We start from the raw sequence: 72,089 nt of genomic DNA, 5'->3' as shown, positions 1-72,089 counted from the left end.
GCATGGAGAATGGAATTGCCAGCAGTCTCTTTGCGATACAGTTTGGTTTCCAGTTTACCGTTGGATATATAGATCTGGGTATCAAGGAAATTTACAGATTCATGACTTATAGTAACTGTAAAATGCAGCTTGATATCATTGGTGTTGATTGCATTGACAAATTCAACCGTTGTTTCCCTTGTGCCTTGCCAGACTACAAATAAATTGTCAATGAATCGGAGCCATAACTTGACATTGTTCTTTACATATTCCCCATGTATAGTACCCAGAACCAGCTCCTCCCACCAGCCCATGTGAAGACAGACAGGCATAGCTGGGGGAGAAGCTGGCTCCCATGGCTACTCCTCGTGTTTGCTGGAATAGGGTATTATTGAACATAAACACATTGTTGTTTAAACAAAATTTGACCATCTCAATCAACATTTTGTTGTGTTGTACATACTGTGCTGGTTTTCTATTCAGATAATGTTCAAGAGCTTTTACCCCCTCTCTGTGATTGATGCTAGTATACAGAGAGCTCACATCAAGTGCCATGAGAATATATGTGTCCTTCCATTCAAACTTGTCCAGTTTTCTTAGAAATTCCCCTGTATCTCTTATATAAGACGGCAGTGCCTGAACATGCTCCTGCAGGAAATAGTCCACATATTGTGATGCATGTTCTAGCAAGCCGTCTCTGGCAGATATGATGGGTCTTCCCGGTGGTTTCAGGGGATTCTTATGTACTTTAGGGATGAAATATATTGTGGGTACAGTTGGAGTCTCGTTTTTCAAGAATTTATGTTCCTGCTGATTAAGAAGACCCAAGCTTTTCCAGGCCAACAGTTTCCTGCAAAAGTCATTGTACATGATTTTTAAATTCAGTGCGTTGCCGTTGATTTAGCACTCTTTTTCAGTGAGTTGTAAATAAGCCTCTTTCATGTATTCTTCCTTAGACCATATCACAATAGTGCCCCCTTTGTCAGAGTTGCATATCTCGATATTTCCTTTTGTCTGCAGTTTTTGCATTAATAAAAAATATTGATGACTTCTCCAATTATATCTTTGTTTGGTATTACGTACTCTGAGATTGAGCTTTTTGATTTGGGATGTTACTTGTTCAATAAAAATATTGATTACATCTCTTGGGGAGATCGGGTTAAAAGTTGATTTTGGTCTAAAGGGTGTGTGTCCAATGTTCGTATTGCTGAACCTTCTGTCTTGGGTATTGTTAATATTGTCTCTCCCTGTTTGTTGGGAATCAGGGCCTGATGTACATCTCAGTTGTTCGTCTTGCATTATTTCTTGTAAATCTCGCAACAGGGGCATATCGGACATGGAAAGATTCATAACTGATGATTGATCCACTGTTGTATCTTTTTCATTTGTTTTAACTTCTTTATTTGTGAGTAGATGGTATTTCTTTTGACTTTAGCTTTCTCACACTTTTGTAAATGTCCATTCTGGTAGCTGCATAGTTGAAATCGTTTTTTGGGCAAAAGGATAAGCCTAGACTCAATAGTTGTTCTTCAGCTTTTGATAGGTCGATTTTGGCAAGATTCATGATGGTTTTAGTTTTAGTTGTGTCTAATTCTGTTTCCATCTGCCTGTTGTTGATCTCTTTACGTTTGTGGCACCTCTTCCTCGCTTTCCTCCTCTCCCGACGTTTGACGTTGTTTGGTCCGGTTTGTTTCTCTGTATTCGCGGGCGGAGGGTTTGCCTCCTGTCCTTGCATAAAAAATCCAGTTCCTCCGCCAGTGATAATTTTTGCCGCATTTGTCCGGCATGGGCACCTCTCAGGTCTGATTCCGTCTTGCTCTCCACTGCGGAACTGAGGTCCAAGGTGTATGTGTTATCGTACCTCTCCCTGTTAACTGAGGTGCTTGCTGTTTGTTCTTCTCTGGGTTTAAAAAAAATCAAGGAGTCATATTTTTTTATCAAACATGAAAACTTGCCCCAGCTCATAAGCCATCTTGTCTCTATGGAATTTAAATGTCTTCCTTTCTTTGATTTTCTCTTCTTCTTTTCGTAGTCTTGTCAACATTTCCTGTCGCAATTTCGCAACTTCCTCAGTTTGTCCCATAGCTTCAATTTCATCATTCATTTTATCTATTTCCTTTCGAAGTTAGGCAGATCAATGTCCGCATATTTAAATAAAATTAGTACTAGTCTTTTGGATGAGTCTAAGTTGCTTTCTGCCCATTCGCGCATCATGTTCGGATTAGGGTTCTCATAGCTGGGGGCTATAAGTATTCTAAGCCCCCGTGGTATTCTCCCAACATCGATGTAGCGCTGAAGTGATCTAGATTCCCACCACTTACTTTGTTCTTGGCGTATAGCTTTTTCTAGCTTTTTCATTTTGTCCTTTAAATTGGTGGTATGGCTACTTGGTGCTGTTATATTTTCTCGCCCCGACGTAGACGCCATCGGTGCATCACTAAACATTTCTGAGGCAGCCGCCTCTCTTTCGCGTAGCACGTCAGCTGTCAATTTTGTTTGAAACAAATATATCAGTCTGAACAATTTGTACCGATGAATGCGGTTTTCTATGTTGAGCGATACCACACCTTTCCACCCCCGCAGTTAAGTAATTCCTACCTTTCCTAGTAGCCTGCGTCTCCCCGTGGCCCCCGACTCAGAGTCCGCCTGCCGCGTGTACAGGTGTCGAAATGTTTGTTGCTGCCAGGAGGGTCCCACACAGTATTTCCTTCTGAAACCATCTAAGTCCAGGATAACTCCCAGAATGGGTGACTTCTGTCATCTCCGCGTAGCCCAAATCCAGAAAGGGGGTCTCGTGTACAGCCGGATGAAGCCTGCCCAGCTCGTATATACCTTGGATTCCGTCACACTCACAGATTTCTTCCACAAAGACAGGCACAGACCACGGTATCAGTACATATATTTTAGTTTATTTTATACATCCATTATGCGTTTCGGCTCTATCAAGTCTTGTTCACATGACATCTGCTACGGCGTTAACTGATACTTTTAAAGTGACTGGTGCAAAACACACACGTGCAAATTATGCAATCATAGACATAAAAAACCCCTGCTGCATAGCGCCCTGTTTAGCCTTTCTTCATATGTCAATACCTCTCATCACATGTTCATAGGACATTTCTCCATATAATATTCATTTATAAGAACATTTCCTAGTGGGTATTGGCAAAATCTATTTAGTCCATCATTAATATTTGATTTATATCTTCATCAGGTTAATATGACTCACAATGACTGACAGACTAATACATGCCATTGGGTATGATGATAGGATAATAAATATAGTATAACTAGCAGAACATTTTATATATAAATAAATAAATAAACATCATACATTTGGGTATTATGTATAAAATTGATATAAATATATATATAAATACAATTTAAATTTCATGTAAAATACAATTGTTGTTCCGCTAAAACCAATTTATTCCGTCATATCTAAAACTCTGGCTGCTGCGTCTTAATGAAATGCAAGTGCAAGCGATACATTTTACTTATAAAACCACCCTTATTTTGGTTACTTACTTTTCTTTCTATTTTGTATTTTTCATTTCTATTTTTAGTTTCTCCTGGGTTGCCACAACCTCCTGTTTTGTCCCTCATAACGCATAAAGTGCAAAGTCCTAATATTAGTAAAAACCAATAAAATCATGGTTTAAATTTGTGTGTCACATTTTTATCGTCACCATATCCACTATTAGTGTTGATAACCTAGTTTTGGCGGCTGTATTCTGATTGCATGGTATGAATATTTATAATATATTTATTTTAATTTTTAAAACAACAAAATATTCAAGCATCATGGATGGAGCAGCAATAAAGGTGCTTACTAAAAAACATAGAGTAAAGTAGCAAGCGTGCATCATTCTTTCAGGATTCATAAAGTGCATCTAATCACCCGATAGAGTATCCAGGTGCTTGCAGGCCCCAGAGATGTATTAGAACAGCCAGGTCTTGAGGGTCATTTGGAATTCCGGATGTGAGGCGATGGTCCGGAGATACGAGGGGAGGCTGTTCCAAGTCTTTGCTGTGATGTGGGAGAAGGCGCATTATCCACTTCTGCTTCGCTAAATGCGGAGCGTGTGGGCAAGTGAAAGGGAGGAGGAGTGTAGTCTTTTTGATGGTTGGTGGAACCTAAGGTGGTGGTTAATGTAGGTGGATGTCTGGTTGTGTAGATGTCATTGGTGGCTGCGATCAGAGGGTTCAGTGCTGTGATTGCTGCGGAAGCCAGATTGGGAGGCACTGAGTAGCTGGTTCTGCTCCAGGTGTGTCATGACTTGATTGTTGATGAATACTTCCAGTACCTTCACTGGGAATAGGAGCAGGGAGATTGGCCTCCAGTACATCAAAATGAATGAAATATCAGTAAGGGGGGGGGGGGGAGAAAGTCCTCCTGAGACAACAATCCCAGCAATGACCACAACACGGAGTGCCCAAACAACAAGGCAAGACAACCTGCACAGGGTGGTCCACTATATGCACCATTGTATCCATATATCTCAGACTCGGCCACCTCATTTACTGGTCTCAGGTAACCAACCTCATCGATCTCAGGCCCCAAGTCACAGAAAAGCATCCATGGTTCACTTATTTTGCTAAATATGCTAGGGCACCCCCTGCCTTTATATGTAACTTGCTCAGTCACCATGTAAATATCTATACCCTCCTTCCATTCACGCAGAGGCTGGACCTCCTGTCCCCCCAATATCTGGTCACGTCCCTCTTTTCTACAATCAATCCCAAATTACCGAGTTGGGCCCTCAGGACACCATCTCCATTGGTATCCTCAGGGGAACGTACTTAGGTTCCAGTGAGACATCAGCCTCAAGGATAGCTTGGAGTTACTGAACAACCTTGATCCAAAAAATCTGAACAGCGGGGCAATTCCAAAGTGTGTACAGAAAGTCTCCTCTAACACCCATGCACCTCAAGCAATCTAGTGATTCAGCTCTCCCCATCCTATGCAGCCCGGCTCGGTAGTAATAAACTTGATGAAGGAATTTAAACTAGATTAACCAGAGCCATGACTTTATGGCAACTTTATGGGGGTGCGTCAAGGCTGCCACCCAGTCAGTATCGTCAATCTCCCCAATATCAGTCAAGCACCTCTCTCACTGTGTGCCTAATGTATCAGGGATATTATTGTTTACAGTTTTACAGGTATACAAGATGGCCTTGCTCCTCAGTTCTTCCATAATCAACCTACTCTCAAGCGGGGCATATTCAGGTACATCTAGCACCTCTAATTCCTCAGGCAGCCAGGCGTGCCAGAGCTGCGCACACTTCAAGCATTTGGTGAAGATGGTAGTCTTGCCTCAGGGAAGGGTAAGGGTATTAAATTTCCATCCTCCAGTACATCACCTATCTTCGAGATGCCAATCAGGTCCCAAGGCTCAAATTGTCATACTGGTCTTGGGTTTGCCCTCTTTGTGTAGAGCTGCGATAGCTGCGCATTGCAAGTGCCCCATTGTCCCTTGCTTTGTGAAACAAGTTCAGGAGATGGGGACCTAGCATGCCAGCATACCTCTTAAAATTCTACCAGTAGAGCATCAGGCCCTGGGGTCTTCCTGGGTTTAAGCCTCGCTAAGGCCGTCTGGAACTAGGAGAGGTCTTTGTCCCCCTCCAGATCCGTGAGGTCCTCTGTGAAGAGGACCAGCGTAATCACTGTAGCGAGAAAGTCCTGGATTTGGTTGGCTCCTGGGAGAGAACATGCCCTGTAGAACTCTGTATTAAAGTGGGCAAATTCCCCACTATTTAGATTCCAGTAGTATACAGATCTCCCATAGACGCTGTGATGGACCCCACCCAGCGCGCCTCTGCCTCTTTCCTTCTGAGCCACACTAGCAGTTTGCCTGCCTTATCAACTGTATTGTAGAGATGATGATGGGTGGCCAATTGACTCCGCCTCACCTCTCCCAGGGCCAGGTACCAGTAGTCTGTGTGCAGCGCCTCAAGTTACTGGAGGCGCTGAATGGAGTAGAATGGCCCGGTGTGTATCATCCTGGGATTTCAACTGGTGCTCAAGCTCCTCCACCTGTTCCACTTCATGCCTCTTTTTACGTGCAAGAATGTTCTTTACATGGCCCCGGAGAACCGCCTTGTACGCCTCCCAAAGCGTCATAGCTGACTCCACCAAGACTTTGCTTTCAGAGATGTACAGCTCTGTATCGATCTGTGTCTCTTGCACGACGTCTGCATCTCTTAAGTCTGTAGCATTCAGCTTGCACTCCGCGGACCCCCCTCGTTTTCTCTTGCCCACTGAGACCCAAAGCGCAGAATGATCTGATGGTCTCCATGCTAAATATACTGCATTGGTCATCACTCTACTTCTCTTCGACCTAGAAAAGCCATAGTTGAGGCAATAAAAAAGTCCATGTGCCCCTGAAGAGTACGAATAACCTCTCACACTAGGATGAAAGTGCCTCCAGAGATCAGAGAGCCCCAGTGCAGCCGCAAAGCATGCCAAGCGTGTATCAAGGGTCTGAATCCCCACTTGTCTGGTACAATCCAGGTCGGATTTCATAACATCATTAAAGTCCCCTCCTATAATGTGTACAGAGGAGGATGCTGCCACAAGCATTGTGGTCACCTTGTCTAGTGTTGGAACTTGCAATTGGGTAGGTGCATAAACGGTAACCAGGGTGATGTCCTGTCCGTCTGTCCCCATACTCCTTGACCTCCAATGTATGTGCTATTAGGATCTACCCATGTCAAAGTAACCTGAAAAGGAGGGGTTGTCCTTATCCCTTATCAATACAGCCTACCCCCTGGATCCATTAGTGAATCCCTCATGAGCCAAAGTGGAGTACGCACCCCTACTAAGGAATGGGCAGTGTGTCCCTCTCAGATGCATCTCTAGGAGCAGGAGCACATCTGGTTTACGTCTACGCACTTATTGTGTCACTAAACCACGCTTCACCTTGCTACCCAGGCCATTGACATTAAAGGACAACACAGAAAAGTGTGCGCCATCTAAGGGTCTATCCTGCATCGTGGATGACATTGTGTCTACAACCCGATGTATGTTGAATTCCAGAACTGCACGCTACCGCACTGAAGTTGTCATTCCCAAGCAACAATACAACAAAAAACATTAACAACCCAAACATCTTCCCCCACCCTCCACCCTACCTCCCACCACTCATCTTGACCATTTACCCCCTGCAAACCAAATATAACTATTCGCAAACAAATACCAAGATGTCTGTTGCCTGCCCACCGTCCCACCATCTCACTCTATAAAATTACATACATCCCACACACACGCTCCTTACACACCTGACACACATCACACTTACAAAACACACCAACTCACCAAACGGGGGAAGCCCCTTCAACAAGTGACGACCAAAGCCGAACATTGTGATTCCATCAACCCACGCCATATTGCCCCCTGGGGCCCTACCAACCCCTTCAACAGTCCATGGGATCTCAAGTATCTCTATGCAGCAACTCGGGGATAGATGCTGCACCATCACAGTCACGCCTCAGATCGTCCTCCGTTGTCTGCTGGGCTGACAGATCATTGCCACCCACCAAAGAAGGTTGACTCCCCCGGAGGAGCACCTCTTCCTTGGAATCCTTCGACCTCTCACCACCACCTCGCCCACCAGCAGCGCCTCATGAGAGTCTGTTCTTTCATTTTCTAGTCCTGGCTTTCCTTTTTTGGCCTGACCCCCAACCCTCCGCGGCCAGCTGTCTCACGGGGTTGTCAACGGGCCTCTCTTCGAGCCAGTGCCAGGCTTCCTCAGATGTTAGGAAAAAATTAGCCCTGTCCTGGAATAAGACTTTGAATTTAGCTCGGAGTAGCAGCATGTACTGGTACTGCATGGACCTCAGCTAGGCTTTTACAGCGTCAAAGGTCTTTCTCTGCCTTTGCACCTCCCTAAAGTAGTCTGGGGGGTTTCCAGCCCCAACCTATTTCTTAATTATCATTGCTTTGTGCCATCCTTGTAAGATGCATGGGTGTTGGCTTATTGAGAGCTTAAACCCATTTGTGATTGAAGAGGTGATTTCACTTATAAGCCAAACTTATTGCCAATTGTCAGTACTTGTTAGTGCTATTTTATATGTCATATATAAACAATTAGACTATCCACATACGTTCTTAAGTCCTACCCCCTTCTAAAGCCAGTTCCCTCTCATTAATTTGCAGAAGAGAATAATTAAATTTTGTGTTGAGGAAATGGGTGATGCGCTCAATCCAATTTGCTTTTTCCAAGTTAAGTACAAAAGGACTGGTCACTAAACACGCTGCGCAGACACTGAGATTTTACAAAACAGAACCAGCACAACAAAACCAACAAAAAATAAGACACCACAAGACAGGGTCTCACCCAGGGACAAATCACAAAACAGTGACCGTTCTCCTCACCACAGTCACTTCCTGCTTCCAATGAGACTGTAGGAACAAACCCAGGTCCACATAGAATTGAACTGACACGGAACTAATAGCACACAGGGTACTGACCCATTTAGGAACGAATAAAATGTCAGGAAGGTAACAGGAACAGGTAAGAAATAGGCACTTAGAGGACTGAAATTATGCAGAATTCCAACAAAGTACATATCTAACTTTTTAACTTTGGTCCTAAAATTCCAGATTTTTACTCTAGAATTCTAGATTTTAAAATACAGACTTTCCAGTAAGATTAGTGAAAATTCTGAAACTTAATAAATTGCCGAATTTTCGAAACATGAATGAAAAACGTTGTTTTTGTTAAGTAAATGTTCACAACGGTTGGGCTTCGATAAATTCTGAAAAATGCCCACAAGTTTTAATCCATCGTTTTGGTGAGACCTAATGACCCCAAATCTAAAAGACATCAACCATTCTGATATGAGATCACATTGGTCTTAGATGAAAGGTCTCATTTGAGGAAACCATGTGAATGAGTTGGCCACTTCTGCACACCAGGCTCAGCTCTGTTCTACAGAAAGAAAGGTATGAACGATATGCTGTGTGGGCGAGGCGTAATCAAAGTTGTGAAAATTTCCCATTGTGCTTCCTTTGTGTGGCCCAGGGTGGAACCAAAGACTGTCTTTGTGTACACTCAAAAACCACACTCGTTCAGACCACCTTCTGTCTCCTGGACAGGCCTTGCCTCATTCACACTCCTATATGTATATATGTGTATGGAATTTCTTTAGCGTGAACCTAGCAAAAATGCAGTGCAGTGCTGTCTAGGGTCAAATTGATTTGATTTGGTTTGTAAACTTATAAAGCGCACGGATGCCCAGGGGCGTCTTGGCGCTGTGTTAAATGCAGAAAGTCTGGAGCTACTGGTGATATGAGGTTCTGACTAGGATGTAAAGAGCCAGGTTTTTATGGCCTGCCTAAATAATAACAGCGAGGAGCTATTTTTTATTGAGAGTGGTAGTTGGTTCCAAGTTTTAGCTGTTTGCCATAGAAAGCTTCTCCCCCCCCATGTTAATTGCTTGAATTTGGGAACCTTAATCAACTTTGCCTCGCTTGATCTTAGGTTCCTTGGAGGTTCGTACTGTTTCAGTTGAGTTGTTAAGAAGTGGGAGCCTATCCCATGAAGGGCCTTGTATGCTAGGCAGACTGACTTGAACCTTATCCTTTTCTCCATAGGCAACCAGTGGAGGGTTCTTAATCTGTGCGCAACCGGCTCAGATCTGGGGATGTTTGAACCAGCCTAGCTGCTGCGTTTTGTCAGGTGTTGAGTTTGTATCCCAGCATACAGGGTGTTTCCGTAGTGAAGCCTAGATAAGGCCAGTGCTGTTACCAGTGTGAATGAGAGGCAAGAGGCTTTTTATCATTTTCAGAATGTACCACACAGAAAAGGACAGTTTGTTAATCTGAGCGTTGAACGTTAATTTATTGTCGAATACAAAACCCAGGTTCCCGACTTTATCCACTGGGGAAGGACAATTGCCTAAGCTATCAGGCCACCATTTAGGCGACCAGATGTTAAGATCCGTCCCAAGTAGCATGACTTCGGTTTTATCACCGTTTAGTTTTAGACAGTTTAGCTGCATCCAGTGATTAACTTGTTCCATGCAGTTGCTAAATCTGTCCGCTGTTTCGTCTACATTATTTGAGGTTGACACCACTATTTGGGTGTCATCTGCGTAGGAAACGGGTAGAAACACACAATTCCTTATGATGGTTGCTAATGGAGCAACATATATATTAAAGAGGTTAGGGCTCAGGGAAGATCCCTGAGGCACCCTCCATGGTGACTTAAAAGGTTTAGATGTGACAAGACAAGCATAAAGTCAACTAGTAATAGGAGAGGTAGCTGGGTTGTGGATGGTTAATGCATTGTGATGTAGTATTATTTAAGGAAGCGAAACTTCAATATTTTCCTGAAATGCAGAAGCATTGGAGCAGTCTTGGTTTGTTATGTTTCGTAGGGTACCCCAATATAGGCTTGAGTAGTCACCTGACCCTTCACCTACATTTACTGTATCATTGTACTACATAACAGCTTTTGGTATTGACCTCTTACCTCCCTAAGCGCTGCATAAATGTTGTGTGGTTATCCCTGAAAACTAGCCTCATTAATTATGCATAAGGATTCTCAGAATCACAGCAGGATTACCATTTTCTGCATAATAACTATGTATAAAGGTCATCCCTTCCGTCATCCTCGGCCGACATGACACAGTAAGGTAGAAACCCTTAGGTTACCTTTGGTTATATATACACCATATCTTTGCTGACGCAGTCAAAGGAGAAAGACTTCCATGCTGACACACTGACGCAAGACGCTGAAGTTCCTGCACACAGACACTCCTGCTTGCAGTGGTCTGACATCCCTCTCAGGGTGTCCATCTCGAGACCAAGACAGGGTCCCACAGTCTCTCACTTCAGGTAATGGGGTTGGCTTCAGCCTAGGGGGCTTCTTGGCTCTACACCTACAAACATGCTAGGTACACTTAGGTACGTCCAGTTAGGGTTGCATCGCAGGAGTATGCCTTATTATTGTCATTTATATATATACATGCCTGTGTTCATTGTTTTAGCACTATGGTAGGAATCTACCATCCTTTTACTCTGTTGGTGCTTATAATCATTTATATCTGTTTCTGTCTTCTGGTTGCTTCAGCACACCTATTTTACACTACAATGACGCTGGCTCAATAAATGCTTTTTGAAAACATCCCCACAGTTTATTCTGTGTATCTCTCTGAGATAAAGTGAGCAAAAGTGACTGAGCGAAAAGTACTGTAGTGTTTCCACGATCCCTGATGGGACAGAGTTGTCATGTTCGATAGTTGCCAAGAACTATTCTCTCCTTGGTAAGAGGAGTTTACAGTGGCACTGTGAGCTAGCTGGTATACTGGCGAACATACCCGGTGGGGATGTCTGGAATCAGTCTGGACACCAATCCTACAGTCTATGTTGTCTAAACGAGCAGATCTTATATAGGTTTATAGGAACTACATGACATGGCGCCGCCAACGTTGGATTGGTTCTTTTTTAATGGTCAAATCTGAGTAGTTCAGTCGTGCGTTTCTCAGAGACCCCTACTCACATTTACCCAGAGACGTCTGGAGTGGGAAGGGAAAAATCCAACGCAGCTGAGTATGCATATCCTATGTATTGACTGTAGGTTTATTCAAGCTTGAAGGACAAATATTTCCTATTTGTGCATAAAACCTTACCTCAATTTCCTTGAAACTTTTTCAACAATTGCTGACAAAGACATCCCCTGTGCCAGCACAACGTGCGAATGCAGGGGAGGAAGGAGAACAAGAAGGCGAAATTAACATTTCTGAAAATGTCAGAACTGCCCTTACTTTAAAATTAGCAGACTATGGAGTTACAGCTAGGGGTGGGACGGTAACATTTTTGATTGAGGCACACGAATTATATAGAACAGAGGTATTCTATTAATGGGTTAAATTCCCACCAGCAGATGCACGCACAAATACATTTCATTCTTACACTGAAGATGAAACACCAGATGAATATTGTCCATATGAGGACATTGAAGTTGCGCTCACCTACCAGGAGCACATAAACGGGTTTAAATGCGCCCTCCCAAACACAAAACATAAAGTAAGACTCAGTCCGCTTGGTCGAGATGGAGCGACTTGGCCAGTCCTAGCGGCTTACACACTGCATCCAGACATTGACACAATGCCGGTAGCAGACTTATGTCCACTAGACAAAGAAATAATAAAACTTTACTGAAATCTGACACAGTTCGTTGTGAGAACACTCACACTACAGCCAACAAGGACAACACCAGCAGGACAAATTCAGGGGTTTGCAACTAAAATAACTCCACAAACACTTCACGCAGTTATGGGTATGATGCCCAATAGACGTGAGCAAATGCCATTCTGGATAGCTCAGAAAATGACACAGTTAGAGGCAGTGTTTCCACACATAAGCCCTCAAGAAAAACACAGAATGCTAACAATCTGCTTGCAAATGGAGGTAGGTCCCCAGATAGAGGATTGTACCTCTTGGGGTACCGTTTTCGCTGCCATATATAATAATAATAATAATAATCTTTATTCGGCATATAAAAATAATACCATAAAAGATACATATTTTAAAATACAACATCAAATCACGAAGTCTCTGAAGTGGTTACCACATACAAGACAGGAACCAGATATATGCACTAAAATATTCAACTAGTACTTATGCAGCAGCAAATGTCGGTGCAAAATGGCACAAATTCATCTCGGTTTCACACACCCCTCGTGGTTCTTAACTTTAAAGCAGATCTTAAAAAATAGGAAATACAGAAGAGTGTAAAAATATCTGTTGACAATTTTAAAAACAACAAGGCTATATGTGCTTGTCTAAATCTAACTCTTCTTAAAAGGCCCTTCAGGAACATTTTTCTCGGATACGCATAAAATGGATAAAGTAGGACGAAATGTAGGGTATCCTGTGGAGACCTGTTGTCGCAGCCAAAAGGTCCTCTATCTTCTATATTTAATATAAAACCTGCAGGAACGGGCAATAATTAATGAAATACATTTAATCTAAAACGCGTCATTAGAAATCTGTCATGTGAACTGGTTATGAACGATAAGTATGGTTCTATCCCCTGCGTTGATTTGACTAATACATGTTCTCTCACCGTGGGCTTGGAGAGTTCTATAGCCTCACGTTGCACCGTAACATACTTAAAGTACAGATCTTTAATGAGTGCCTTATCCTGGGATCTCACATTGTCAGGTTTTATGAACAATTCTACCCGCCCTAGCCTAGATAAAGAGTCCTTCACATATTTTAAACAGGGAATTTTAAGCGCATGATCAAGCGCGAGACAGCTCTGAATAACCATCCTACTAAAACCCGCCTCTCTGTTTGACCAAACTTTTGCCCAACACAATAGCGGCTTAACTGCCACCATATCAGAAATGCATTTGAGCCCCAGTTCTTCTTGAACAGTATATGCAGGGATGCTTTGAAGAACTTTCAGCGTAGGCCTAAGATATTTATTCTCTTCCATTTTAAGTTTATTAGCCTCAATAAAACCCCAAACCTCACTTCCATATAAGTCCTTAGAACAACAGATAGAATTGTAAAACTTTAAAATTGTTCCTGTGGTCCACCGTCCTAATTTTTGTGCAAAACTAGCAATTGACATACTCAGGGCAAGACACTTCTCCTCTAATAGATATTTAAAATTCAAGTGTCCATCAAATAATATGCCTAAGTAGGTAAAGCCCGGCACTTTTCCTAAAGTGTGTGTCCCTATTGTATAGTTATAGGGTTTGCTTGGCTTCTTCCCAATTTTCATAATATATGATTTTGTGAGGTTGGGTGACATGTCCAAATTGTTCATAAAAGTCACAAAGCCATCTATTAAGAGCTGCAAATCCTTTGGCGTACGGGCGAGGAGTACTGCATCATCTGCGTAAAGCAGAACCGGAACCACTCTTGTGCCCATCCTCGGGGTATCTGCTTATAAAGAACTCAGGGCAGAATCAAGTCCATTGATGTATAAAGTAAACAGGAACGGCGCTAATATGCAGCCCTGTCTAACACCACTTGAGCACTTTTTTTTTTAATTAAGTTTTATTAAGAACAAAAGAGACAGGGACTGTCATCGCCATGCAGGGCGTTCATTGTGCCAAGTCAAATAATCATATACAATAACATAAAAAATGTTATGGACATTGCATTGTAACTGCTGGTACATAAAATGCATGCACTCTAATATCATAGTCATAGGTGAAAAATAAACTAAAGATTCAACCTTCCTTGATGTCAGAGGCCTCTTCTACTGGAGCCTGTTTTAAAAGATATTGCCACAAGGGTTCCCATATGTCCTTAGGTTTAGAGGCTGTGTGGAGTTCTTCAGCATATAATTCAAGATTATCTTTACAGTATATCATGTCGCGGACCCAGTGTTTGAGACGTGGGGTTAGTTTACTCTCCCAGGTGAGCGCTATGCGTCTTTTTGCCAATAAGAGTGCGAGTCTAGCACACCCTTCAGTCCAGTAACATAGCTATGTAGACACACTACAGGTATGCACTCCATTGGAGCCTCTGACATTTGCTAAATGCAGTTCAATATGGCGGCCCAATATTGTGCCACTGGCATGCAGTACAACGCGTGATGCCAAAGGTCTGCATCTAAATGTCCGCATCTTTTACAGTTACTCGTGTCCCTAACGCCATAAGTGTATAATTTAAGAGGGGTATGGTATACCTGGTGGATATATTTGAAATGAATGAGTCTCAGGTTTCCGTTAGAAGTGAGTTTGGACGTAAGGGCACAAATCTGTTCCCACTCTATAGATGTCAGTGGGGTGTCAAGCCTCTCGTTCCAACGATTTAAACTTTTATCAGAGTCACTCACCATTTCCTCTCATATCGCCCTGCATAATTTAGTGATCATCTGGCACCGCGTGGGAGCTACCAGTAATAGCTGTAGAACTTTTGATGCAGCTGGTTCAGCAGGGAAGGACGTGTAATGTTTTTGAAGTGCAAGCTTGAATCGATGGACCGTGAACTGAAACAAGAGAGGTTGATTGACAATGTGTTGCGTGTCTTCAGCTGTTATAAAGTGCCCATCAGGGTATATGTCTCGCATTTTCCCGATCGACTGCCAGGCCCCTATAGTAACATCCAGAGTGTTAATTTCGGCCCTCTGTGTGCCGCTTTATATGTGTGAGTAGTGTACTCCAGCAAGTGGGACAGAGTGTGCGTCTCCATCTTCTATTGCTACGTGTGGTGTGAAAGCGTGTGGGTGATACCAATAAAATGCATATTGCGCCTAGGCGCATAGATAATAAAGGTAAAAATCTGGGGCATTAAAACCTCCTCTGTCGTAGTCAAGCGTGAGTGTCCTCCAGCCCACACGGGCCGCTTTACCTCTCCAGATTAGTCTTAGTAGTTGGGTGCGCACTGCCTTAAAAACATGGGCCGTCAATTTTATAGGAATTTTACTAAAAAGTTACAGAAAGAGAGGCAAAATAACCATTTTAATCAGGGATATACGGTCTGCCAGCGAAAGAGGTAGTGTCGACCATCTGTCCACTTGTTGTTCTAAATCCACACATGCTTTACCGTAGTTTTTCCTTATGACCACTTCAGGATCACGGTGTACCCACACTCCCAAATATTTGACAGGCTCCGCGGACCACAATAGTGGGTACTCCATACTAGGGGGAGCTGTGATTGCCGTCAAAGGTATTACAACCAATTTATCCCAATTTATGTTGAGGCCTGAAAATAAACCAAACCAGATATACCCTCGCAGTACCTGGGCAAGTTACCGCTGCGGTTCACGGATAAACAAGACCATTTCATCGGCATAAAGAGAGATGCCCACTGGGCGGTGGTGAAATTTGAGCGCTGCTTCCCCCTGTCGTTGCCTGATTACACAGGCCAAGGGTTCAAGCAATAATGGAGACAGTGGGCATCCCTGCCGTGTGCCTCGTTCAATACAAAAAGGCTTGGAGGTAAATCCACTGATCCGTACCATCGCCGATGGTTCGGTATATAATAGTTGCACCCAGCATATGAAAATATACAGAAACCTCATGCGGGTTAAAACGTGGAACATGTACGGCCATTCGATCGAGTCGAACGCATTAGCCGCGTCTAGCATGACCGCCGCTGCAGGGAGTTCCGGATTAAGCACATGAAACATGGCAAAGTAGGTTCTTAGGTTGTTTGACGTTGATCTTTCTGGTATGAATTCAGATTGATCGGGTAAAATTAAACGGGGCATTAACTGCTGGAGTCTAAAAGCTAGAATTTTGGCGAGGATTTTCGCGTCCAGATTAATTAATGAGAGGGGACGATATGAATCACATGCAGACGGAGGTTTATCTTTCTTTAGGAGCGCTATGATCACGGCTTGCCTAAGGGAGGGCGGCAGCTCTCCGGTTTCGTGCGCTTCGGCATATAATTTGAGTAAGTGAGGTGCCAGCAGGTCTACATATGTTTCATAAAATTCCGCTGACAGGCCGCCCGGTCCCGGCGCTTTTTTATTAGGTAGAGAGAGAATAGCGGCTCTCACGTCGGCCTCACCAATTGGCTGGCTAAGGTATTCGCGCTGTCCCTCTCCCACTCATGCACAGGCTATATCAGATAGCTAGTCCTCCAGTGCGTTACCATCTACGCTCCAACGAGAGGTGTACATTGATTTATAACAATCCCTGAATTGGTCTACTATGTCCTGGGGTGCGTTGTGCTCTGTGCCCTGATCATCCACTATTTTGGAGATATGATGATGATCGGCCCTGAACTTTAGTTTAAAGGCCAGTTGTCTGCCCGGTCTGCCCCCTTCCCCGTACGATCTAGCGACGTGTCTACGTGATATACAGTTGATCTCTTGCTTTGCGAGTGACTCATGTTCCAGGAGCGCCTCGTGTATTTGAGGTAGTATGGGTGCACATGGTGCAGACGCAAATTCCCACTCAAGGTCCATCAATGAAGATTCTAACTTTTGCAATTGACCACTAATGTCTCGCAGTATTCGGGCTGTGGTGCTGATACAGACCCCACGTATTGTCACTTTGAAGGCCTCCCACAAGGAGGCCGCGCTGTCAACTGTTCTTACATTTAATTCAAGATACTGTGTTATCGTTGTACGGATAGTGTCTTCATATATAGGGTCCAGAAGAGCTTCCGCAGCGAATCGCCATGTAAATGGATGGCGCAGATTCGTTGGAATATGGGTTCGTTGGAAAATGGGTTGTGATTGGACAGTGTGCGAGACAGGATCTCGACCTCTGTACCCAGTCATCTGCTTTCTCACCCAGGGTCCAATAGTCGAGGCAGGACCAGCTATTGTGAGCGGGCGTGACATGTGTACCAATGCATGCCTCAGCATGTCTAGTGCGCCAAACATCTAGGAGACCAAATTCCACCATGGCGTTTCTTATACAGCAAGCTACCTTGAGTGTACGAGAGATGTGGGGACTGGACTTATCTCACAGTGGATCCAAGTGAGTGTTAAAATCGCCTCCCCATATTATTGTGGAGTCCGGCCAGTGGCGCAGCTCATTGAGCATGTGATGAAAAACCTGAGGTTCATCCACAACTGGACCATAGATATTTACAATGGTAACCAGTGTCATACCCAGTTTGCCATGAACCATAGCACAGCTCCCCTCATCATCAGTGTATGTGTGGATGGGCATAAATGGCATACCTTTTTTAATCAGGATCAGAACGCCTCTAGCGTAAGCAGAGTAAGACGAAGTTAGTTTGTATCCGGCCCATCTACGTGCCAGTCCTGCCTCCGATTTGGTTGTAAGGTGTGTCTCCTGTAGTAGTGCAATCTGTATTCCCTGCCTATCCAAATATGCAAATCTCTTTCTGATCTTTTGAGGAGTGTTGAGTCCACGAACATTCCATGTTAGGAGTGTTCATCTATTACCCAATACCATAGTGGTGGTGTGTCCGTATCCTTGAATTGCGAATTAACATATAATCAGCCAGTGCGGTACATGCAATCTTGATCATTATCCACTCAGGCAAATGTGAACCCAACTTATCCCAGAAGTCTGCCTCACGCCCGGAAACGTGATAAAGCCATCCAGGTGTCCCTTGTCATTGCAATCCCGGAACCCCACCCCCCCAGCCCTCCACCCACTTCAGCAACCCCAACCTGCCAAAGCCATCCCAATGCCCTCCACAAAATGACAAAAACAAAACACACAAAACTAACAGTGTTGGGGATCTCCCATTGGGGCGCATAGAGACACAGTACTCTTCCCTAGATTTACGGGAGGTGGACAGAGACCCCGTCAACTATGTTCCTGCCTTTGCATATTAAAAGTCAAGTAACTAGAATTCGAAACAATCCCCCCAAATAACGATGAAATCTTATCTGCCAGTCCAGCAACCAGGACAAGGAACACAGTTTCAGCAGTTTCTCATCACCAGCTCCTGATTCCAGTGGTTTGACCCACTATCGGAGGTTTAAATTGTGAATTTTGCCATCTATCATCTGCAAGCTGTTTTGTACGGCCAATAATGTCTTCTCAATGGATGTTAGACTGGTTGGGGGAGCTTCGGACTCCGAGTCCGCCGCCGCCTGTTGTCTAGATTTGCTGGACCTACGCGGATCGAACGTCAGCCGAGGCTGACTGTGCTCAGATTTCCCCATGACGAAGTGTAGGACTGCGCGTAGAGACTAGTAGCAAATTATGGTATTCGTGATATATTCCAGTGCAGCACCACTGTCCCGGCAGGACCTAAACAGTCCACAGTGCACCCACTTGCATAGAGACGGATTATGAGTTGGGGAGGTAGCTGTCCGCAATCAGGGGGCCTGCCTCTTTCAGTGCGACAAGTCGATGATGTCCCACCATGTTCCAGCAGCAACAGCAGACGGCCAATTATAAGGCTGGGGAGATGCGGTGCACAAACACTGAGGAGTCACAGCAGTAATGCGCGCGTTATAATTGCTCCGTTTGTATGTGCACCTGTCCCAGGGCACCCTGCCAGTCCACCGGTATGCGCCGCAACATCGGTTATGTAGATCTGCAGGAGTGAGCCCCACGGCTCCATTCTTGGGATGCGGCGGCGCCGGTGCAGATGCAGACCTCAGGGAGGGAGTGTGTCTTCGCCGCTGCCAGATTTCTAGATCCCTCTACGCCAGGGGTGGTGTTGCAAAGTCCGGCCTAGCGTGAAGGCTAGGCCGGTGGGGCGGCGTGCTGGGGTGGCCGAGCAGAAGCCTGTAAAGTAGCGTCCCTCAGGTCTCTGGGGCGCCTTGGAGCAGCAATATTCACCCGGGCACCTAACTGGGACCCCGGACGTCGAGACACTCCGCACTCCTCACCACCGCAGCGGCACTCATCCAAGAAGGTCACCGCCTGAATGTGGCCCTCCCTGCACGCAATCACACAGCTCTCACCTGCGGGTGTGTGATCGCCCGAAGTTGTGCGCTGCCATGATCAGATTTCAGGCAGTCGGCAGCCGTTGATATCAGGGAACACTAGGGCGCATCACTAGTTGCAGGGCTTTCACCGCCGAATCCAGGAGACCAGGGCCGCCATCTTGCGAGCGCCGGCTCTCAGGCTGTAATTGTCGCAAAACCGATGAGGAGCGGCACAAGGAGGACTCATGAGCTTTTCGGAAGCCGCTGGGGGCATTCAGCAGCTTGGCGCCGTCGATTCCAGTGGTTTATGATCGCGGGAACGGTAGGATTTTTTAGCGTTTTCTGCTCCGTCTGGCGGAGCTGTGGTACATAGCAGCCATGTCGCTGTGCGCCCTCTAGCACCCCACTTGAGCACTTAAACTGTTCTGTTATCTTCCCCTCCTGAGTATATTTAACTACCGCCGTGGTATTAGAATATAGTGACCTTAAAATATTAATTATTCCAGGGACCACCCCCAACTCACCCAAAATTGTCCACAGTTTGCTGCGATTCACTCGGTCAAAGGCCGCGGTAAGAACTATTATATTAGCAAACATAAAATGGGAGGCAGTAGCAGTGGCCATACACCAACGCCTGAGGGATTTCACTCCTATACAACAGGAGCGTAAATTACCTAAAATTATCGAAGATACATATGCAGAATTAGGTAGAGATAGTGTGGGAACTAGAGCAAACAAAACTTCATTTCATGGGTGGACCTGAAAAGGATAAAACCAAGCAAGCACCTGATTCTTCCAAGAAGAGATGGGAAAATTAAAAACAAAAGAATAGAGAGAATAGGTCACAATCCAGGGGTGGGTCTCCTCAACAGAATCCCTCAAAAGGAGGTAAAACCGTAGGAATCATGATAACATTAAAAAACCTGACAGGTATCAGAATACTGATACACGTTCCTTTCAGGCCTTATCAAAAAACTCAGAGAGGGAAGGACGATCAGAACACAGACAAGAAGAATGGAAAAAGTCCAGAGGCACATATCGTACTTCGGACTATAATATCAAATAAGAAGATAAACCAAAATCAAAAACTCAATTTAAAAAAAAAGAAGGTAGCAGGTCTTAAAATAAGGCATGCCAAGGATACTGAGGACTCAACGTCTGAAGGGGAATGGGCTATGACGATGTTAGACAGCACAGCAGAAGTAACAATGGCTCGCCAAAATATGATGGAATTTCTGGTGACAGTGGAGTTGAATGAACACATCACGGTGGAAACACCTGATACAAGGGTACATGTCGCACATCAGTTATATAAAATACTCCAAATGGAGGGGACAAACCCAGAAAAATTAAAGGTCTCTTTTGGGAGAACCAGACTTGTGCCTATGACATCCTTTTGGCTGAAAAAGATTGGCGGCCTGAGATTGTTATGGATTGCCCAAAGGGAGAAACTGTAATTTTCCTGGCTTTCTCTGACCACGTTCCAGTATACTTAAAACATTCATACACGCAGGAGTGGGCGGTAGCACTTGCTCCAACATTATATCACAACCATGTACGGTGGGATGCTGAGTCACCTCACCAAGTAATCCCAGTTAAAACTGCTTCAATTCCACAAAGATAGTACCCTATTAAACAAGAAGCAAATAAACAGGCCAGGGAGATCTTAGATCATGGGTACTCACAAACTTTCTCTCCGGGGCCAAATTTACAGTGTGGTTTGTGGCCGAGGGCTGCACCGGTGTGGGCGGGGTCAGTGGGGGCGGGGCTAGAGGGAAATAAATCACTACTGTGAGGCTAAATATATGGTACAGAGTAAACGTTTTGCTTAAGATTATAGGGCAAAACTAAGATAACCCCAGGTTTGATTTGCAATCTTAGGAGTGGCAGTAAAGGCAAAGGTCTCAGTTAGTATTAATAGAAATCACAAAATGTTGGTATTAAGCCATAACTAGCCATATGTCAAGCCCATCAATGTCTAACACACACTGTTAATTCATGCATGTACGGCTTATTTAATGGAACACAGTATTTAAATATCAATAAGGGGGGAATGGGCACACTTAAAGCAAAACATGTGTCCAGAGAGGAAGGTTTTCAGTAGTGTTTATCCTCAAACTATCTCCAGTTACATTATCATCAATGTAGTCATCATTATTTCAAGTCTCACATATCATCGGCACCTTTCTTCAGATCTCCAGTTGCATTTTGATCAATGGACATCATAAAATTGTAATGGCTGCACTACATCATGATTATTAATCAATTTCACTACCACTGACAAATTTTACTTGCATTAAAGAAGTTCAATGGAGTTTAGCAAATGCTAGCTATTCAAACTCACAGGCAACATCCCATTGAGTGCTCACATGGACTCCCTTAAGACTCCGTGAAGTACGATTGGGGAAGGCACGGTCACCCTCAAACCAACCACCAATCGTAAACATCAATCATTTTAGACCTGATATAAAGAGACGTTGTTTTCTTTAAAACAAAATAGAAATGGCCAACATTAGTTTCTTTAATGATGAAATCTCCTACCAAGGCCTGCGACTGGCACGATTTGGTTTAAAGCCCGGTTCTCGGAAACATCAATGACGCACTTAACAGCAGCAGGAATTTCGGATGAACAGGAAGGATTTTCAATATCCAAACATTAACGTTGGCATTCAAGGCACTATGTTTTCACCCACATTGAGCCCAGCCACCTGTGTGGTCTGAGAAGCTCTGCATATTTCCTTCCTTTTCAAACCAGACACGTACTAGTGTAGACCTGCACAGAGTGTGTGTGCCTTGCACACGTCTGTGGGCTCTTCCTGAAATGCTGAGAGTACATTAGTATGTCCTATTGCCCAAGGAACTGCAACATGGCTTGCTTCTGAATGTGCTCGTGCTCAGCCCTCGTGTTGTGCCAGTTCCTGCAAGCAGGGAGTGCAGTCACATCTTCCACTGCACTTCTCGTCATATGCTCGTGCGCACAGAAGGGGCCAATTAAAAGAAGCCCGTCAGCTGTTTATAGTGCGTGAGCATACATACAGCATTAGAACACAAGGAGGTCTGCGGGCGGACAGGACGTTGTCACCACGGACACAGGAAGCTTCCCAAAAGGTCCTTTAAAAGTCAGCTGTAAAAGTGCTTACAGCTGACTTTAAAAGGGCCTGTGTTTCCTGCCGGGTGCCGTGTGTGACGTCACAGAGGCGGTGGGCCCAGAGACAAGCAGTAAACAGAGAAGATGGCCGCAGCAGCAAACGTAGTGAATGTGTATTGAATACATATTCACTACGTATGCTCCTGCGGCCATCTTCTCTGCTTACTTCCAGGAAGGAACTGGAATATGGCACTAAGGACCGTGGGCCGCCAATGAAGGCCGGCCGGGCCGCTGGCAGCCTGTGGGCTGTACTATGAGTACCCGTGTCTTAGATCAACTTGGATACCAAGGTGTACTTGAAACTTGCACCTCTTCAATGAATAATCCTTTGTTTCCTGTAATGAAACCTGATAATTCATATTGTCTAGTTTTAGACCACAGACATCTGAACACATGCAAAAAGACTTTTGCAGTACAGAATACACACAATGCCACATTAATTAATAAAATTGTGCGGAATAAATTCAAAACAACACTAGATACCTCAAATGGATTTTTCTGCCAAAATATAGTGCCAGAAAGCAGATATTTGACAGCATTCTCAGCCCTCAGTTCTCAGCGTCAATTCTGTTGACTCCCCTAAGGGTATAAGAATAGCCCCGGGTTGTTCTCAGCTAGGGTAACTGAGTTACTTCAAAATTTTGATGAGGCGGCACTGTCCTATGTAGTTGATATTTATCTGATAGATGATGATTTAATGGATCATTTGACCAGGGTGAGCAGCATAATTTTGGGATTCGCCTCTGAGGACTACAAATTCAGCTTTAAAAAATCAAAAATAGCCCAACTCAATGTCCTATTTTTGGGATATGAGCTTTCGAGTGAAGGTAAAAGCCTAGCAGCTAACTTTTTAGAAACGTGTGCACTGCTCCAACCTCTAAAATGTCTGAAAAACGTACATTCCATATTGGGATTCCTATATTTTGGCAGAACATACATTTTAGATCACGCAAAAAAGTAAAACCTTTCTAAGATTTAATCAGACCTAATTTTTCAATTAGACATTGAACACCGGAACATACAGATATACTTTGTTCCTTAAAAGCTGACATGATAGCTTCTAAACACCTACACACACGTTTAAATCCCACAAATTTAGTGATCTGTCTAATCGCGGGTCAATCAGGGTACACTTACCTAACCTTCAATGAAGGCGAAACAATACCCATAGCATACAAATCACACTTGTACACAAACGCTGAAATGCGTTTCTCTTCTACAGAAAAAATTCTGACAGCAGTACATACTGCTGTAGTGAGAGAAAGCGCACTGGCACTGGGGAAACAAATAATTGTCGTAACTCCAGTACCAGACTTAGAGGCTGTTACAAAAGCTATTATTCCAAAATGTAAAAGCGCTACATCCGCGATGGATACAGTAGGCTAATTCTTTCACTGCAACAGATGTAGAATATAATGCCTCTAGATCAGTATGAATACATTATTTATACTGATGGTTCTGCTCAGCCTGCCAAAGGAAGTAAACAGCAATACAGCGCAGCTTGTGTGATTGTAAAACTACGTATGCGGGACGGCAAGTTCCATCCTAGCAGTACGAAAACGCAATCTCTAGGAAATTGCACGGCACAGCTTGCAGAATTAAAAGCTATAATACTGGCACTAATACAGACGGATCGGAAATTCCCCACATTTAAAGTGTGCAATTTGTTTTACTGTGTCCAGTCTTACAATGAATATCTTCACTACTGGGGTCAGAATGGGTTTAAAGACTCAGAAGGTTGCACAATAAAGCACAAAACGTTTTGGGGAACAAGTGGCACAGTTGAAAAAAGATTTGCCGAGAGCTCACATAATACACACGCTGTGCCATCAATGTGATGTCGTTCATGTTGAAGGGAATTCATTGGCTGATGAAGCCGCAAAAGGGGCAGTACGAACTGCTGCCGTAGCTGCAATCACTCGTTCTAGCACGAGAATAGGTGGAGACATAACGGTAGCTGTCATTGCTTCACGCAAAAACAGCTCAGCTGTACCAAAGAGCTTTCCACTCAAGTACTCCTACAAGTTAGATGCAAAGAACATTCCGTATGCTCAAATTCCAGGAGTGGGGGTTAGGATTATACCAAACATGGATCGCAGATTAGGTTTAATTCTAGCTGTATATGAGGGTCTGGACTCTGCGCACGCATGGATTGCCCTGACAGTTTCTTTATTACAACAACGCTATTGGTGACAAGGTTTCACTAAACAGACAAAAGCGTTTGTACTTAAGTGCAACATCTGTCAGCAGATGAAAGGCTCTAACGTAGCACGTCCAGCACAGACACCATTACAAATATCAGACAGACCTCTTGCATATGTGTATTTGGACCACTGCGGCCCCTTACAATCCAATGGGGCTTACAAGTACATCTTGGTGGCAGTGGATTAATGCTCCAGATTCCTGTGGGTTTGGCCTCAGCGCTCGGCCGATCTTCAAACTGTTATGAAAGATTTGCGAGTCTTCATAGGGACATACACAGTTGGCACATTACATTGTGACAGTGGCCCCATGTTTAGCTCTAGGGCTTACAAGGAAGCCATGGGAAGTTTGGGTGTAGCACTGTGGTACTCTTCTCCATACCATCCTGAGGGAAATTCAGTCACGGTGAGGAAAAACCAGAACTTAAAGCAATCTTTAACAGCAAGGGTATTAGACTCAGTGGTGGTTGGGTCAATCACCTATATGGGGTCCAGAGGGCACTCAATAATATGCCAAGAAGTTCCCTAGGAGGTGCTACCCCTTATGAAGTCCTGTTTATGGCAAGAGTGTGAGTACCTGATCTCGATTATGAAAGCACAGTGGTGAGTGAAAAACCTTTTGACATCAATAAACGTTTGGCTGTTTTACAGGATCTTAATGAGTTTAAGCACTACAAAGCAACATGTAAGTAAAACGCACCGCCACTGGGCAAGTAAAATCAGTCACGGCAAGACCTGCCTGGATCCCAAAAGTCAGGGATCTGGTCAGAGAAAAGATTGTGGACAAGAAAGAATTTGGGCCATCCTACAGAAAGCCTGTACCTGTCCTGGCTGTCGAAGGAACAAGAACAGTACTTCTTCTGCCTCTTGCCAGCAAGAAAGAAAAGAGATTTGTCTCAATAGATCTGATCAAACCACACTATGTGGCTGATCCTGAATAGTAGGTGTCGTGGGCTCCTGGGTTACCGCCGCTCTTCCCTCGTTACCATAAAGGAAGTTCAGACAGACAGAAAAATTAATAACATTCGAAGAATCTACAATTCGAAGTAATAAAGTTACCAACAATGAAATGGAACTTGTTCCTATTGAAAATGAACATCAAAATTCAAATGAAACACAGATATCAATTCGGCCTACCACCGACTACATTAATAAGCCTCTACAGGAGATGTCTGCCAGTTCATCAAAACCTGCTGAGCTACCAAAGATAGATCGAACTGCATCTGGCTACTTCATCTATTTCGCCACATTTTCTCTGGATCCCAGTGAACCTGGGTCACTGTCAGCTCCAGTTTCCCGCAAAAAACAACTTCATGATTTCTACGTTTCCCTGAAAAAGACATACCTGGTCTCACCATGGCTACAGCTCTGGATAATCACTGGAATACTGTTCCTACTCTTCTGGATAGGTTTAGTGACTGTCTTTTCTTTGAGCATGAATGGACACTATCTGCCAGAACACTCTGCAGTAACAAAAGTGAACTTGGAATTGAAACCTCATTCGCCATCTCATCGTGAACAGAGAGACATGTACTATGTGAACATTACATCAGTTCCAGTTCCAGTTTCTGACGGAATAGTTTGGGATAAAATTTCATATGATGTATTTGGTCCCACTGATCTTTTGAAAATACCATATGTATTCAAAATTACTTTAAATGATATGATTGCCTCCAGTACATACTCTGACAATTGGGATTTTGAAACTGTTAATGATATGTTCTCTGATTTAGAACTGTCTGCAGCATTTTCAACAAATAAAATGTTTTATGAGTGAAAAACCTTTTGACATCAATAAACGTTTGGCTGTTTTACAGGATCTTAATGAATTTAAGCACTACAAAGCAACATGTAAGTAAAACGCACCGCCACTGGGCAAGTCAAATCAGTCACGGCAAGACCTGCCTGGATCCCAAAAGTCAGGGATCTGGTCAGAGAAAAGATTGTGGACAAGAAAGAATTTGGGCCATCCTACAGAAAGCCTGTACCTGTCCTGGCTGTCGAAGGAACAAGAACAGTACTTCTTCTGCCTCTTGCCAGCAAGAAAGAAAAGAGATTTGTCTCAATAGATCTGATCAAACCACACTATGTGGCTGATCCTGAATAGTAGGTCACGTGGGCTCCTGGGTTACCGCCGCTCTTCCCTCGTTACCATAAAGGAAGTTCAGACAGACAGAAAAATTAATAACATTCAAAGAATCTACAATTCGAAGTAATAAAGTTACCAACAATGAAATGGAACTTGTTCCTATTGAAAATGAACATCAAAATTCAAATGAAACACAGATATCAATTCGGCCTACCACCGACTACATTAATAAGCCTCTACAGGAGATGTCTGCCAGTTCATCAAAACCTGCTGAGCTACCAAAGATAGATCAAACTGCATCTGGCTACTTCATCTATTTCGCCACATTGTCTCTGGATCCCAGTGAACCTGGGTCACTGCCAGCTCCAGTTTCCCGCAAAAAACAACTTCATGATTTCTACGTTTCCCTGAAAAAGACATACCTGGTCTCACCATGGCTACAGCTCTGTATAATCACTGGAATACTGTTCCTACTCTTCTGGATAGGTTTAGTGACTGTCTTTTCTTTGAGCATGAATGGACACTATCTGCCAGAACACTCTGCAGTAACAAAAGTGAACTTGGAATTGAAACCTCATACGCCATCTCATCGTGAACAGAGAGACATGTACTATGTGAACATTACATCAGTTCCAGTTCCAGTTTCTGACGGAATAGTTTGGGATAAAATTTCATATGATGTATTTGGTCCCACTGATCTTTTGAAAATACCATATGTATTCAAAATTACTTTAAATGATATGATTGCCTCCAGTACATACTCTGACAATTGGGATTTTGAAACTGTTAATGATATGTTCTCTGATTTAGAACTGTCTGCAGCATTTTCAACAAATAAAGTGTTTTATGACTCTTCTGATTTTAACGCAATGTACTGTTATCAACATTATGGTCATCAATTTTTGCATAAAACGAGTGCACCGCATAATGTTTTTGCTTACCACCAATGGGAACATAGCCCAACGCCACCGAAAGGTAGTTCACAAACAATTCCACAAAAGTTTGCTTATTTTTCTGGTTTCAATACATCAAATCCATGCTCATATTATTATAAGCTTGCACTTCCATCTGCAAGGAAAAGTATTCTCACTAACACAAAATAGATATACTCTGCATCCTTTATAGCCCATCTGTCTGAACAGGGTTTCGGCTAATGGAAAGACACTATAGACATAAAATCTGTCTGGGGTACTAAGGAATAGCAGGTTCAGGGAATAGAGGTACTATTTAGAGCATGCCTTATACCACAGCAAATGATCTTCCTGAATGACACTGTACAACAGACTTCCTGTCTTGGGTTAGCCAAGATTAAGGAATTGAACACACCACGTATTCCCTCACGTTCACACTTTGAGGGTTGGCAAAATTACACAGAAAATGGTGAAGTACACTAGATGACATCATGCAGGGCATTTCATACAATTCAACAGACCCAATTAGAAGGGATGGTTAGTTTGGCCCGTAGACACAAATAGGTGTCAGTCAAGATTCAGGGGTACCACCGAAGAGTTTAGTATCCATAGGCCAGACTTACGCTATGTTCAACAAGAACACCCAGGGATGGTAACATCATACAGTGTTGGGAAGTTGTGCCTAGATTGGCTAAGAACCTCAACACTGTCTCAGGTGAAACAACAATTGTCCCCACTCTCAGAAGACATGGATCTTAGGTACCCGAAATCCACGTCAGAAAGGCTTCTTATACGTTATTTATAATGAAATTTGGAAAATCTCTCAACAGGAAGCTTTGGAGAGATTGCATGAAATTGACAGAATTAACTTAGAAAAGGCTTCGGCTGTGGTTGACAATGGCATGACCACACTTACATCCAGGATTTATTCACTGGGCAACATTGTATCTTTTGTAATAGATATAATGGAACAGGATTTGTCCATCTTACAGCACGGACAATCACAGTTACGTTATATTGTGTCATTGAGCTGGACGCTGCAATCATTGCTCTCTGGTTATGTGCCCTGGCGATGTACCAACAGTACGTCTATATTCTGTGCATATAATTTGAGAGAAAAGCAGACAACAATGGCACAAAGGGATGCAAAATATACAATGCTGCGCATTGAAAGATTAGACCAATTACCTATTACCGTGGCAAAGGCACCGTCCACAGAATGGTTAATTCATGGCCATATAGCATTACTAGTAACAACTTTCCAGTTTCAATATTGCCTTCAATACCACCAGGTAGGCAGGTTTGAAGCAATGGGTAAGGAATTCATCGATGATTCTTAGAAATAGATTTAGATACAGGAACGGAGACACTGAAGTGTTTCTCGGCAGTACAGACTGCGAGAATTCTTTGTGTGGATCTTTCGTTTGCCAGGATATTATGCTTCAAGGGGCCTGCAATAGTTCAGTTGAAAACTTCTCCTGTCATTTGAAAGGGTTCCCAGCTGCTGTGATTAATCCAGTGTTCAGGCTGCTCTCCAATGAGAGTTACTTAATGCTGAATAATCACGGTTATCGTGGGATGCTTCCAGGAATTGCATATCTTGTCACTATAAGTTCCAGGGTTACTTGTTCTATGCAAGTATTGTTTTCACCGACCCACACAGTCAGGGAGGCGCCGTTATGGCCTTTGTTGAATTTTTCTTTTATACGGTTTGATACTCTGAGCCAAATAAAAGCCATGCTTTTACAAAAAGATGTGCCCTCAACTTCGGCCCGAGAGACTTTTGATCTCCAAGTTGCAAGGTCCTCTGCTGTGATACAGGCACTGGTACGGACTAACTGCCCTTTCCATTTCGGAGCAATAATAAAGCGTATCTTTAAAATGTCTGATACGAAGGGTATAGTACACCTATTTAGCACCATAGGTTCTGGACTGTTAAGCACCTTTCAGACAGTCTTCGGAGTGATTCCAGCTTTTATACTCTCCATATTTGGAAGCATTTTTTGAGAGCTTCCACTAATACTGCTGTTGGTAGAGGGAATCCTGATTTAAATTTTTCTGCTACGCAATGGACGTCCCAGTCACCCTGGAAATAGCAAAAAAACGCTTGCGGAGCAATGTTACCGTGATCGCATGGTACTCCATCTTGGCACACCTTGAGTTTGGGAGCTAAGCGAGTCTTGGTTCCTATCATTTCAACCAGTCTGTATTGACTGTGTTCTGCCTGTTCTTCGCTGCTTGTTCTGTGGACAATAATGCGTATTGGACCTCTGTCTAACACGTCCATTGGTTGTGCCACCGGACGTGGCTGCATTCCTGGACCCATTAACGGCCCACGTGCTGCAGTTTCCCCAGCGTATTCCAATGTTGATGTCGGCATTCTTAGAGCCACCACGGAATGCTTCAGCTCCTGTTGGGATGGATACCGGCTCCTTTACAGGCACACATGCTTTTCATGTTTCAAACACTTCCTCAGCATCGGCTGTGGGAACTGAGGAAGATAACCTTTGCTCGATTGACCTGATCTGTGAGGTATTACCGGGACCGTCGTCTGCGAAGGCAAGCAACAGCGATGTTACGTCTTCCACACAGGACACAAACATTTGGCTCTCCGTGTGCTGGGAAGAATTCGGCATTTTTCCAAAACAACCGAAATTGTAATATTAAACAAACAAACAAAAAAATCCTCTCTCATTTACTCTTGCTGAGCACCATGGCTTTCAGACGTACTCAGTTGCTCAGACTATATATAAATAAATATATATATATATATATATATATATATATATATATATATATATATATATATATATATATATATATATATATATATATATATATATATCCAAAACCAAAAAGTTGCCCTCTATAAGGAAGCCACACACCAGAGGTCCGTTTTCACCGCTTTTATTGAGGAAAGCTGCAGCAGAAAATCAGGACACTTCCAACAGTCTTTGAGCGCCCGACGCGTTTCGTGCACCTCTGCACTTAATCATGGGCGAACACGGTCTTTGACAGTGCATGACGAATTTATACAGCACCTAATAGTTGTTGTAGGGCCCGCCTCAGTGGGAGTTCACAGGCGCATTGCCTGCTGGCCTTTGTAGTGCTGTACTTCTTTCTCAAGTGAGCAGTATGCTCTGCCAACAATTCGACCTTCTATTAAAATCCAAGTGGGTTTGGAAAGAGTCACTGTAAGACATACTGCACTGTAGAACTCTCTTCGCGCCTACTCTGGTCTCTTGACAGCGAAGCACCACTGGTTGCCAGCTTGAGATCGCTTCGCGACGGGGCTTCCTCTCGACCGGACCGGCCGAAATACATCCAAAACCAAAAAGTTGCCCTCTATAAGGAAGCCACACACCAGAGGTCCGTTTTCAACGCTTTTATTGAGGAAAGCTGCAGCAGAAAATCAGGACACTTCCAACAGTCTTTGAGCGCCCGACGCGTTTCGTGCACCTCTGCACTTAATCATGGGCGAACACGGTCTTTGACAGTGCATGATGAATTTATACAGCACCTGATAGTTGTTGTAGGGCCCGCCTCAGTGGGAGTTCACAGGCGCATTGCCTGCTGGCCTTTGTAGTGCTGTACTTCTTTCTCAAGTGAGCAGTATGCTCTGCCAACAATTCGACCTTTAATGAAAATCCAAGTGGGTTTGGAAAGAGTCACTGTAAGATATACTGCACTGTAGAACTCTCTTCGCGCCTCCTCTGGTCTCTTGACAGCGAAGCACCACTGGTTGCCAGCTTGAGATCACTTCGCGACGGGGCTTCCTCTCGACCGGACCGGCCGAAATACATCCAAAACCAAAAAGTTGCCCTCTATAAGGAAGCCACACACCAGAGGTCCGTTTTCACCGCTTTTATTGAGGAAAGCTGCAGCAGAAAATCAGGACACTTCCAACAGTCTTTGAGCGCCCGACGCGTTTCGTGCACCTCTGCACTTAATCATGGGCGAACACGGTCTTTGACAGTGCATGACGAATTTATACAGCACCTGATAGTTGTTGTAGGGCCCGCCTCAGTGGGAGTTCACAGGCGCATTGCCTGCTGGCCTTTGTAGTGCTGTACTTCTTTCTCAAGTGAGCAGTATGCTCTGCCAACAATTCGACCTTCAATTAAAATCCAAGTGGGTTTGGAAAGAGTCACTGTAAGACATACTGCACTGTAGAACTCTCTTCGCGCCTCCTCTGGTCTCTTGACAGCGAAGCACCAGTGGTTGCCAGCTTGAGATCGCTTCGTGACGGGGCTTCCTCTCGACCGGACCGGCCGAAATACATCCAAAACCAAAAAGTTGCCCTCTATAAGGAAGCCACACACCAGAGGTCCGTTTTCACCGCTTTTATTGAGGAAAGCTGCAGCAGAAAATCAGGACACTTCCAACAGTCTTTGAGCGCCCGACGCGTTTCGTGCACCTCTGCACTTAATCATGGGCGAACACGGTCTGTGACAGTGCATGACGAATTTATACAGCACCTGATAGTTGTTGTAGGGCCCGCCTCAGTGGGAGTTCACAGGCGCATTGCCTGCTGGCCTTTGTAGTGCTGTACTTCTTTCTCAAGTGAGCAGTATGCTCTGCCAACAATTCGACCTTCAATTAAAATCCAAGTGGGTTTGGAAAGAGTCATTGTAAGACATACTGCACTGTAGAACTCTCTTCGCGCCTCCTCTGGTCTCTTGACAGCGAAGCACCACTGGTTGCCAGCTTGAGATCGCTTCGCGACGGGGCTTCCTCTCGACCGGACCGGCCGAAATACATCCAAAACCAAAAAGTTGCCCTCTATAAGGAAGCCACACACCAGAGGTCCGTTTTCACCACTTTTATTGAGGAAAGCTGCAGCAGAAAATCAGGACACTTCCAACAGTCTTTGAGCGCCCGACGCGTTTCGTGCACCTCTGCACTTAATCATGGGCGAACACGGTCTTTGACAGTGCATGACGAATTTATACAGCACCTGATAGTTGTTGTAGGGCCCGCCTCAGTGGGAGTTCACAGGCGCATTGCCTGCTGGCCTTTGTAGTGCTGTACTTCTTTCTCAAGTGAGCAGTATGCTCTGCCAACAATTCGACCTTCAATTAAAATCCAAGTGGGTTTGGAAAGAGTCACTGTAAGACATACTGCACTGTAGAACTCTCTTCGCGCCTCCTCTGGTCTCTTGACAGCGAAGCACCACTGGTTGCCAGCTTGAGATCGCTTCGCGACGGGGCTTCCTCTCGACCGGACCGGCCGAAATACATCCAAAACCAAAAAGTTGCCCTCTATAAGGAAGCCACACACCAGAGGTCCGTTTTCACCGCTTTTATTGAGGAAAGCTGCAGCAGAAAATCAGGACACTTCCAACAGTCTTTGAGCGCCCGACGCGTTTCGTGCAACTCTGCACTTAATCATCATAGTCAAAGACCGTGTTCGCCCATGATTAAGTGCAGAGGTGCACAAAACGCGTCGGGCGCTCAAAGACTGTTGGAAGTGTCCTGATTTTCTGCTGCAGCTTTCCTCAATAAAAGCGGTGAAAACGGACCTCTGGTGTGTGGCTTCCTTATAGAGGGCAACTTTTTGGTTTTGGATGTATTTCGGCCGGTCCGGTCGAGAGGAAGCCCCGTCGCGAAGCGATCTCAAGCTGGCAACCAGTGGTGCTTCGCTGTCAAGAGACCAGATGAGGCGCGAAGAGAGTTCTACAGTGCAGTATGTCTTACAGTGACTCTTTCCAAACCCACTTGGATTTTAATTGAAGGTCGAATTGTTGGCAGAGCATACTGCTCACTTGAGAAAGAAGTACAGCACTACAAAGGCCAGCAGGCAATGCGTCTGTGAACTCCCACTGAGGCGGGCCCTACAACAACTATCAGGTGCTGTATAAATTCGTCATGCACTGTCAAAGACCGTGTTCGCCCATGATTAAGTGCAGAGGTGCACGAAACGCGTCGGGCGCTCAAAGACTGTTGGAAGTGTCCTGATTTTCTGCTGCAGCTTTCCTCAATAAAAGCGGTGAAAACGGACCTCTGGTGTGTGGCTTCCTTATAGAGGGCAACTTTTTGGTTTTGGATGTATTTCGGCCGGTCCGGTCGAGAGGAAGCCCCGTCGCGAAGCGATCTCAAGCTGGCAACCAGTGGTGCTTCGCTGTCAAGAGACCAGAGGAGGCGCGAAGAGAGTTCTACAGTGCAGTATGTCTTACAATGACTCTTTCCAAACCCACTTGGATTTTAATAGAAGGTCGAATTGTTGGCAGAGCATACTGCTCACTTGAGAAAGAAGTACAGCACTACAAAGGCCAGCAGGCAATGCGCCTGTGAACTCCCACTGAGGCGGGCCCTACAACAACTATCAGGTGCTGTATAAATTCGTCATGCACTGTCAAAGACCGTGTTCGCCCATGATTAAGTGCAGAGGTGCACGAAATGCGTCGGGCGCTCAAAGACTGTTGGAAGTGTCCTGATTTTCTGCTGCAGCTTTCCTCAATAAAAGCGGTGAAAACGGACCTCTGGTGTGTGGCTTCCTTATAGAGGGCAACTTTTTGGTTTTGGATGTATTTCGGCCGGTCCGGTCGAGAGGAAGCCCCGTCGCGAAGCGATCTCAAGCTGGCAACCAGTGGTGCTTCGCTGTCAAGAGACCAGAGGAGGCGCGAAGAGAGTTCTACAGTGCAGTATGTCTTACAGAGACTCTTTCCAAACCCACTTGGATTTTAATTGAAGGTCGAATTGTTGGCAGAGCATACTGCTCACTTGAGAAAGAAGTACAGCACTACAAAGGCCAGCAGGCAATGCGCCTGTGAACTCCCACTGAGGCGGGCCCTACAACAACTATCAGGTGCTGTATAAATTCGTCATGCACTGTCAAAGACCGTGTTCGCCCATGATTAAGTGCAGAGGTGCACGAAACGCGTCGGGCGCTCAAAGACTGTTGGAAGTGTCCTGATTTTCTGCTGCAGCTTTCCTCAATAAAAGCGGTGAAAACGGACCTCTGGTGTGTGGCTTCCTTATAGAGGGCAACGTTTTGGTTTTGGATGTATTTCGGCCGGTCCGGTCGAGAGGAAGCCCCGTCGCGAAGCGATCTCAAGCTGGCAACCAGTGGTGCTTCGCTGTCAAGAGACCAGAGGAGGCGCGAAGAGAGTTCTACAGTGCAGTATGTCTTACAGTGACTCTTTCCAAACCCACTTGGATTTTAATTGAAGGTCGAATTGTTGGCAGAGCATACTGCTCACTTGAGAAAGAAGTACAGCACTACAAAGGCCAGCAGGCAATGCGCCTGTGAACTCCCACTGAGGCGGGCCCTACAACAACTATCAGGTGCTGTATAAATTCATCATGCACTGTCAAAGACCGTGTTCGCCCATGATTAAGTGCAGAGGTGCACGAAACGCGTCGGGCGCTCAAAGACTGTTGGAAGTGTCCTGATTTTCTGCTGCAGCTTTCCTCAATAAAAGCGGTGAAAACGGACCTCTGGTGTGTGGCTTCCTTATAGAGGGCAACTTTTTGGTTTTGGATGTATTTCGGCCGGTCCGGTCGAGAGGAAGCCCCGTCGCGAAGCGATCTCAAGCTGGCAACCAGTGGTGCTTCGCTGTCAAGAGACCAGAGGAGGCGCGAAGAGAGTTCTACAGTGCAGTATGTCTTACAGTGACTCTTTCCAAACCCACTTGGATTTTAATTGAAGGTCGAATTGTTGGCAGAGCATACTGCTCACTTGAGAAAGAAGTACAGCACTACAAAGGCCAGCAGGCAATGCGCCTGTGAACTCCCACTGAGGCGGGCCCTACAACAACTATCAGGTGCTGTATAAATTCGTCATGCACTGTCAAAGACCGTGTTCGCCCATGATTAAGTGCAGAGGTGCACGAAACGCGTCGGGCGCTCAAAGACTGTTGGAAGTGTCCTGATTTTCTGCTGCAGCTTTCCTCAATAAAAGCGGTGAAAACGGACCTCTGGTGTGTGGCTTCCTTATAGAGGGCAACTTTTTGGTTTTGGATGTATTTCGGCCGGTCCGGTCGAGAGGAAGCCCCATCGCGAAGCGATCTCAAGCTGGCAACCAGTGGTGCTTCGCTGTCAAGAGACCAGAGGAGGCGCGAAGAGAGTTCTACAGTGCAGTATGTCTTACAGTGACTCTTTCCAAACCCACTTGGATTTTAATTGAAGGTCGAATTCTTGGCAGAGCATACTGCTCACTTGAGAAAGAAGTACAGCACTACAAAGGCCAGCAGGCAATGCGCCTGTGAACTCCCACTGAGGCGGGCCCTACAACAACTATCAGGTGCTGTATAAATTCGTCATGCACTGTCAAAGACCGTGTTCGCCCATGATTAAGTGCAGAGGTGCACGAAACGCGTCGGGCGCTCAAAGACTGTTGGAAGTGTCCTGATTTTCTGCTGCAGCTTTCCTCAATAAAAGCGGTGAAAACGGACCTCTGGTGTGTGGCTTCCTTATAGAGGGCAACGTTTTGGTTTTAGATGTATTTCGGCTGGTCCGGTCGAGAGGAAGCCCCGTCGCGAAGCGATCTCAAGCTGGCAACCAGTGGTGCTTCGCTGTCAAGAGACCAGAGGAGGCGCGGAGAGAGTTCTACAGTGCAGTATGTCTTACAGTGACTCTTTCCAAACCCACTTGGATTTTAATTGAAGGTCGAATTGTTGGCAGAGCATACTGCTCACTTGAGAAAGAAGTACAGCACTACAAAGGCCAGCAGGCAATGCGTCTGTGAACTCCCACTGAGGCGGGCCCTACAACAACTATCAGGTGCTGTATAAATTCGTCATGCACTGTCAAAGACCGTGTTCGCCCATGATTAAGTGCAGAGGTGCACGAAACGCGTCGGGCGCTCAAAGACTGTTGGAAGTGTCCTGATTTTCTGCTGCAGCTTTCCTCAATAAAAGCGGTGACAACGGACCTCTGGTGTGTGGCTTCCTTATAGAGGGCAACTTTTTGGTTTTGGATGTATTTCGGCCGGTCCGGTCGAGAGGAAGCCCCGTCGCGAAGCGATCTCAAGCTGGCAACCAGTGGTGCTTCGCTGTCAAGAGACCAGAGGAGGCGCGAAGAGAGTTCTACAGTGCAGTATGTCTTACAATGACTCTTTCCAAACCCACTTGGATTTTAATTGAAGGTCGAATTGTTGGCAGAGCATACTGCTCACTTGAGAAAGAAGTACAGCACTACAAAGGCCAGCAGGCAATGCGCCTGTGAACTCCCACTGAGGCGGGCCCTACAACAACTATCAGGTGCTGTATAAATTCGTCATGCACTGTCAAAGACCGTGTTCGCCCATGATTAAGTGCAGAGGTGCACGAAATGCGTCGGGCGCTCAAAGACTGTTGGAAGTGTCCTGATTTTCTGCTGCAGCTTTCCTCAATAAAAGCGGTGAAAACGGACCTCTGGTGTGTGGCTTCCTTATAGAGGGCAACTTTTTGGTTTTGGATGTATTTCGGCCGGTCCGGTCGAGAGGAAGCCCCGTCGCGAAGCGATCTCAAGCTGGCAACCAGTGGTGCTTCGCTGTCAAGAGACCAGAGGAGGCGCGAAGAGAGTTCTACAGTGCAGTATGTCTTACAGTGACTCTTTCCAAACCCACTTGGATTTTAATTGAAGGTCGAATTGTTGGCAGAGCATACTGCTCACTTGAGAAAGAAGTACAGCACTACCAAGGCCAGCAGGCAATGCGCCTACGAACTCCCACTGAGGCGGGCCCTACAACAACTATCAGGTGCTGTATAAATTCGTCATGCACTGTCAAAGACCGTGTTCGCCCATGATTAAGTGCAGAGGTGCACGAAACGCGTCGGGCGCTCAAAGACTGTTGGAAGTGTCCTGATTTTCTGCTGCAGCTTTCCTCAATAAAAGCGGTGAAAACGGACCTCTGGTGTGTGGCTTCCTTATAGAGGGCAACTTTTTGGTTTTGGATGTATTTCGGCCGGTCCGGCTGAGAGGAAGCCCCGTCGCGAAGCGATCTCAAGCTGGCAACCAGTGGTGCTTCGCTGTCAAGAGACCAGAGGAGGCGCGAAGAGAGTTCTACAGTGCAGTATGTCTTACAGTGACTCTTTCCAAACCCACTTGGATTTTAATTGAAGGTCGAATTGTTGGCAGAGCATACTGCTCACTTGAGAAAGAAGTACAGCACTACAAAGGCCAGCAGGCAATGCGCCTGTGAACTCCCACTGAGGCGGGCCCTACAACAACTATCAGGTGCTGTATAAATTCGTCATGCACTGTCAAAGACCGTGTTCGCCCATGATTAAGTGCAGAGGTGCACGAAACGCGTCGGGCGCTCAAAGACTGTTGGAAGTGTCCTGATTTTCTGCTGCAGCTTTCCTCAATAAAAGCGGTGAAAACGGACCTCTGGTGTGTGGCTTCCTTATAGAGGGCAACTTTTTGGTTTTGGATGTATTTCGGCCGGTCCGGCTGAGAGGAAGCCCCGTCGCGAAGCGATCTCAAGCTGGCAACCAGTGGTGCTTCGCTGTCAAGAGACCAGAGGAGGCGCGAAGAGAGTTCTACAGTGCAGTATGTCTTACAGTGACTCTTTCCAAACCCACTTGGATTTTAATTGAAGGTCGAATTGTTGGCAGAGCATACTGCTCACTTGAGAAAGAAGTACAGCACTACAAAGGCCAGCAGGCAATGCGCCTGTGAACTCCCACTGAGGCGGGCCCTACAACAACTATCAGGTGCTGTATAAATTCGTCATGCACTGTAAAAGACCGTGTTCGTCCATGATTAAGTGCAGAGGTGCACGAAACGCGTTGGGCGCTCAAAGACTGTTGGAAGTGTCCTGATTTTCTGCTGCAGCTTTCCTCAATAAAAGCGGTGAAAACGGACCTCTGGTGTGTGGCTTCCTTATAGAGGGCAACTTTTTGGTTTTGGATGTATTTCGGCCGGTCCGGTCGAGAGGAAGCCCCGTCGCGAAGCGATCTCAAGCTGGCAACCAGTGGTGCTTCGCTGTCAAGAGACCAGAGGAGGCGCGAAGAGAGTTCTACAGTGCAGTATGTCTTACAGTGACTCTTTCCAAACCCACTTGGATTTTCATTAAAGGTCGAATTGTTGGCAGAGCATACTGCTCACTTGAGAAAGAAGTACAGCACTACAAAGGCCAGCAGGCAATGCGTCTGTGAACTCGCACTGAGGCGGGCCCTACAACAACTATCAGGTGCTGTATAAATTCGTCATGCACTGTCAATGACCGTGTTCGCCCATGATTAAGTGCAGAGGTGCACGAAACGCGTCGGGCGCTCAAAGACTGTTGGAAGTGTCCTGATTTTCTGTTGCAGCTTTCCTCAATAAAAGCAGTGAAAACGGACCTCTGGTGTGTGGCTTCCTTATAGAGGGCAACTTTTCGGTTTTGGATGTATTTCGTCCGGTCCGGTCGAGAGGACTCCCCGTCGCGAAGCGATCTCAAGCTGGCAACCAGTGGTGCTTCGCTGTCAAGAGACCAGAGGAGGCGCGAAGAGAGTTCTACAGTGCAGTATGTCTTACAGTGACTCTTTCCAAACCCACTTGGATTTTAATTGAAGGTCGAATTGTTGGCAGAGCATACTGCTCACTTGAGAAAGAAGTACAGCACTACAAAGGCCAGCAGGCAATGCGCCTGTGAACTCCCACTGAGGTGGGCCCTACAACAACTATCAGGTGCTGTATAAATTCGTCATGCACTGTCAAAGACCGTGTTCGCCCATGATTAAGTGCAGAGGTGCACGAAACGCGTCGGGCGCTCAAAGACTGTTGGAAGTGTCCTGATTTTCTGCTGCAGCTTTCCTCAATAAAAGCGGTGAAAACGGACCTCTGGTGTGTGGCTTCCTTATAGAGGGCAACTTTTTGGTTTTGGATGTATTTCGGCCGGTCCGGCTGAGAGGAAGCCCCGTCGCGAAGCGATCTCAAGCTGGCAACCAGTGGTGCTTCGCTGTCAAGAGACCAGAGGAGGCGCGAAGAGAGTTCTACAGTGCAGTATGTCTTACAGTGACTCTTTCCAAACCCACTTGGATTTTAATTGAAGGTCGAATTGTTGGCAGAGCATACTGCTCACTTGAGAAAGAAGTACAGCACTACAAAGGCCAGCAGGCAATGCGCCTGTGAACTCCCACTGAGGCGGGCCCTACAACAACTATCAGGTGCTGTATAAATTCGTCATGCACTGTCAAAGACCGTGTTCGTCCATGATTAAGTGCAGAGGTGCACGAAACGCGTTGGGCGCTCAAAGACTGTTGGAAGTGTCCTGATTTTCTGCTGCAGCTTTCCTCAATAAAAGCGGTGAAAACGGACCTCTGGTGTGTGGCTTCCTTATAGAGGGCAACTTTTTGGTTTTGGATGTATTTCGGCCGGTCCGGTCGAGAGGAAGCCCCGTCGCGAAGCGATCTCAAGCTGGCAACCAGTGGTGCTTCGCTGTCAAGAGACCAGAGGAGGCGCGAAGAGAGTTCTACAGTGCAGTATGTCTTACAGTGACTCTTTCCAAACCCACTTGGATTTTCATTGAAGGTCGAATTGTTGGCAGAGCATACTGCTCACTTGAGAAAGAAGTACAGCACTACAAAGGCCAGCAGGCAATGCGCCTGTGAACTCCCATTGAGGCGGGCCCTACAACAACTATCAGGTGCTGTATAAATTCGTCATGCACTGTCAAAGACCGTGTTCGCCCATGATTAAGTGCAGAGGTGCACGAAACGCGTCGGGCGCTCAAAGACTGTTGGAAGTGTCCTGATTTTCTGCTGCAGCTTTCCTCAATAAAAGCGGTGAAAACGGACCTCTGGTGTGTGGCTTCCTTATAGAGGGCAACTTTTTGGTTTTGGATGTATTTCGGCCGGTCCGGCTGAGAGGAAGCCCCGTCGCGAAGCGATCTCAAGCTGGCAACCAGTGGTGCTTCGCTGTCAAGAGACCAGAGGAGGCGCGAAGAGAGTTCTACAGTGCAGTATGTCTTACAGTGACTCTTTCCAAACCCACTTGGATTTTAATTGAAGGTCGAATTGTTGGCAGAGCATACTGCTCACTTGAGAAAGAAGTACAGCACTACAAAGGCCAGCAGGCAATGCGCCTGTGAACTCCCACTGAGGCGGGCCCTACAACAACTATCAGGTGCTGTATAAATTCGTCATGCACTGTCAAAGACCGTGTTCGTCCATGATTAAGTGCAGAGGTGCACGAAACTTGTTGGGCGCTCAAAGACTGTTGGAAGTGTCCTGATTTTCTGCTGCAGCTTTCCTCAATAAAAGCGGTGAAAACGGACCTCTGGTGTGTGGCTTCCTTATAGAGGGCAACTTTTTGGTTTTGGATGTATTTCGGCCGGTCCGGTCGAGAGGAAGCCCCGTCGCGAAGCGATCTCAAGCTGGCAACCAGTGGTGCTTCGATGTCAAGAGACCAGAGGAGGCGCGAAGAGAGTTCTACAGTGCAGTATGTCTTACAGTGACTCTTTCCAAACCCACTTGGATTTTAATTGAAGGTCGAATTGTTGGCAGAGCATACTGCTCACTTGAGAAAGAAGTACAGCACTACAAAGGCCAGCAGGCAATGCGCCTGTGAACTCCCACTGAGGCGGGCCCTACAACAACTATCAGGTGCTGTATAAATTCGTCATGCACTGTCAAAGACCGTGTTCGCCCATGATTAAGTGCAGAGGTGCACGAAACGCGTCGGGCGCTCAAAGACTGTTGGAAGTGTCCTGATTTTCTGCTGCAGCTTTCCTCAATAAAAGCGGTGAAAACGGACCTCTGGTGTGTGGCTTCCTTATAGAGGGCAACTTTTTGGTTTTGGATGTATTTCGGCCGGTCCGGTCGAGAGGAAGCCCCGTCGCGAAGCGATCTCAAGCTGGCAACCAGTGGTGCTTCGCTGTCAAGAGACCAGAGGAGGCGCGAAGAGAGTTCTACAGTGCAGTATGTCTTACAGTGACTCTTTCCAAACCCACTTGGATTTTAATTGAAGGTCGAATTGTTGGCAGAGCATACTGCTCACTTGAGAAAGAAGTACAGCACTACAAAGGCCAGCAGGCAATGCGCCTACGAACTCCCACTGAGGCGGGCCCTACAACAACTATCAGGTGCTGTATAAATTCGTCATGCACTGTCAAAGACCGTGTTCGCCCATGATTAAGTGCAGAGGTGCACGAAACGCGTCGGGCGCTCAAAGACTGTTGGAAGTGTCCTGATTTTCTGCTGCAGCTTTCCTCAATAAAAGCGGTGAAAACGGACCTCTGGTGTGTGGCTTCCTTATAGAGGGCAACTTTTTGGTTTTGGATGTATTTCGGCCGGTCCGGCTGAGAGGAAGCCCCGTCGCGAAGCGATCTCAAGCTGGCAACCAGTGGTGCTTCGCTGTCAAGAGACCAGAGGAGGCGCGAAGAGAGTTCTACAGTGCAGTATGTCTTACAGTGACTCTTTCCAAACCCACTTGGATTTTAATTGAAGGTCGAATTGTTGGCAGAGCATACTGCTCACTTGAGAAAGAAGTACAGCACTACAAAGGCCAGCAGGCAATGCGCCTGTGAACTCCCACTGAGGCGGGCCCTACAACAACTATCAGGTGCTGTATAAATTCGTCATGCACCGTCAAAGACCGTGTTCGTCCATGATTAAGTGCAGAGGTGCACGAAACGCGTTGGGCGCTCAAAGACTGTTGGAAGTGTCCTGATTTTCTGCTGCAGCTTTCCTCAATAAAAGCGGTGAAAACGGACCTCTGGTGTGTGGCTTCCTTATAGAGGGCAACTTTTTGGTTTTGGATGTATTTCGGCCGGTCCGGCTGAGAGGAAGCCCCGTCGTGAAGCGATCTCAAGCTGGCAACCAGTGGTGCTTCGCTGTCAAGAGACCAGAGGAGGCGCGAAGAGAGTTCTACAGTGCAGTATGTCTTACAGTGACTCTTTCCAAACCCACTTGGATTTTCATTGAAGGTCGAATTGTTGGCAGAGCATACTGCTCACTTGAGAAAGAAGTACAGCACTACAAAGGCCAGCAGGCAATGCGCCTGTGAACTCCCACTGAGGCGGGCCCTACAACAACTATCAGGTGCTGTATAAATTCGTCATGCACTGTCAAAGACCGTGTTCGCCCATTATTAAGTGCAGAGGTGCACGAAACGCGTCGGGCGCTCAAAGACTGTTGGAAGTGTCCTGATTTTCTGCTGCAGCTTTCCTCAATAAAAGCGGTGAAAACTGACCTCTGGTGTGTGGCTTCCTTATAGAGGGCAACTTTTTGGTTTTGGATGTATTTCGGCCGGTCCGGTCGAGAGGAAGCCCCGTCGCGAAGCGATCTCAAGCTGGCAACCAGTGGTGCTTTGCTGTCAAGAGACCAGAGGAGGCGCGAAGAGAGTTCTACAGTGCAGTATGTCTTACAGTGACTCTTTCCAAACCCACTTGGATTTTCATTAAAGGTCGAATTGTTGGCAGAGCATACTGCTCACTTGAGAAAGAAGTACAGCACTACAAAGGCCAGCAGGCAATGCGCCTGTGAACTCCCACTGAGGCGGGCCCTACAACAACTATCAGGTGCTGTATAAATTCGTCATGCACCGTCAAAGACCGTGTTCGTCCATGATTAAGTGCAGAGGTGCACGAAACGCGTTGGGCGCTCAAAGACTGTTGGAAGTGTCCTGATTTTCTGCTGCAGCTTTCCTCAATAAAAGCGGTGAAAACGGACCTCTGGTGTGTGGCTTCCTTATAGAGGGCAACTTTTTGGTTTTGGATGTATTTCGGCCGGTCCGGCTGAGAGGAAGCCCCGTCGTGAAGCGATCTCAAGCTGGCAACCAGTGGTGCTTCGCTGTCAAGAGACCAGAGGAGGCGCGAAGAGAGTTCTACAGTGCAGTATGTCTTACAGTGACTCTTTCCAAACCCACTTGGATTTTCATTGAAGGTCGAATTGTTGGCAGAGCATACTGCTCACTTGAGAAAGAAGTACAGCACTACAAAGGCCAGCAGGCAATGCGCCTGTGAACTCCCACTGAGGCGGGCCCTACAACAACTATCAGGTGCTGTATAAATTCGTCATGCACTGTCAAAGACCGTGTTCGCCCATTATTAAGTGCAGAGGTGCACGAAACGCGTCGGGCGCTCAAAGACTGTTGGAAGTGTCCTGATTTTCTGCTGCAGCTTTCCTCAATAAAAGCGGTGAAAACTGACCTCTGGTGTGTGGCTTCCTTATAGAGGGCAACTTTTTGGTTTTGGATGTATTTCGGCCGGTCCGGTCGAGAGGAAGCCCCGTCGCGAAGCGATCTCAAGCTGGCAACCAGTGGTGCTTTGCTGTCAAGAGACCAGAGGAGGCGCGAAGAGAGTTCTACAGTGCAGTATGTCTTACAGTGACTCTTTCCAAACCCACTTGGATTTTCATTAAAGGTCGAATTGTTGGCAGAGCATACTGCTCACTTGAGAAAGAAGTACAGCACTACAAAGGCCAGCAGGCAATGCGCCTGTGAACTCCCACTGAGGTGGGCCCTACAACAACTATCAGGTGCTGTATAAATTCGTCATGCACTGTCAAAGACCGTGTTCGCCCATGATTAAGTGCAGAGGTGCACGAAACGCGTCGGGCGCTCAAAGACTGTTGGAAGTGTCCTGATTTTCTGCTGCAGCTTTCCTCAATAAAAGCGGTGAAAACGGACCTCTGGTGTGTGGCTTCCTTATAGAGGGCAACTTTTTGGTTTTGGATGTATTTCGGCCGGTCCGGTCGAGAGGAAGCCCCGTCGCGAAGCGATCTCAAGCTGGCAACCAGTGGTGCTTCGCTGTCAAGAGACCAGAGGAGGCGCGAAGAGAGTTCTACAGTGCAGTATGTCTTACAGTGACTCTTTCCAAACCCACTTGGATTTTAATTGAAGGTCGAATTGTTGGCAGAGCATACTGCTCACTTGAGAAAGAAGTACAGCACTACAAAGGCCAGCAGGCAATGCGCCTGTGAACTCCCACTGAGGCGGGCCCTACAACAACTATCAGGTGCTGTATAAATTCGTCATGCACTGTCAAAGACCGTGTTCGCCCATGATTAAGTGCAGAGGTGCACGAAACGCGTCGGGCGCTCAAAGACTGTTGGAAGTGTCCTGATTTTCTGCTGCAGCTTTCCTCAATAAAAGCGGTGAAAACGGACCTCTGGTGTGTGGCTTCCTTATAGAGGGCAACTTTTTGGTTTTGGATGTATTTCGGCCGGTCCGGTCGAGAGGAAGCCCCGTCGCGAAGCGATCTCAAGCTGGCAACCAGTGGTGCTTCGCTGTCAAGAGACCAGAGGAGGCGCGAAGAGAGTTCTACAGTGCAGTATGTCTTACAGTGACTCTTTCCAAACCCACTTGGATTTTAATTGAAGGTCGAATTGTTGGCAGAGCATACTGCTCACTTGAGAAAGAAGTACAGCACTACAAAGGCCAGCAAGCAATGCGCCTACGAACTCCCACTGAGGCGGGCCCTACAACAACTATCAGGTGCTGTATAAATTCGTCATGCACTGTCAAAGACCGTGTTCGCCCATGATTAAGTGCAGAGGTGTACGAAACGCGTCGGGCGCTCAAAGACTGTTGGAAGTTGCCTGATTTTCTGCTGCAGCTTTCCTCAATAAAAGCGGTGAAAACGGACCTCTGGTGTGTGGCTTCCTTATAGAGGGCAACTTTTTGGTTTGGGATGTATTTCGGCCGGTCCGGTCGAGAGGAAGCCCCGTCGCGAAGCGATCTCAAGCTGGCAACCAGTGGTGCTTCGCTGTCAAGAGACCAGAGGAGGCGCGAAGAGAGTTCTACAGTGCAGTATGTCTTACAGTGACTCTTTCCAAACCCACTTGGATTTTAATTGAAGGTCGAATTGTTGGCAGAGCATACTGCTCACTTGAGAAAGAAGTACAGCACTACAAAGGCCAGCAGGCAATGCGCCTACGAACTCCCACTGAGGCGGGCCCTACAACAACTATCGGGTGCTGTATAAATTCGTCATGCACTGTCAAAGACCGTGTTCGCCCATGATTAAGTGCAGAGGTGCACGAAACGCGTCGGGCGCTCAAAGACTGTTGGAAGTGTCCTGATTTTCTGCTGCAGCTTTCCTCAATAAAAGCGGTGAAAACGGACCTCTGGTGTGTGGCTTCCTTATAGAGGGCAACTTTTTGGTTTTGGATGTATTTCGGCCGGTCCGGCTGAGAGGAAGCCCCGTCGCGAAGCGATCTCAAGCTGGCAACCAGTGGTGCTTTGCTGTCAAGAGACCAGAGGAGGCGCGAAGAGAGTTCTACAGTGCAGTATGTCTTACAGTGACTCTTTCCAAACCCACTTGGATTTTCATTAAAGGTCGAATTGTTGGCAGAGCATACTGCTCACTTGAGAAAGAAGTACAGCACTACAAAGGCCAGCAGGCAATGCGTCTGTGAACTCGCACTGAGGCGGGCCCTACAACAACTATCAGGTGCTGTATAAATTCGTCATGCACTGTCAAAGACCGTGTTCGCCCATGATTAAGTGCAGAGGTGCACGAAACGCGTCGGGCGCTCAAAGACTGTTGGAAGTGTCCTGATTTTCTGTTGCAGCTTTCCTCAATAAAAGCAGTGAAAACGGACCTCTGGTGTGTGGCTTCCTTATAGAGGGCAACTTTTCGGTTTTGGATGTATTTCGTCCGGTCCGGTCGAGAGGACTCCCCGTCGCGAAGCGATCTCAAGCTGGCAACCAGTGGTGCTTCGCTGTCAAGAGACCAGAGGAGGCGCGAAGAGAGTTCTACAGTGCAGTATGTCTTACAGTGACTCTTTCCAAACCCACTTGGATTTTAATTGAAGGTCGAATTGTTGGCAGAGCATACTGCTCACTTGAGAAAGAAGTACAGCACTACAAAGGCCAGCAGGCAATGCGCCTGTGAACTCCCACTGAGGTGGGCCCTACAACAACTATCAGGTGCTGTATAAATTCGTCATGCACTGTCAAAGACCGTGTTCGCCCATGATTAAGTGCAGAGGTGCACGAAACGCGTCGGGCGCTCAAAGACTGTTGGAAGTGTCCTGATTTTCTGCTGCAGCTTTCCTCAATAAAAGCGGTGAAAACGGACCTCTGGTGTGTGGCTTCCTTATAGAGGGCAACTTTTTGGTTTTGGATGTATTTCGGCCGGTCCGGTCGAGAGGAAGCCCCGTCGCGAAGCGATCTCAAGCTGGCAACCAGTGGTGCTTCGCTGTCAAGAGACCAGAGGAGGCGCGAAGAGAGTTCTACAGTGCAGTATGTCTTACAGTGACTCTTTCCAAACCCACTTGGATTTTAATTGAAGGTCGAATTGTTGGCAGAGCATACTGCTCACTTGAGAAAGAAGTACAGCACTACAAAGGCCAGCAGGCAATGCGCCTGTGAACTCCCACTGAGGCGGGCCCTACAACAACTATCAGGTGCTGTATAAATTCGTCATGCACTGTCAAAGACCGTGTTCGCCCATGATTAAGTGCAGAGGTGCACGAAACGCGTCGGGCTCTCAAAGACTGTTGGAAGTGGCCTGATTTTCTGCTGCAGCTTTCCTCAATAAAAGCGGTGAAAACGGACCTCTGGTGTGTGGCTTCCTTATAGAGGGCAACTTTTTGGTTTTGGATGTATTTCGGCCGGTCCGGTCGAGAGGAAGCCCCGTCGCGAAGCGATCTCAAGCTGGCAACCAGTGGTGCTTCGCTGTCAAGAGACCAGAGGAGGCGCGAAGAGAGTTCTACAGTGCAGTATGTCTTACAGTGACTCTTTCCAAACCCACTTGGATTTTAATTGAAGGTCGAATTGTTGGCAGAGCATACTGCTCACTTGAGAAAGAAGTACAGCACTACAAAGGCCAGCAGGCAATGCGCCTACGAACTCCCACTGAGGCGGGCCCTACAACAACTATCAGGTGCTGTATAAATTCGTCATGCACTGTCAAAGACCGTGTTCGCCCATGATTAAGTGCAGAGGTGTACGAAACGCGTCGGGCGCTCAAAGACTGTTGGAAGTTGCCTGATTTTCTGCTGCAGCTTTCCTCAATAAAAGCGGTGAAAACGGACCTCTGGTGTGTGGCTTCCTTATAGAGGGCAACTTTTTGGTTTGGGATGTATTTCGGCCGGTCCGGTCGAGAGGAAGCCCCGTCGCGAAGCGATCTCAAGCTGGCAACCAGTGGTGCTTCGCTGTCAAGAGACCAGAGGAGGCGCGAAGAGAGTTCTACAGTGCAGTATGTCTTACAGTGACTCTTTCCAAACCCACTTGGATTTTAATTGAAGGTCGAATTGTTGGCAGAGCATACTGCTCACTTGAGAAAGAAGTACAGCACTACAAAGGCCAGCAGGCAATGCGCCTACGAACTCCCACTGAGGCGGGCCCTACAACAACTATCGGGTGCTGTATAAATTCGTCATGCACTGTCAAAGACCGTGTTCGCCCATGATTAAGTGCAGAGGTGCACGAAACGCGTCGGGCGCTCAAAGACTGTTGGAAGTGTCCTGATTTTCTGCTGCAGCTTTCCTCAATAAAAGCGGTGAAAACGGACCTCTGGTGTGTGGCTTCCTTATAGAGGGCAACTTTTTGGTTTTGGATGTATTTCGGCCGGTCCGGCTGAGAGGAAGCCCCGTCGCGAAGCGATCTCAAGCTGGCAACCAGTGGTGCTTCGCTGTCAAGAGACCAGAGGAGGCGCGAAGAGAGTTCTACAGTGCAGTATGTCTTACAGTGACTCTTTCCAAACCCACTTGGATTTTAATTGAAGGTCGAATTGTTGGCAAAGCATACTGCTCACTTGAGAAAGAAGTACAGCACTACAAAGGCCAGCAGGCAATGCGCCTGTGAACTCCCACTGAGGCGGGCCCTACAACAACTATCAGGTGCTGTATAAATTTGTCATGCACTGTCAAAGACCGTGTTCGCCCATGATTAAGTGCAGAGGTGCACGAAACGCGTCGGGCGCTCAAAGACTGTTGGAAGTGTCCTGATTTTCTGCTGCAGCTTTCCTCAATAAAAGCGGTGAAAACGGACCTCTGGTGTGTGGCTTCCTTATAGAGGGCAACTTTTTGGTTTTGGATGTATTTCGGCCGGTCCGGTCGAGAGGAAGCCCCGTCGCGAAGCGATCTCAAGCTGGCAACCAGTGGTGCTTCGCTGTCAAGAGACCAGAGGAGGCGCGAAGAGAGTTCTACAGTGCAGTATGTCTTACAGTGACTCTTTCCAAACCCACTTGGATTTTCATTGAAGGTCGAATGGTTGGCAGAGCATACTGCTCACTTGAGAAAGAAGTACAGCACTACAAAGGCCAGCAGGCAATGCGCCTGTGAACTCCCACTGAGGCAGGCCCTACAACAACTATCAGGTGCTGTATAAATTCGTCATGCACTGTCAAAGACCGTGTTCGCCCATGATTAAGTGCAGAGGTGCACGAAACGCGTCGGGCGCTCAAAGACTGTTGGAAGTGTCCTGATTTTCTGCTGCAGCTTTCCTCAATAAAAGCGGTGAAAACGGACCTCTGGTGTGTGGCTTCCTTATAGAGGGCAACTTTTTGGTTTTGGATGTATTTCGGCCGGTCCTGTCGAGAGGAAGCCCCGTCGCGAAGCGATCTCAAGCAGGCAACCAGTGGTGCTTCGCTGTCTAGAGACCAGAGGAGGCGCGAAGAGAGTTCTACAGTGCAGTATGTCTTACAGTGACTCTTTCCAAACCCACTTGGATTTTAATTGAAGGTCGAATTGTTGGCAGAGCATACTGCTCACTTGAGAAAGAAGTACAGCACTACAAAGGCCAGCAGGCAATGCGCCTGTGAAATCCCACTGAGGCGGGCCCTACAACAACTATCAGGTGCTGTATAAATTCGTCATGCACTGTCAAAGACCGTGTTCGCCCATTATTAAGTGCAGAGGTGCACGAAACGCGTCGGGCGCTCAAAGACTGTTGGAAGTGTCCTGATTTTCTGCTGCAGCTTTCCTCAATAAAAGCGGTGAAAACGGACCTCTGGTGTGTGGCTTCCTTATAGAGGGCAACTTTTTGGTTTTGGATGTATTTCGGCCGTCCGGTCGAGAGGAAGCCCCGTCGCGAAGCGATCTCAAGCTGGCAACCAGTGGTGCTTCGCTGTCAAGAGACCAGAGGAGGCGCGAAGAGAGTTCTACAGTGCAGTATGTCTTACAGTGACTCTTTCCAAACCCACTTGGATTTTAATTGAAGGTCGAATTGTTGGCAGAGCATACTGCTCACTTGAGAAAGAAGTACAGCACTACAAAGGCCAGCAGGCAATGCGCCTGTGAACTCCCACTGAGGCGGGCCCTACAACAACTATCAGGTGCTGTATAAATTCGTCATGCACTGTCAAAGACCGTGTTCGCCCATGATTAAGTGCAGAGGTGCACGAAACGCGTTGGGCGCTCAAAGACTGTTGGAAGTGTCCTGATTTTCTGCTGCAGCTTTCCTCAATAAAAGCGGTGAAAACGGACCTCTGGTGTGTGGCTTCCTTATAGAGGGCAACTTTTTGGTTTTGGATGTATTTCGGCCGGTCCGGTCGAGAGGAAGCCCCATCGCGAAGCGATCTCAAGCTGGCAACCAGTGGTGCTTCGCTGTCAAGAGACCAGAGGAGGCGCGAAGAGAGTTCTACAGTGCAATATGTCTTACAGTGACTCTTTCCAAACCCACTTGGATTTTAATTGAAGGTCGAATTCTTGGCAGAGCATACTGCTCACTTGAGAAAGAAGTACAGCACTACAAAGGCCAGCAGGCAATGCGCCTGTGAACTCCCACTGAGGCGGGCCCTACAACAACTATCAGGTGCTGTATAAATTCGTCATGCACTGTCAAAGACCGTGTTCGCCCATGATTAAGTGCAGAGGTGCACGAAACGTGTCGGGCGCTCAAAGACTGTTGGAAGTGTCCTGATTTTCTGCTGCAGCTTTCCTCAATAAAAGCGGTGAAAACGGACCTCTGGTGTGTGGCTTCCTTATAGAGGGCAACGTTTTGGTTTTGGATGTATTTCGGCCGGTCCGGTCGAGAGGAAGCCCCGTCGCGAAGCGATCTCAAGCTGGCAACCAGTGGTGCTTCGCTGTCAAGAGACCAGAGGAGGCGCGAAGAGAGTTCTACAGTGCAGTATGTCTTACAGTGACTCTTTCCAAACCCACTTGGATTTTAATTGAAGGTCGAATTGTTGGCAGAGCATACTGCTCACTTGAGAAAGAAGTACAGCACTACAAAGGCCAGCAGGCAATGCGTCTGTGAACTCCCACTGAGGCGGGCCCTACAACAACTATCAGGTGCTGTATAAATTCGTCATGCACTGTCAAAGACCGTGTTCGCCCATGATTAAGTGCAGAGGTGCACGAAACGCGTCGGGCGCTCAAAGACTGTTGGAAGTGTCCTGATTTTCTGCTGCAGCTTTCCTCAATAAAAGCGGTGAAAACGGACCTCTGGTGTGTGGCTTCCTTATAGAGGGCAACTTTTTGGTTTTGGATGTATTTCGGCCGGTCCGGTCGAGAGGAAGCCCCGTCGCGAAGCGATCTCAAGCTGGCAACCAGTGGTGCTTCGCTGTCAAGAGACCAGAGGAGGCGCGAAGAGAGTTCTACAGTGCAGTATGTCTTACAATGACTCTTTCCAAACCCACTTGGATTTTAATTGAAGGTCGAATTGTTGGCAGAGCATACTGCTCACTTGAGAAAGAAGTACAGCACTACAAAGGCCAGCAGGCAATGCGCCTGTGAACTCCCACTGAGGCGGGCCCTACAACAACTATCAGGTGCTGTATAAATTCGTCATGCACTGTCAAAGACCGTGTTCGCCCATGATTAAGTGCAGAGGTGCACGAAACGCGTCGGGCGCTCAAAGACTGTTGGAAGTGTCCTGATTTTCTGCTGCAGCTTTCCTCAATAAAAGCGGTGAAAACGGACCTCTGGTGTGTGGCTTCCTTATAGAGGGCAACTTTTTGGTTTTGGATGTATTTCGGCCGGTCCGGTCGAGAGGAAGCCCCGTCGCGAAGCGATCTCAAGCTGGCAACCAGTGGTGCTTCGCTGTCAAGAGACCAGAGGAGGCGCGAAGAGAGTTCTACAGTGCAGTATGTCTTACAATGACTCTTTCCAAACCCACTTGGATTTTAATTGAAGGTCGAATTGTTGGCAGAGCATACTGCTCACTTGAGAAAGAAGTACAGCACTACAAAGGCCAGCAGGCAATGCGCCTGTGAACTCCCACTGAGGCGGGCCCTACAACAACTATCAGGTGCTGTATAAATTCGTCATGCACTGTCAAAGACCGTGTTCGCCCATGATTAAGTGCAGAGGTGCACGAAATGCGTCTGGCGCTCAAAGACTGTTGGAAGTGTCCTGATTTTCTGCTGCAGCTTTCCTCAATAAAAGCGGTGAAAACGGACCTCTGGTGTGTGGCTTCCTTATAGAGGGCAACTTTTTGGTTTTGGATGTATTTCGGCCGGTCCGGTCGAGAGGAAGCCCCGTCGCGAAGCGATCTCAAGCTGGCAACCAGTGGTGCTTCGCTGTCAAGAGACCAGAGGAGGCGCGAAGAGAGTTCTACAGTGCAGTATGTCTTACAGTGACTCTTTCCAAACCCACTTGGATTTTAATTGAAGGTCGAATTGTTGGCAGAGCATACTGCTCACTTGAGAAAGAAGTACAGCACTACAAAGGCCAGCAGGCAATGCGCCTGTGAACTCCCACTGAGGCGGGCCCTACAACAACTATCAGGTGCTGTATAAATTCGTCATGCACTGTCAAAGACCGTGTTCGCCCATGATTAAGTGCAGAGGTGCACGAAACGCGTCGGGCGCTCAAAGACTGTTGGAAGTGTCCTGATTTTCTGCTGCAGCTTTCCTCAATAAAAGCGGTGAAAACGGACCTCTGGTGTGTGGCTTCCTTATAGAGGGCAACTTTTTGGTTTTGGATGTTGTTGGACCTGGCCTCGTGGCGTGGTCCTTAACCCCCTGGATTGTGGCCGTTCCCCGCCCCGGCCGTCACGGGCCACCCGTCTGGACTGCACCAAGGCCCTTCACCCGGAGCTGCACGTGGTTGCATACTCCTCGTGGCTCCGCCATCTTGTTGGCATCCACGTCACACCGTGCCCCAGCCGGCGCGACCCCGCTCAACCCAGCCTCGACCCCAGCGAAGCCCCGACATCGAGGCACCACGAACTGGCCAGGGGGTGCCGCAGGAACCATTCATCGCCCCGGCGGAGGACAGTATCGATGGGACCCCCAACCGTCCTCCCCTCTCGAGGTGTGATCACCCTGCAAACTCCCATGGGCCTGGCGCCTCTCCTGCTGGGCGTCTGGCCACCTCCACCCGGCCACTCCGCCCCCTCGGGCGCATAGGTCCGGACATCAAAGGGCTCCAGACCTATATCTGGGGCGACCCCACCACAGCTCGGCAGTTGTATCCCGGAGTCGAGAGCCCTGCTGATTGAATCGCGGCTGACCCTACGGAGAAGAACTCTTGTCGGAACCATCACGAGCCCTGCTGACTGCGTCGCGGCTCCTTCTTGTGAACCCTTTCTGAACCACCTGGAACATCGGAGCCCTGCTGACGCTGTCGCGGCCCAACCTCGCTGAAACCTTCCTCGGAGCCCTGCTGACGACGTCGCGGCTCGAGCTGAGCAGAAACCATCTTGAGAGCCCTGCTGATTGAATCGCGGCTCTCCACGAACTGTACGCCAGAGCCCTGCTGACGCCGTCGCGGCTCGACCCCTCCGAGATCGGAGGTCCTCCAGCGGGAGGATAAGAACTGGGCCCCAGGTACCCTCGTACCACATTCCTGCCAAAGACTGTCCCGCTACCCCTACCCTTCCAAAGAGACATTGAGACTTTCGGTGGATCCCTCGATCCCTTCGTGTAAATATTGAACTCGTAACCTTTTATTGATGATAAAGAATTGCTTGTCTTGAGACAACCTCCTTGAGTCCGGTGTGGTGGTGTTACTGTGCTAGTACGGGATAGGAGAAGGATCTCTCAGGAGACTTCTCGGCAGCGCTCGGCTACTTCGTGCAGTGAGAGGGCCCCCCCTTGGTGGTCTCACCGACTCCTCGGGGTCCGCCTTCCAACATTTGGTGGCCAGCGACGGGATCCGAGCCGAACGCAGTACGTACCAGCCAGTACCCACTAGCTACCCATCCAAACGAATAGCATCATGAGCAGCCAGGAAAACAACGCGACAATGGAGTTCCAGCCCGAACGGCTGGAAGAATATACGCACAAAGAATTAAAACAGTTCTGCAGAGACAAAGGCATTGCAACCACCAGCCTCGGTACCAAGGAAGAGATGCAGAAAGCTCTGAGGGCATGGTTGGAGGCTGGGGCAGGCCCCCCCCAGGAAGAAGGGCCCTTGCCCCTGACGGAAACCACAGCAACCGCACTGACCCCGGCAACCGGAGGAAGAAAGAGCCTAGAAACCGGCCTCTCCGAGGAAGAAATACGAGAGCGGGAAAAGGTCCGGAGCCACGAACTAGAGCTCGCCCGACTGCGACTGGACGGCGAACTCCAGCTGGCAGAAAAGAAACTGGCCCTCGAGCAGCTACGCCTTCAAGAAGAAATAGAAGAGAAGAGACGACACCGGGAGTTGGAGGAAAAGAAACTAACTCTTGAGCACGAGCGCAGTCTCAAGGAGCTCGAGATCAAGGCCAAGAATGGAGGGACCAACACCCCCAGTACTAGAGACACTCTACCGCCCCCGAGGCCAAGGTGCATATCCCGAAGGAGGTCGTCAAGGAGTATTACAAAAATGACGATATCCAACAATGGTTCAAGGCCTACGAGGTGGCCATGACCTCCCATCGAGTGCCCCGAAAAGACTGGGGCGCAGGCCTGTGGGGGCGATTCCTGAGTGAAGGGCGGGACACGCTGCTCCAGCTACCGGAGGAGGTGATGACCTCCTACGATCACATGAAGGAGGCCCTGCTCACCCGCTACGGGCTAACAGCGGAGATGTACCGCCAGCGTTTCCGAGACTGCAAGAAAATCCCGGGTACCACATGGGTGGAATATGTGGACTTTTTCAGTCGGGCCCTAGAAGGGTGGATCAAAGGCAGCAAGGTAACCACCTACGGGCAACTGGTCGACCTCATCGTCTGGGAACATCTTTCCAACAATTGCTTCGTGGAACTGAGACAGCACCTCCTCGACAGCAAAATGACCGACCCGCGAAAACTTGCCGTCGAGGCCGATCGATGGGTCAACTCCCGGGTCCCCCGGAGCTCAATGGGGGAGTACCAGAGGAACCCCAACGGACCCCCACGCCAGCGCGGTGGGGGGGGAGGGCCGAACAGGAACCGAGACCCTCCCGCTGGGGCCCCCAGGAGCCCCCCTCGAGGGCCACCGCAGCCACATCTCTCCCCGAGCCTAGCGCGAAGGGTGGGCCCGGCCCGACCCGGACCACGGCCACCAGTGACCTGCTATGGCTGCCAACAAACCGGACACTTTGCCAGCGACCCGGCCTGCCCCCTGAACCGAAGAAACGGGGCCGGCGGGCCCCCGCCCCGGCAGCTGACAGCCGCCGCCTTGGGGGGAGAGGAGGAAGAAGAGGCCCTCGACCGAGAAAACACTGAGTGGGAGCCGGCAGCCATGTCCCTGGTCTGCCTGGGTAGCCGAGAGATGGTACCCTGCACCCCCATCCCAACCAACACCCAGAAGTACCGGCAGCAGGTCACGGTCAACGGACAACGGGCCGAAGCCCTTCGCGACACCGGCGCCAGTATCACCGCTGTCCGCTGCCACCTGGTGACCCCTGAACAGATTCTACCGAATGTGATGTGCCCTGTGCGGACGGCCGACAACAGTGAAAGCCTATGCCAGATGGCCCTGGTCCCCTTCGAGTGGGGAGGGGTGACGGGCCTGCTGAAGGTGACAGTGCGCGACGACGCCCCGGTCGACTGCCTCCTGGGGAACGACTTGGAGAGTTCCCCCTGGGCTCAAGTAGAACGACGAGAGCACCTCCGAATGTTGGGACTGGCTGATTGGGCCTGCGCCATCACCCGGTCCATGACCGCCCAGGCCCCCCGCTCATCCTCGACCTCCGGGACTGCCCGGCCCGAGGGGCTCACACCCCCTCCCGCCAGCAGCGAGGAGGAGGCAGACACCGACCCCGGGCCCAGCGAATCCTCCCCCGAAGAGATGGCTTCTCCGAGCGCCCTACCAGAACTGACGCAATGGCAACATGAAGGGGGCCCCACCCGAGAGCAGTTCCAGCAAGAGCAACAGTCCTGTCCCTCTCTCGAAGGGGTCCGACAGCAGGCGACCGCGCAAGCCAACGGTGACCAGACCGGCACCCACTGGATCTACTGGGCCGAGGGCCTGTTGTACAGTGAACAGAAAGTGGCAGAACTCGGGGCCGGCCGCGTGTTGGTGGTCCCCCTCCGCTTCCGGGAGTTCCTTCTCAACCTGGCCCATGATGTGCCCCTCGCCGGACACTTGGGGCAAGACAAAACGTACAGTCGTCTGGTGACCCACTTCTACTGGCCCCGGATGCGGAGAGATGTGGACAACCACTGCCGGTCCTGCCAGACCTGCCAAGCCAGCGGAAAGACGGGGGGTCGGGTCAAGGCCCCCCTCCAGCCCTTTCCCGCCGTCAGCACCCCGTTTGAACGAGTCGGAATCGACATTGTGGGACCCCTGGACCCCCAAACCGCCCTGGGCCACCGCTTCATCCTGGTCCTCGTGGACCACGCCACCAGATACCCGGAGGCGGTCCCGCTCAGAACTATAACGGCCCCTGTGGTAGGCCGGGCCTTGATGGGGATCTTTTCCCGAGTGGGATTCCCCAGCGAAGTGGTGAGCGACCGTGGCACGAACTTTATCTCCAGGTACATGCGGTCCCTGTGGCAACAATGCGGGGTCACATACAAGTTCACGACACCATATCACCCTCAGGGGAACGGACTGGTTGAGCGGTTCAACCGAACATTGAAAGGGATGATCCAGGGCCTGGAAGAACCCCTCAGGCGGAAATGGGATGTCCTGCTGCCCTGCCTCCTGTTTGCCTATCGGGAGGTCCCGCAGAAGTCCCTGGGGTTCAGCCCGTTTGAGCTATTGTATGGACACCCGGTCCGCGGACCACTCAGCCTGGTCAAGGAGGGCTGGGAGATGAAGCCCCGAGGCGCCCCTCCTGACGTCTACCGATACCTCCTGACCCTCCGAAACCAGACCCGCAAGTTCCGAGCCATGGCCGAAGCCAACCTCGAGGCCAGCCAGGAGGACATGAAGCGGTGGTACGATCGCAACACTTCTACGGTAGAATTCGAGCCAGGTCAGAAAGTATGGGTCATGGCCCCGGTCGAACCCGGCGCCCTCCAGGACAAGTGGACCGGGCCCTTCAAGGTGGTGGAGAAGAAAAGTCCCGTCACCTACCTGGTCGATCTGGAGTCCCCCCGGAACCCCCTCCGGGTCCTACATGCTAACCGGCTAAAACCCCACTTCGCCCGGACCGAACTGAGCCTGCTGCTGGCGACCGACGAGGGGGGCGAGGACGACTCCGAGCCCTTGCCCGACCTCTTGCAATCCGACAGTCACGATGGATCGATCGAAGGGGTCCAACTCGCCTCGTCCCTGACCCCGGAGCAGCGCAACGACTGCCAGCGATTACTGCGGGACTACGCAGCCCTCTTCTCTCTCACCCCGGGGGTGACCCACTGGTGCGTCCACGACGTCGACACCGGGGAGAACCCCCCCATACGACACAGAGCCTACCGGGTGCCTGACCGAGTGCGGGCCTGCATCCAGGCCGAAGTAGCGAAGATGCTGGCCCTGGGGGTCATCGAGCCTTCCGACAGCCCGTGGGCCAGCCCTGTCGTCCTGGTGCCCAAGGCCGCAGCTCCCGGTCACCCCCCGGAGTTGCGATTCTGCGTGGACTACCGAGCCCTGAATGTAGTAACCAAGACGGACGCACACCCGATACCCCGGGCCGACGAACTGATCGACCGCCTAGGGGCCGCTCGCTACTTGAGCACGCTGGACCTCACCGCCGGGTACTGGCAAATCCAGCTCACCCCCGGCGCCCAAGAAAGATCCGCCTTTTCGACTCCGGATGGGCATTACCACTTTCGGGTGATGCCCTTCGGAATGAAGAACGCCCCGGCCACCTTCCAAAGACTGGTGAACAAGGTTTTGGCCGGGCTTGAGGCCTTCAGCGCGGCCTACTTAGATGACATTGCCGTGTACAGCAACCACTGGGCCGAGCACCTCCTCCACCTGGAGGCCGTCCTGGCCGCCCTCCAGCGGGCCGGGCTCACAATCAAGGCCAGCAAATGCCAAATCGGCCACGGATCCGTGACCTACCTGGGCCATCAAGTGGGGAGCGGGCGGGTGGCCCCCCTCCAAGCGAAGATAGATGCCATCCAGACCTGGGAACCCCCCACTACCCAGACCGCTGTCCGGGCCTTCCTGGGCCTCACCGGATACTACCGGCGGTTTATCCGGGACTATGGGAGCATTGTTGGCCCCCTCACAGAGTTAACGTCCAAAAGACAGCCCAAGAAGGTACACTGGACACCCCGCTGCCAAACAGCCTTCGACACCCTCAAAACGGCCATGTGTACTGCTCCGGTGCTGCAAGCCCCGGACTACCAGAAGGAGTTCGTGGTACAGACGGACGCCTCCGAGTATGGGATCGGGGCCGTCCTCTCCCAAACTGACGAAAGGGGGCTCGACAGACCAGTGGCCTTCATCAGCCGGCGGCTACTGCCCCGGGAGCAACGCTGGAGCACTATTGAGCGCGAGGCCTTCGCTGTGGTGTGGGCCCTCAAGAAGCTCCGGCCCTACCTCTTTGGCGCCCACTTCCGGGTCCAGACCGACCACCGGCCCTTGCAATGGTTAATGCGAATGCGGGGCGAGAACCCCAAGCTGCTGCGATGGTCCATCTCGCTACAAGGGATGGACTTTGACGTCGAACACCGGCCCGGCAATGACCACGCCAACGCCGACGGCCTGTCCCGCTTCTTCCGCCTTGACGAGGAGAATCCCCAAGGAGATGGGTGACTCTCCATGCCTTCGGCTGGGGGGGACGCCTGTTGGACCTGGCCTCGTGGCGTGGTCCTTAACCCCCTGGATTGTGGCCGTTCCCCGCCCCGGCCATCACGGGCCACCCGTCTGGACTGCACCAAGGCCCTTCACCCGGAGCTGCACGTGGTCGCATACTCCTCGTGGCTCCGCCATCTTGTTGGCATCCACGTCACACCGTGCCCCAGCCGGCGCGACCCCGCTCAACCCAGCCTCGACCCCAGCGAAGCCCCGACATCGAGGCACCACGAACTGGCCAGGGGGTGCCGCAGGAACCATTCATCGCCCCGGCGGAGGACAGTATCGATGGGACCCCCAACCGTCCTCCCCTCTCGAGGTGTGATCACCCTGCAAACTCCCATGGGCCTGGCGCCTCTCCTGCTGGGCGTCTGGCCACCTCCACCCGGCCACTCCGCCCCCTCGGGCGCATAGGTCCGGACATCAAAGGGCTCCAGACCTATATCTGAAGCGACCCCACCACAGCTCGGCAGTTGTATCCCGGAGTCGAGAGCCCTGCTGATTGAATCGCGGCTGACCCTACGGAGAAGAACTCTTGTCGGAACCATCACGAGCCCTGCTGACTGCGTCGCGGCTCCTTCTTGTGAACCCTTTCTGAACCACCTGGAACATCGGAGCCCTGCTGACGCTGTCGCGGCCCAACCTCGCTGAAACCTTCCTCGGAGCCCTGCTGACGACGTCGCGGCTCGAGCTGAGCAGAAACCATCTTGAGAGCCCTGCTGATTGAATCGCGGCTCTCCACGAACTGTACGCCAGAGCCCTGCTGACGCCGTCGCGGCTCGACCCCTCCGAGATCGGAGGTCCTCCAGCGGGAGGATAAGAACTGGGCCCCAGGTACCCTCGTACCACATTCCTGCCAAAGACTGTCCCGCTACCCCTACCCTTCCAAAGAGACATTGAGACTTTCGGTGGATCCCTCGATCCCTTCGTGTAAATATTGAACTCGTAACCTTTTATTGATGATAAAGAATTGCTTGTCTTGAGACAACCTCCTTGAGTCCGGTGTGGTGGTGTTACTGTGCTAGTACGGGATAGGAGAAGGATCTCTCAGGAGACTTCTCGGCAGCGCTCGGCTACTTCGTGCAGTGAGAGGGCCCCCCCTTGGTGGTCTCACCGACTCCTCGGGGTCCGCCTTCCAACAGATGTATTTCGGCCGGTCCGGTCGAGAGGAAGCCCCGTCGCGAAGCGATCTCAAGCTGGCAACCAGTGGTGCTTCGCTGTCAAGAGACCAGAGGAGGCGCGAAGAGAGTTCTACAGTGCAGTATGTCTTACAGTGACTCTTTCCAAACCCACTTGGATTTTAATTGAAGGTCGAATTGTTGGCAGAGCATACTGCTCACTTGAGAAAGAAGTACAGCACTACAAAGGCCAGCAGGCAATGCGCCTGTGAACTCCCACTGAGGCGGGCCCTACAACAACTATCAGGTGCTGTATAAATTCGTCATGCACTGTCAAAGACCGTGTTCGCCCATGATTAAGTGCAGAGGTGCACGAAACGCGTCGGGCGCTCAAAGACTGTAGGAAGTGTCCTGATTTTCTGCTGCAGCTTTCCTCAATAAAAGCGGTGAAAACGGACCTCTGGTGTGTGGCTTCCTTATAGAGGGCAACTTTTTGGTTTTGGATGTATTTCGGCCGGTCCGGTCGAGAGGAAGCCCCGTCGCGAAGCGATCTCAAGCTGGCAACCAGTGGTGCTTCGCTGTCAAGAGACCAGAGGAGGCGCGAAGAGAGTTCTACAGTGCAGTATGTCTTACAGTGACTCTTTCCAAACCCACTTGGATTTTAATTGAAGGTCGAATTGTTGGCAGAGCATACTGCTCACTTGAGAAAGAAGTACAGCACTACAAAGGCCAGCAGGCAATGCGCCTACGAACTCCCACTGAGGCGGGCCCTACAACAACTATCAGGTGCTGTATAAATTCGTCATGCACTGTCAAAGACCGTGTTCGCCCATGATTAAGTGCAGAGGTGCACGAAACGCGTCGGGCGCTCAAAGACTGTTGGAAGTGTCCTGATTTTCTGCTGCAGCTTTCCTCAATAAAAGCGGTGAAAACGGACCTCTGGTGTGTGGCTTCCTTATAGAGGGCAACTTTTTGGTTTTGGATGTATTTCGGCCGGTCCGGCTGAGAGGAAGCCCTGTCGTGAAGCGATCTCAAGCTGGCAACCAGTGGTGCTTCGCTGTCAAGAGACCAGAGGAGGCGCGAAGAGAGTTCTACAGTGCAGTATGTCTTACAGTGACTCTTTCCAAACCCACTTGGATTTTAATTGAAGGTCGAATTGTTGGCAGAGCATACTGCTCACTTGAGAAAGAAGTACAGCACTACAAAGGCCAGCAGGCAATGCGCCTGTGAACTCCCACTGAGGCGGGCCCTACAACAACTATCAGGTGCTGTATAAATTCGTCATGCACTGTCAAAGACCGTGTTCGCCCATGATTAAGTGCAGAGGTGCACGAAACGCGTTGGGCGCTCAAAGACTGTTGGAAGTGTCCTGATTTTCTGCTGCAGCTTTCCTCAATAAAAGCGGTGAAAACGGACCTCTGGTGTGTGGCTTCCTTATAGAGGGCAACTTTTTGGTTTTGGATGTATTTCGGCCGGTCCGGTCGAGAGGAAGCCCCGTCGCGAAGCGATCTCAAGCTGGCAACCAGTGGTGCTTCGCTGTCAAGAGACCAGAGGAGGCGCGAAGAGAGTTCTACAGTGCAGTATGTCTTACAGTGACTCTTTCCAAACCCACTTGGATTTTCATTGAAGGTCGAATTGTTGGCAGAGCATACTGCTCACTTGAGAAAGAAGTACAGCACTACAAAGGCCAGCAGGCAATGCGCCTGTGAACTCCCACTGAGACGGGCCCTACAACAACTATCAGGTGCTGTATAAATTCGTCATGCACTGTCAAAGACCGTGTTCGCCCATTATTAAGTGCAGAGGTGCACGAAACGCGTCGGGCGCTCAAAGACTGTTGGAAGTGTCCTGATTTTCTGCTGCAGCTTTCCTCAATAAAAGCGGTGAAAACTGACCTCTGGTGTGTGGCTTCCTTATAGAGGGCAACTTTTTGGTTTTGGATGTATTTCGGCCGGTCCGGTCGAGAGGAAGCCCCGTCGCGAAGCGATCTCAAGCTGGCAACCAGTGGTGCTTTGCTGTCAAGAGACCAGAGGAGGCACGAAGAGAGTTCTACAGTGCAGTATGTCTTACAGTGACTCTTTCCAAACCCACTTGGATTTTCATTGAAGGTCGAATTGTTGGCAGAGCATACTGCTCACTTGAGAAAGAAGTACAGCACTACAAAGGCCAGCAAGCAATGCGTCTGTGAACTCGCACTGAGGCGGGCCCTACAACAACTATCAGGTGCTGTATAAATTCGTCATACACTGTCAAAGACCGTGTTCGCCCATGATTAAGTGCAGAGGTGCACGAAACGCGTCGGGTGCTCAAAGACTGTTGGAAGTGTCCTGATTTTCTGCTGCAGCTTTCCTCAATAAAAGCGGTGAAAACGGACCTCTGGTGTGTGGCTTCCTTATAGAGGGCAACTTTTTGGTTTTGGATGTATTTCGGCCGGTCCTGTCGAGAGGAAGCCCCGTCGCGAAGCGATCTCAAGCTGGCAACCAGTGGTGCTTCGCTGTCAAGAGACCAGAGGAGGCGCGAAGAGAGTTCTACAGTGCAGTATGTCTTACAGTGACTCTTTCCAAACCCACTTGGATTTTAATTGAAGGTCGAATTGTTGGCAGAGCATACTGCTCACTTGAGAAAGAAGTACAGCACTACAAAGGCCAGCAGGCAATGCGCCTGTGAACTCCCACTGTGTCGGGCCCTACAACAACTATCAGGTGCTGTATAAATTCGTCATGCACTGTCAAAGACCGTGTTCACCCATGATTAAGTGCAGAGGTGCACGAAACGCGTCGGGCGCTCAAAGACTGTTGGAAGTGTCCTGATTTTCTGCTGCAGCTTTCCTCAATAAAAGCGGTGAAAACGGACCTCTGGGGTGTGGCTTCCTTATAGAGGGCAACTTTTTGGTTTTGGATGTATTTCGGCCGGTCCGGTCGAGAGGAAGCCCCGTCGCGAAGCGATCTCAAGCTGGCAACCAGTGGTGCTTCGCTGTCAAGAGACCAGAGTAGGCGCAAAGAGAGTTCTACAGTGCAGTATGTCTTACAGTGACTCTTTCCAAACCCACTTGGATTTTAATTGAAGGTTGAATTGTTGGCAGAGCATACTGCTCACTTGAGAAAGAAGTACAGCACTACAAAGGCCAGCAGGCAATGCGCCTGTGAACTCCCACTGAGGCGGGCCCTACAACAACTATCAAGTGCTGTATAAATTCGTCATGCACTGTCAAAGACCGTGTTCGCCCATGATTAAGTGCAGAGGTGCACGAACCGCGTCGGGCGCTCAAAGACTGTTGGAAGTGTCCTGATTTTCTGCTGCAGCTTTCCTCAATAAAAGCAGTGAAAACGGACCTCTGGTGTGTGGCTTCCTTATAGAGGGCAACTTTTCGGTTTTGGATGTATTTCGTCCGGTCGAGAGGACTCCCCGTCGCGAAGCGATCTCAAGCTGGCAACCAGTGGTGCTTCGCTGTCAAGAGACCAGAGGAGGCGCGAAGAGAGTTCTACAGTGCAGTATGTCTTACAGTGACTCTTTCCAAACCCACTTGGATTTTAATTGAAGGTCGAATTGTTGGCAGAGCATACTGCTCACTTGAGAAAGAAGTACAGCACTACAAAGGCCAGCAGGCAATGCGCCTGTGAACTCCCACTGAGGTGGGCCCTACAACAACTATCAGGTGCTGTATAAATTCGTCATGCACTGTCAAAGACCGTGTTCGCCCATGATTAAGTGCAGAGGTGCACGAAACGCGTCGGGCGCTCAAAGACTGTTGGAAGTGTCCTGATTTTCTGCTGCAGCTTTCCTCAATAAAAGCAGTGAAAATGGACCTCTGGTGTGTGGCTTCCTTATAGAGGGCAACTTTTCGGTTTTGGATGTATTTCGTCCGGTCGAGAGGACTCCCCGTCGCGAAGCGATCTCAAGCTGGCAACCAGTGGTGCTTCGCTGTCAAGAGACCAGAGGAGGCGCGAAGAGAGTTCTACAGTGCAGTATGTCTTACAGTGACTCTTTCCAAACCCACTTGGATTTTAATTGAAGGTCGAATTGTTGGCAGAGCATACTGCTCACTTGAGAAAGAAGTACAGCACTACAAAGGCCAGCAGGCAATGCGCCTACGAACTCCCACTGAGGCGGGCCCTACAACAACTATCAGGTGCTGTATAAATTCGTCATGCACTGTCAAAGACCGTGTTCGCCCATGATTAAGTGCAGAGGTGCACGAAACGCGTCGGGCGCTCAAAGACTGTTGGAAGTGTCCTGATTTTCTGCTGCAGCTTTCCTCAATAAAAGCGGTGAAAACGGACCTCTGGTGTGTGGCTTCCTTATAGAGGGCAACTTTTTGGTTTTGGATGTATTTCGGCCGGTCCGGCTGAGAGGAAGCCCTGTCGTGAAGCGATCTCAAGCTGGCAACCAGTGGTGCTTCGCTGTCAAGAGACCAGAGGAGGCGCGAAGAGAGTTCTACAGTGCAGTATGTCTTACAGTGACTCTTTCCAAACCCACTTGGATTTTAATTGAAGGTCGAATTGTTGGCAGAGCATACTGCTCACTTGAGAAAGAAGTACAGCACTACAAAGGCCAGCAGGCAATGCGCCTGTGAACTCCCACTGAGGCGGGCCCTACAACAACTATCAGGTGCTGTATAAATTCGTCATGCACTGTCAAAGACCGTGTTCGCCCATGATTAAGTGCAGAGGTGCACGAAACGCGTTGGGCGCTCAAAGACTGTTGGAAGTGTCCTGATTTTCTGCTGCAGCTTTCCTCAATAAAAGCGGTGAAAACGGACCTCTGGTGTGTGGCTTCCTTATAGAGGGCAACTTTTTGGTTTTGGATGTATTTCGGCCGGTCCGGTCGAGAGGAAGCCCCGTCGCGAAGCGATCTCAAGCTGGCAACCAGTGGTGCTTCGCTGTCAAGAGACCAGAGGAGGCGCGAAGAGAGTTCTACAGTGCAGTATGTCTTACAGTGACTCTTTCCAAACCCACTTGGATTTTCATTGAAGGTCGAATTGTTGGCAGAGCATACTGCTCACTTGAGAAAGAAGTACAGCACTACAAAGGCCAGCAGGCAATGCGCCTGTGAACTCCCACTGAGACGGGCCCTACAACAACTATCAGGTGCTGTATAAATTCGTCATGCACTGTCAAAGACCGTGTTCGCCCATTATTAAGTGCAGAGGTGCACGAAACGCGTCGGGCGCTCAAAGACTGTTGGAAGTGTCCTGATTTTCTGCTGCAGCTTTCCTCAATAAAAGCGGTGAAAACTGACCTCTGGTGTGTGGCTTCCTTATAGAGGGCAACTTTTTGGTTTTGGATGTATTTCGGCCGGTCCGGTCGAGAGGAAGCCCCGTCGCGAAGCGATCTCAAGCTGGCAACCAGTGGTGCTTTGCTGTCAAGAGACCAGAGGAGGCGCGAAGAGAGTTCTACAGTGCAGTATGTCTTACAGTGACTCTTTCCAAACCCACTTGGATTTTCATTGAAGGTCGAATTGTTGGCAGAGCATACTGCTCACTTGAGAAAGAAGTACAGCACTACAAAGGCCAGCAAGCAATGCGTCTGTGAACTCGCACTGAGGCGGGCCCTACAACAACTATCAGGTGCTGTATAAATTCGTCATACACTGTCAAAGACCGTGTTCGCCCATGATTAAGTGCAGAGGTGCACGAAACGCGTCGGGTGCTCAAAGACTGTTGGAAGTGTCCTGATTTTCTGCTGCAGCTTTCCTCAATAAAAGCGGTGAAAACGGACCTCTGGTGTGTTGCTTCCTTATAGAGGGCAACTTTTTGGTTTTGGATGTATTTCGGCCGGTCCTGTCGAGAGGAAGCCCCGTCGCGAAGCGATCTCAAGCTGGCAACCAGTGGTGCTTCGCTGTCAAGAGACCAGAGGAGGCGCGAAGAGAGTTCTACAGTGCAGTATGTCTTACAGTGACTTTTTCCAAACCCACTTGGATTTTAATTGAAGGTCGAATTGTTGGCAGAGCATACTGCTCACTTGAGAAAGAAGTACAGCACTACAAAGGCCAGCAGGCAATGCGCCTGTGAACTCCCACTGTGTCGGGCCCTACAACAACTATCAGGTGCTGTATAAATTCGTCATGCACTGTCAAAGACCGTGTTCACCCATGATTAAGTGCAGAGGTGCACGAAACGCGTCGGGCGCTCAAAGACTGTTGGAAGTGTCCTGATTTTCTGCTGCAGCTTTCCTCAATAAAAGCGGTGAAAACGGACCTCTGGTGTGTGGCTTCCTTATAGAGGGCAACTTTTTGGTTTTGGATGTATTTCGGCCGGTCCGGTCGAGAGGAAGCCCCGTCGCGAAGCGATCTCAAGCTGGCAACCAGTGGTGCTTCGCTGTCAAGAGACCAGAGTAGGCGCAAAGAGAGTTCTACAGTGCAGTATGTCTTACAGTGACTCTTTCCAAACCCACTTGGATTTTAATTGAAGGTTGAATTGTTGGCAGAGCATACTGCTCACTTGAGAAAGAAGTACAGCACTACAAAGGCCAGCAGGCAATGCGCCTGTGAACTCCCACTGAGGCGGGCCCTACAACAACTATCAAGTGCTGTATAAATTCGTCATGCACTGTCAAAGACCGTGTTCGCCCATGATTAAGTGCAGAGGTGCACGAAACGCGTCGGGCGCTCAAAGACTGTTGGAAGTGTCCTGATTTTCTGCTGCAGCTTTCCTCAATAAAAGCAGTGAAAACGGACCTCTGGTGTGTGGCTTCCTTATAGAGGGCAACTTTTCGGTTTTGGATGTATTTCGTCCGGTCGAGAGGACTCCCCGTCGCGAAGCGATCTCAAGCTGGCAACCAGTGGTGCTTCGCTGTCAAGAGACCAGAGGAGGCGCGAAGAGAGTTCTACAGTGCAGTATGTCTTACAGTGACTCTTTCCAAACCCACTTGGATTTTAATTGAAGGTCGAATTGTTGGCAGAGCATACTGCTCACTTGAGAAAGAAGTACAGCACTACAAAGGCCAGCAGGCAATGCGCCTGTGAACTCCCACTGAGGTGGGCCCTACAACAACTATCAGGTGCTGTATAAATTCGTCATGCACTGTCAAAGACCGTGTTCGCCCATGATTAAGTGCAGAGGTGCACGAAACGCGTCGGGCGCTCAAAGACTGTTGGAAGTGTCCTGATTTTCTGCTGCAGCTTTCCTCAATAAAAGCGGTGAAAACAGACCTCTGGTGTGTGGCTTCCTTATAGAGGGCAACTTTTTGGTTTTGGATGTATTTCGGCCGGTCCGGTCGAGAGGAAGCCCCGTCGCGAAGCGATCTCAAGCTGGCAACCAGTGGTGCTTCGCTGTCAAGAGACCAGAGGAGGCGCGAAGAGAGTTCTACAGTGCAGTATGTCTTACAGTGACTCTTCCCAAACCCACTTGGATTTTAATTGAAGGTCGAATTGTTGGCAGAGCATACTGCTCACTTGAGAAAGAAGTACAGCACTACAAAGGCCAGCAGGCAATGCGCCTGTGAACTCCCGCTGAGGCGGGCCCTACAACAACTATCAGGTGCTGTATAAATTCGTCATGCACTGTCAAAGACCGTGTTCGCCCATGATTAAGTGCAGAGGTGCACGAAACGCGTCGGGCGCTCAAAGACTGTTGGAAGTGTCCTGATTTTCTGCTGCAGCTTTCCTCAATAAAAGCGGTGAAAACGGACCTCTGGTGTGTGGCTTCCTTATAGAGGGCAACTTTTTGGTTTTGGATGTATTTCGGCCGGTCCGGTCGAGAGGAAGCCCCGTCGCGAAGCGATCTCAAGCTGGCAACCAGTGGTGCTTCGCTGTCAAGAGACCAGAGTAGGCGCAAAGAGAGTTCTACAGTGCAGTATGTCTTACAGTGACTCTTTCCAAACCCACTTGGATTTTAATTGAAGGTTGAATTGTTGGCAGAGCATACTGCTCACTTGAGAAAGAAGTACAGCACTACAAAGGCCAGCAGGCAATGCGCCTGTGAACTCCCACTGAGGCGGGCCCTACAACAACTATCAAGTGCTGTATAAATTCGTCATGCACTGTCAAAGACCGTGTTCGCCCATGATTAAGTGCAGAGGTGCACGAAACGCGTCGGGCGGTCAAAGACTGTTGGAAGTGTCCTGATTTTCTGCTGCAGCTTTCCTCAATAAAAGCAGTGAAAACGGACCTCTGGTGTGTGGCTTCCTTATAGAGGGCAACTTTTCGGTTTTGGATGTATTTCGTCCGGTCGAGAGGACTCCCCGTCGCGAAGCGATCTCAAGCTGGCAACCAGTGGTGCTTCGCTGTCAAGAGACCAGAGGAGGCGCGAAGAGAGTTCTACAGTGCAGTATGTCTTACAGTGACTCTTTCCAAACCCACTTGGATTTTAATTGAAGGTCGAATTGTTGGCAGAGCATACTGCTCACTTGAGAAAGAAGTACAGCACTACAAAGGCCAGCAGGCAATGCGCCTGTGAACTCCCACTGAGGTGGGCCCTACAACAACTATCAGGTGCTGTATAAATTCGTCATGCACTGCCAAAGACCGTGTTCGCCCATGATTAAGTGCAGAGGTGCACGAAACGCGTCGGGCGCTCAAAGACTGTTGGAAGTGTCCTGATTTTCTGCTGCAGCTTTCCTCAATAAAAGCGGTGAAAACGGACCTCTGGTGTGTGGCTTCCTTATAGAGGGCAACTTTTTGGTTTTGGATGTATTTCGGCCGGTCCGGTCGAGAGGAAGCCCCGTCGCGAAGCGATCTCAAGCTGGCAACCAGTGGTGCTTCGCTGTCAAGAGACCAGAGGAGGCGCGAAGAGAGTTCTACAGTGCAGTATGTCTTACAGTGACTCTTTCCAAACCCACTTGGATTTTAATTGAAGGTCGAATTGTTGGCAGAGCATACTGCTCACTTGAGAAAGAAGTACAGCACTACAAAGGCCAGCAGGCAATGCGCCTGTGAACTCCCGCTGAGGCGGGCCCTACAACAACTATCAGGTGCTGTATAAATTCGTCATGCACTGTCAAAGACCGTGTTCGCCCATGATTAAGTGCAGAGGTGCACGAAACGCGTCGGGCGCTCAAAGACTGTTGGAAGTGTCCTGATTTTCTGCTGCAGCTTTCCTCAATAAAAGCGGTGAAAACGGACCTCTGGTGTGTGGCTTCCTTATAGAGGGCAACTTTTTGGTTTTGGATGTATTTCGGCCGGTCCGGCTGAGAGGAAGCCCCGTCTCGAAGCGATCTCAAGCTGGCAACCAGTGGTGCTTCGCTGTCAAGAGACCAGAGGAGGCGCGAAGAGAGTTCTACAGTGCAGTATGTCTTACAGTGACTCTTTCCAAACCCACTTGGATTTTAATTGAAGGTCGAATTGTTGGCAAAGCATACTGCTCACTTGAGAAAGAAGTACAGCACTACAAAGGCCAGCAGGCAATGCGCCTGTGAACTCCCACTGAGGCGGGCCCTACAACAACTATCAGGTGCTGTATAAATTTGTCATGCACTGTCAAAGACCGTGTTCGCCCATGATTAAGTGCAGAGGTGCACGAAACGCGTCGGGCGCTCAAAGACTGTTGGAAGTGTCCTGATTTTCTGCTGCAGCTTTCCTCAATAAAAGCGGTGAAAACGGACCTCTGGTGTGTGGCTTCCTTATAGAGGGCAACTTTTTGGTTTTGGATGTATTTCGGCCGGTCCGGTCGAGAGGAAGCCCCGTCGCGAAGCGATCTCAAGCTGGCAACCAGTGGTGCTTCGCTGTCAAGAGACCAGAGGAGGCGCAAAGAGAGTTCTACAGTGCAGTATGTCTTACAGTGACTCTTTCCAAACCCACTTGGATTTTCATTGAAGGTCGAATTGTTGGCAGAGCATACTGCTCACTTGAGAAAGAAGTACAGCACTACAAAGGCCAGCAGGCAATGCGCCTGTGAACTCCCACTGAGGCGGGCCCTACAACAACTATCAGGTGCTGTATAAATTCGTCATGCACTGTCAAAGACCGTGTTCGCCCATGATTAAGTGCAGAGGTGCACGAAACGCGTCGGGCGCTCAAAGACTGTTGGAAGTGTCCTGATTTTCTGCTGCAGCTTTCCTCAATAAAAGCGGTGAAAACGGACCTCTGGTGTGTGGCTTCCTTATAGAGGGCAACTTTTTGGTTTTGGATGTATTTCGGCCGGTCCTGTTGAGAGGAAGCCCCGTCGCGAAGCGATCTCAAGCAGGCAACCAGTGGTGCTTCGCTGTCAAGAGACCAGAGGAGGCGCGAAGAGAGTTCTACAGTGCAGTATGTCTTACAGTGACTCTTTCCAAACCCACTTGGATTTTAATTGAAGGTCGAATTGTTGGCAGAGCATACTGCTCACTTGAGAAAGAAGTACAGCACTACAAAGGCCAGCAGGCAATGCGCCTGTGAAATCCCACTGAGGCGGGCCCTACAACAACTATCAGGTGCTGTATAAATTCGTCATGCACTGTCAAAGACCGTGTTCGCCCATTATTAAGTGCAGAGGTGCACGAAACGCGTCGGGCGCTCAAAGACTGTTGGAAGTGTCCTGATTTTCTGCTGCAGCTTTCCTCAATAAAAGCGGTGAAAACGGACCTCTGGTGTGTGGCTTCCTTATAGAGGGCAACTTTTTGGTTTTGGATGTATTTCGGCCGTCCGGTCGAGAGGAAGCCCCGTCGCGAAGCGATCTCAAGCTGGCAACCAGTGGTGCTTCGCTGTCAAGAGACCAGAGGAGGCGCGAAGAGAGTTCTACAGTGCAGTATGTCTTACAGTGACTCTTTCCAAACCCACTTGGATTTTAATTGAAGGTCGAATTGTTGGCAGAGCATACTGCTCACTTGAGAAAGAAGTACAGCACTACAAAGGCCAGCAGGCAATGCGCCTGTGAACTCCCACTGAGGCGGGCCCTACAACAACTATCAGGTGCTGTATAAATTCGTCATGCACTGTCAAAGACCGTGTTCGCCCATGATTAAGTGCAGAGGTACACGAAACGCGTCGGGCGCTCAAAGACTGTTGGAAGTGTCCTGATTTTCTGCTGCAGCTTTCCTCAATAAAAGCGGTGAAAACGGACCTCTGGTGTGTGGCTTCCTTATAGAGGACAACTTTTTGGTTTTGGATGTATTTCGGCCGGTCCGGTCGAGAGGAAGCCCCGTCGCGAAGCGATCTCAAGCTGGCAACCAGTGGTGCTTCGCTGTCAAGAGACCAGAGGAGGCGCGAAGAGAGTTCTACAGTGCAGTATGTCTTACAGTGACTCTTTCCAAACCCACTTGGATTTTAATTGAAGGTCGAATTGTTGGCAGAGCATACTGCTCACTTGAGAAAGAAGTACAGCACTACAAAGGCCAGCAGGCAATGCGCCTGTGAACTCCCACTGAGGCGGGCCCTACAACAACTATCAGGTGCTGTATAAATTCGTCATGCACTGTCAAAGACCGTGTTCGCCCATGATTAAGTGCAGGGGTGCACGAAACGCGTCGGGCGCTCAAAGACTGTTGGAAGTGTCCTGATTTTCTGCTGCAGCTTTCCTCAATAAAAGCGGTGAAAACGGACCTCTGGTGTGTGGCTTCCTTATAGAGGGCAACTTTTTGGTTTTGGATGTATTTCGGCCGGTCCGGTCGAGAGGAAGCCCCGTCGCGAAGCGATCTCAAGCTGGCAACCAGTGGTGCTTCGCTGTCAAGAGACCAGAGGAGGCGCGAAGAGAGTTCTACAGTGCAGTATGTCTTACAGGGACTCCTTCCAAACCCACTTGGATTTTAATTGAAGGTCGAATTGTTGGCAGAGCATACTGCTCACTTGAGAAAGAAGTACAGCACTACAAAGGCCAGCAGGCAATGCGCCTGTGAACTCCCACTGAGGCGGGCCCTACAACAACTATCAGGTGCTGTATAAATTCGTCATGCACTGTCAAAGACCGTGTTCGCCCATGATTAAGTGCAGGGGTGCACGAAACGCGTCGGGCGCTCAAAGACTGTTGGAAGTGTCCTGATTTTCTGCTGCAGCTTTCCTCAATAAAAGCGGTGAAAACGGACCTCTGGTGTGTGGCTTCCTTATAGAGGGCAACTTTTTGGTTTTGGATGTATTTCGGCCGGTCCGGTCGAGAGGAAGCCCCGTCGCGAAGCGATCTCAAGCTGGCAACCAGTGGTGCTTCGCTGTCAAGAGACCAGAGGAGGCGCGAAGAGAGTTCTACAGTGCAGTATGTCTTACAGTGACTCTTTCCAAACCCACTTGGATTTTAATTGAAGGTCGAATTGTTGGCAGAGCATACTGCTCACTTGAGAAAGAAGTACAGCACTACAAAGGCCAGCAGGCAATGCGCCTGTGAACTCCCACTGAGTGTCGTACTTTAATATTCGGGACCGCGTAGGGAACAGGGCCCTACCCCTGTCTATCTTGGTATTAGCGAACCGCAAATGGTAAATGCGGCATGTACGAGTGCTTTACTTATCGTTCTAGCTATGAATGCACTGTGTACACGTTATTCTGCTGCACTACGCGGGTTCCATTTTGGAAGCAGTGGCCATCTTGTCATTGCCCTCACATAGGCTATAATGGAGCAAATACGGGCCTCACAGTACATGGGCTTCTTCTCTGACTTCTCTGTGACCTGGGCAGC

The sequence above is a fragment of the Triturus cristatus genome, chromosome 4_1, assembly GCF_964204655.1.
Source record: "Triturus cristatus chromosome 4_1, aTriCri1.1, whole genome shotgun sequence".
In the NCBI taxonomy this organism is placed as follows: domain Eukaryota; kingdom Metazoa; phylum Chordata; class Amphibia; order Caudata; family Salamandridae; genus Triturus; species Triturus cristatus.
This window is presented reverse-complemented; position numbering follows the sequence as displayed.